We start from the raw sequence: 72,089 nt of genomic DNA, 5'->3' as shown, positions 1-72,089 counted from the left end.
ATTGAATATTGAGAAAACATCCTAGCTCAGTCCATATCAAGTCCATAAGTCCGATATAAGCCCATATGTCCAATACCAATCTATAAAGTCCTCTTCAGACTCACAAAACACATGCTATGACACAGAATGCAGGAAGATCACAGGCCCGTGGGTGGGAAATCTTAGAAGCATCTCAGCATTGGCAGGGCTCTCCACGTGGTAACTCCAGCTCCCAGGGCATAGATTCTATCAGCATATTGCCATGTGTCTTATCAGTAGAGAGTCTCTCAGGGAGTAAGCATAGTGTCTCCCACCTCCAGGGAGGAATCCTGGAGTTCCCAGAATCCTCAGGAGAAGGCTATGCCCACAAAGAGGTCTCATTGGCTATGATCTGATTGACAGGTTAGACTCCACCCCTTCACTCTGAATCCTCAAATTGATATTAGATTATGTAACTACCACAAAGCCCTCAGGAACAGTAGTAGGAGTAGTGATAGCATGAGGGTAGGGGGATGGTTGGCAGGAAGGAAGGGGGAGAAAGTGGGAACCCATCACAAGGTTGGATATATACCCTAAAGGGGATAAATAACAGAAATGTGAGTGAAGGGAGACCATGGACAATGTAAGATACAAAATAATAATAACAATATATAATTGATCAATGATTGACAAGAATGGGAGAGTGGGGTAGGGAGGAAGAAAAAGATGGGCTAATACCAAGGGCTCAAGTAGAAAATATTTTGGAAATAATAACAATGTATGTACAAATATGTTTGATACAATCGATGTATGGAATGTTAGATAAAATTATTTAAAATAATAATAATATTTGGCCTGCACGAGGCCCTGGGTTCGATCCCCAGTACCTCCACCAAAAAAAAATAATAATAATAATAAACAATAAAATTAATTGCCCTTTCCTTCAAAATAATAAAACAAAAGGTATATTATATTCCTGAGGTAATTGTAAATGTCAACACTTCCACAGGAGACTACTAGGACGTTGGCATGATGATTTCTGCTGAGTTGTCATTTAACTCCCTATTTTGTCTCTGTTAGAAGAATGATAAGTCTGGCTATCTCTTTCAAGATTTATAGTCTTGGAAGCCCTATATAGGTTTGCTAAGAGTTGAAGACCACATGGTGGTAACAACTTTAGGTTTTGGTTTCTTTAGTCTGTGTGAAAGATATCTTTATCTTGGAAAATACCAATGATCAATTCTACACATACCAGGTGGTTACTCTAATTGTAGCTGCTGTTTGAGCTCATTACAGAAGGAAACTCTCAGAGCTCTTGTCACTTGACTTACAATTCTTGGTCACTGAGATTCTTTCCCCCACTATCTCCCACTCAGCAAAGACCAACAAGAAAAAGTTATTTTACACAGCACAGAGAACACCATGATGTCTATCGTGTAGCCTAGGGCTATGCTCCTTCTCTAGCACTGTCTTGATGTCATCACCAAGAAGATTGATATTCCTGTGCTCTTAGAGATTGCTACTTTGTCCATCTCACTGATAATTTCATGCCATTTGGATTTACCAAATAGAAAATAGCACGTACTCTAGCTAAGTCTTGGTAAGGTATATGTTTATCTGAGGGTGGGATATATAAATATGTAAATATTCAGGATCAACTCACCTCAGTGAAGTATCTAAAGGTCCAGTATACTAAACATATTAACATGTTCCTTTTGAGGGTAAAAACATGTTGATATAACCTAGATCCTTTTTCCACTGGAAAAAGGGCACTATGTTTGGGTGGTCTCAGTGTATTTGGGAAGCATCATGTAAAACGAAAAAGTGGCTCCCAGTGTCAAGGGAGCCCAACACAAGAAAAGACTCAATGTTTGCTGGAGGTTACATTGTCATTTCATCTGCATAACCCAGTAGTACCAATGGTGCTCACAGTATCTGTGATATATAGACAGGTTATATACATAGTGTCTGGCAAAGCCTTCTAGAAAACCATAGCACAGATCCAATAGACAAGGTCCCTGTTGTGAATAATTATCTCTTTTTTCAAGAAAAAGCCACTGGCGATGATCTAAGAAAAGAATATGTTATGACCCAAAACTCACTGCCATCGAGTGGCTGTCAACTCATAGTGATCCTATTGGACGGGGTAGAACTGTACCTGGGTGTTTCTAAGACTGTAACTCTTTATGGGAGTAGAAAGCCCTGGAGCAATTGGTGGCTTCAAACAGCTGACCTTGCATTTAGCAGCACAACTAATAACCACTCTCCCATCCAGACTTCTATAACTTATTACTTATTACCTGGCAGGTCATTCAATGAAAAGTGTATGGAATCGCTGCATTATCAAGTAAAAGCAGTTCTTTCAAAATTGTGTTCAAGCAAGTCTGAGAGCAAAAGTTCAGTAGGATGAGTAGATAATTCATAGCTCTCAGGGTGCCCATTCCTACTACATCTCCATTCTTTAGCAGTACGAAGATCTCACTGGGTTGAATGCAAAAAAAATCACACGAAATATATATCAATCAGAAATGCATTGCTGCAACATTATAGCAAGGAAGAATAGTATAAGTGGGAAACCTTTCAGTAAGCAGTGTTAATATTTGATTTGGTTATTTTAGTTTTATGAAATAAATGAGGGATATAGATTTCCCTATACTGATTCATGGGCTAAGGATTTTGCAACATGATATCTTGGAAATAGAAAGAATCAAAGATCTGTGACAAGGAAGTTTGTGGAACAACCATTTGGAATGAGACCACATTTTAAAGATATTTTGTTCTAAATGAATGTTGTTTATGAAACCATCAAAGGTTGTTAATAATCAGACAAGCAAGATTACTTGTTGTCCCATTCATATTAGCTTTACTCAGTCACCTCAGTGTTTGCTCAAAGGGCTCATGAGTGATGGTGGCCAACAGGGAAAAATATTACATATGAGCTTAAATTAAACATCACCTTTCCCCCTAATTTGGCTACAATTACAATTGATAGCCAACCAAAAAGAACAATATGGAGTCTTTGTTATGATAATATATGCAGAGCAAATCAATCAGCAACCTCTATAAAGTTTAGTTATAATGTGCTCTGCCCATCAGGGAGATTTCTGTGTGCTAGAATTTACATACTTGTTTTTGATACAGATTCATTTTCTCTAATTAGAATTTTTTTTTAGCATCAGTATCCAGATGTTTATAGACTGTAATATTCACAACAGTGGCATTCTTCACTGCCCTGCATTGAACCAAGTAAATCTTTTTATGAAAGTAAGAATCGATGCAATAATCTAACCCCATTAGATTCACTGGTCTTATCATGCACCCCTTATTAAGAAGCAGCTTAGATTAAGTGGCTCATTGAAGACTCATTAACAATATTGCTTGTAATAGAGTGCTTTCCTAAAATACACGACATGTACTGGACCAGCAGCCAATGTCTGGCTCTTCCTCACAGAGGTACAAAGCTTCAGGAACAAGGAGTAGAAGTAGAAGCTGCTCTGCGCACTATTCATTCCTAATGTATCCTCTGAGAAATGTGTTCTTCCTGTGCTTCAAAAGCCAGGTTCTGCAGGCATGAACTCTTTTCCCCTTCAAAGAAATGTAAACAAACAACCAAAAAAGAAACATAAACATCCACCAGGGAATAAAAGTGATTCCATTAAACAAAAAGCCTGCACTCCTTTTAATACGAAACACTGGAATTACTGACCTTGATCATCAAGGACAACTTGGGTGGCTTCTATCTAATAAGGACCAGAGTAGTTTATTGGACACACATGAAATCTGTAACATAACCAAGTCCACTGGCAGTGATTTCAACTCATTTGGACCCTATAGGACAGGGTAGGGTTTCCCAGGACTGATATATTCATGGAAACCGATGGTTTTATGTGCTAGAAGTGGGTTCTATATTTTTCTAGAATAAAAAAACCTTTAAATTGAGATAAAACCATATATAACCATATATTATACACTTCCATAATTCAGTCGTGTTAAAATATCTGTGCATACATCGCTATAATCAGTGGTACGGCATTTCCTTCCTTCTCATATTATTTAGTCTCCACTTCCCTTCACCCCCCCTATACCTCCAATGAGCCACTACAACAGTTATTGTATCTATATATTTGCCTAGGCTGTGCTTCATTTACAAAACAAACATAGACAACCAACAATAACAAAAAGTACTAAAAGGCCAACAACAATATTATAATAAACCAGAGGAAAGACTTCTTTCTTAAAAAAAAGAAGAAAATTTTAAAATCAGAGTAAATTTAAAGTGGGTCAAAAGGAAAATCAGATGATCAGGTATTATATTTTCACCTAAGTACATCTGCCATAATTGAGTTTACAATAGCCTCATTTAGATGCCTGCTTGTTTTATTTTTATTTATTTATTTATAATCATTTTATAACTTGGGCTCTATTATCAACGTTTTTGTTGGCATCTGAGCTCTTACCCACTGGGCCATCAGGTTCCTCATAACTTATGATGAATTATGAAGTAAATAATATAAAGCACTTAAGATCTAGAAAGTCTAGTCACAGTTATATGGTACTATTTACAAGGCATTATAATAAATGTATTATGTGTCATATGTATGTTTGTCCTAGCTAATATGTGCAGCAAGAGACAATTATATTCCCATATTTTTAAAAGGTTTTGCCAGCGAAACACTGAGACTTAGAGAGTTTGAATACCTTATCCAAGATCACAAAGCTATTATCTGGAAGAAACAGGATTTGAGCACATAGCTCTTATTATAAATCTCATAGTTTTCAGCACTGCTTTACAGTGATATCATTAGAAAATGTGTTATCTTAAACCAGGAGTCAGCAGCTCAATCACTCAGAGAAGCCAGATAGTGATGGAAATAAGGGGTTACAATCAGAACTAGCACTTCTCCATAAGGAGCATCTACAAATAAAGGAGGCCATTTAAAAAAAAAAAAAACCAGAGTGGAGTCATTTGTGACTTAAAAGGATGGGACAAGATATGTTAAATATCTTGCAAAATATCACACAACAAATGATTGCATGGTCCAAACGCTCCATAATTGTCTAAGGTAAATGAATGGTGCAGGCTGAGCTGAAGACCATGGGGAGTAGTGGAAATCTGGGTGAGTTGATGAGCAGATGCTCTGTAGAAGAGGCAGCTTTAACTTAGTTTTTTGGCCATTCCTTCATTATGGCAACACAAGGTCCCGCAGCCAGAGCCTAACTGAAGACTGTCTGGAGCACTTGTCAGAGTAGGCACCCAATGAATATTTGTTAAATGAATGAGCCTGTGTACGCATGAATGGCTGTTTGAAGATTGTTAAATGTTAACTTCATTAAAACATAGCAGCAAAGTGTCCTTATGCAAGGTACATAAACATCACTAGAGATATTTACTTTTAATGTTTACATTGAAAATGAACTGGTAAAGAAAAATAAACACAGGAAAGAAGCATTTAACTATAGATGTCACCAAAAAAGACCCACAAAAGTTGAAATTAATAAAGTATAAATGACCACATGCATTAGAGATTAAATGTTGGAATTTAAGAGGAATCAAGGTAAATAAATAAGAATAAATGATCACATTGTATTTAGTTAATTATGAAAGTTTTGTAGAGGAAGGGAATGTGGGGAATGCCTTTGAATGATGGTATGTGGGAAGATTAGAAAAAGCAGTACTTCTATTTGAAAGATGCTGCTAAAATGAAGTGTGCATACTAATAGTACATATTGTATGAATAGACTGGAATGCAAGCTCAGGAGAAGCTCAGTCAGAGTTCTGCATTTCTTTAACTTTTAATTACACTTCTAAAACATCAATTATGTCAACTCCTCCAAGATCAATTATTCAGAACATTTAGTTCGTTTTTAAGGAGTCTTGGAGACAGGGCTAGGCTGCTACCTGGACCACTGGTGTTTGGAACTCACCAGCAACACTGGGAGAAACACCTGGGTAAACGGACAGCCTAGGAAACCCTATTGGGCCATTCCATTCTCTCCTGGAAGGTCACACTGAGAGTCAGAATTGACTCAGCTACACAGAAGCACTGTACATTTCCAATGACAAAATCTGCAACACGAAGTAGAGCTGCCTTCCAGTGATGGTGGAAAAGTTCAGCCTCAAAATGGGAGCTAAAACAAGTATTGAAACTTGGTAAGCACCTAGGAGATTCCTAACATTCTTGGCCCCTTCATTCCTAAAAGATGCTATATCAGTGGTTCTCAACCTGTGGGTCGTGACCCCGTGGGGGGGAGGTCTAACGACTTTCACAGGGGTCGCCTAAGACCATCAGAAAACAGAAAAATGTTTCACAATATATAATTACATGTTGTTTTGTGATTAATCACTATACTTTATGTTTATGTTCAATTTGGGGTTTTTTTGTTTTGTTTTTTTCTTTTTTTTCCTCTATGTTCAATTTGTAACAATGACAATACATCCTGCATATCAGACATTTACATTATGATTCATAACAGTAGCAAAATGACAGTTATGGGGTAGCACAAAAATTATTGTATGGTGGGGGGTCAGCACAACATGAGGAACTGTAGTACACGGTGGTAGCATTAGGAAGGTTGAGAACCTCTGTTCTATATTCACCACCTCTGCGGCTCTTGAATATTTTACCACGAACACCGGCCACTACCTACTCTTTGAAATATATACTACAACTTCAGTAAAATTATATATCTATGTTTACCCATATGTGTATACGTATATATATCTGTAAAACTCACACACACACGCATACACACTTGAGAGTATGTCAAAAAGTATTGCTAAGGGTATCTGATCTTATCTGAAGTATTTTAAATATATTTAACTACTAGGTGATTGGGCTGACCTGAAGCAGGTCAGGGCCCTGCTCCCCTGCACGTCCCCGGAGGTCAGCAGCAGAAGACACCAGGTAAGATAACCGGTGAGACCAGATGCTCCCGGTTCAATGAAAGTCACAAGGAGTCGACGAGCAATTCTCGGAGTGTACAGACCCCATATAACTGCCACACATTCCACCGCCCCTATAAAAACCTGCACCCCTGACTGCTGAGCACCGCTTCCCTGACCTGTTGGCCTAGGCCACGGAAGCTCGTCCGTCCAGGAGCTTCCACCCTAATAAAGCTCTTCCTGCTTCTGCTCTCCCTTGTCCTGTCAGTTATGTTTGTCCGTCTCCCTGTGCCTCGGTGTCACCTTTACACTAAGTTTAGAATTTTATAATCGACAAAAGGATTATAATTCAAAGGCTTTCCAGATCACACAGCATGGGTTTGTTCGAAACAAAACATGTTTAAACATTGTTGGCGTCATGACTGACCTTAGACGTGTTCTCTCAGTGAGTTATCTTCATCTCCAGGGAGTGCCTGCAGACCAAGGTAGGATCAAAGCACTACTGTCCAAAAGGGTTCTCCGGGCCAGTTACATTCAATACAGAAAAGTCAGCTCAGAAAATGATGGTACCTATTTGGGGAGAACTGCAAAGAGGCCATACTGATCAATTTTTCTCAAAAGACAAAGGATGGTCCAAAGGGTTTATTATGAAGAAGTTTTATAATGAAACTTCAAAAAAAAAACTGCATTGGTGAGAAAAAGGGAAGAAAATTGCGTTGAGGACTTCCCCTGCCTCCCCCCTTACCAAAGATACCTGCTGATTTTTAGAGGACTGCCTTAGCCTAGCTTTGATGGCAAACTTTATCCCATCCATCCTACAGCCTGGATCTTGCCCCTTCTGACGTTTTCATTCATTCCCTATACATTGAAAAGGAACACAATTGGAGTCTCTGGAGATTTCCAAACTTGCCATCTTGACTAAATGTAAATCAAGTACAGAACTCTTCGGAGAAGGGAGAGATGAAACACTGCCTGAGAAGTCGTGCCGAGGCACCGTTTTCCATCATGAAATGCACCTGCTCATTCTCCAAGGTTAGCTAGAGCTGCCCCAGGAGGAAACTCCTGGGAAACCTTACCCATTCCCACCCTGCAGTCTGCATCTGGCTGCTTCAGACGTCCTTTTGCTCCCCAAATTAGAAGAACATTTATAATGAGCAAAATTTATTTCCCTGGAGGAAGCCAAAACTGCCATCTGACATGGTGCGAATTGAAGATAGCAGAATTCTTTGGGGAAGGGTAATGGAGTTGGAAACATGAACTAGATTATGGATATATCCATAAACAAAGACTTCATATCTTAATATTTTTGTTTAATAAAGGTTTATGTAGTTTGATAGCAATGCTTTTTGAGTTACCTTCTTACATAAAGTATTTAACACTCATCATTGCTTTAAATATATAGCTTTAAACTAGGGTAATTTTTATTGACTATAAGCTAAGGGATTTCCTCAAAAAAAAAAACTGCTTTAAGTAGTATCTTTTTAACTCTAGAACTAATAACCATAGGAATAAAATAAATTTTAAGTTTTTACTTTTAACTTTTGTATCCTTAGGAGAGTATTTCCCAAGAGAGTTCAACAATTCATCCTCCTCTCCAATTTTAATTTTTTATTGTAAAACTGAAAAAGTAAATCTTATCATTAAGTTTTATTTTTGTCTATTTTTTATTATTTTAAAATAGGCACAATTATTCTTCAGGGAACAGTATTCACAAACCAAGATGAAAACCAAAAAAAAGCCTGAAAATAGTTACAGTTCATTAGGATGCCTAGAAAGGTAAAAGAGATGATAAGTTTCATGGAAGGCATGTGGACTGCACATGTGAACGCTGTGAACGTATGTGCACTGTGATCCAGTGTACGATTCACATTTGACTAAGATGCAAGAGCATTTAAATAAAAACAACAGTTCATAGAAGAGGGTTGTAAATATGAGCATTTTTTATGTACGTTAAAAAGTGTGGGAGATCAGTTAACTGTTCTTGATTTAGTTCAGGAAAATAAGGAATGGCCTGTGGAAAGCATCTTATCCAAAGTTTTAGCTGAAAATTTTTCATTTTCTTATTTTATCTTTCTAATTAAAATAAAATATCCCTAAAATATTTTGAATCTATATCACTTGGTGGGAACTCCTTTGCTGCCATCTATTGGAATGAGGTTACTATGAGTGTGTAGTAAAATGAGTTCTTTTATGTGGCTTTAGTCTTGGCTCTGTAAAATTAGTATGTTAGATATTTCACACAGGCCATGAGGAATTTACTATGCCCTAATTTTCCACATCACCTCCCGAGGGTTCCCGGACAGAAAGAAGCAGGAAGACAAACAGCAGAAAGACACCAGCTGAAGAAATAGAGGAAAAGACCAGTTCAAGTAACTTAAAAAGAACATGTACAATAGGGCAAGGCTGTGACATGGAAGATAGTTAGAGATCCAGAAGGGGCTGCACAGCTGAGCAGAGGGGATAGTCATGGAGCAAGACCTGCAGCAGAGTGGGCGGTGACAGCAGGATCACTAGGAGCCTGTCCTGAAAAGGCCAACAGGGATCCATCTTCAGGTGGCTGAGAGAAGCAGATTTTTTTTTTATGGGTTCCCCCTTGCTTCCCCACACCTTCCCTTAACCTCATAGTATCGCCACTCCCATTATTGTCCTGGGGGTTATCTGTCCTGGATTCCCTGTGTTGTGAGCTCTTATCTGTACCAATTTACATGTTCTGGTCTGGCCAGATTTGTAAGGTGGAATTGGGGTTATGATAGTGGGGAAGGAGGAAGATTTGTTTGGGGTCTTTGATACCTGATACTTGATCCCATCAACATCTCATGATCACACAGGCAGGTATGCTTCTCCCATGTGGACTTTGTTGCTTCTCAGCTAGATGGCTGTTTATTTATCTTCAAGGCTTTAAGACCCCAGATGCTTTATCTTTTGACAGCCAAGCACCATCAGCTTTCTTCACCACTTTTGCTTATGCAAATGTTTGCTTCGGTGATCATGTCAGGTAAGTGCTCACACTGTTTTTTATGTTTGAGCCCCTTGTGTCAATCCATCTTGTCAAGGTCCTTAAACCGATGATCTGTTTGTCAGTCTTGATGAGTTCTGTGTAAGCAACTCAGGAGCAATTCAGTTGATGTGGCTAAACATGACTTCCTGAATCTCTAAAATGAAATTGTTGAAACTAGGTTTTTTTATCTTTAATAATTTACTTTTGTTTTAATGGGGAAAGGATCATCACTCTTTTTATCCATTTCCCAACATCCTATAGTGTTATTTTATCTTTATAACAATGCAATGGATAGTATTAATATAACCAAAGAGAGCCCTGCTGGTGAGATCAGTTAAGCATCGGGCTGAAGGTTGGCAGTTGGAACCCACCAGCAGCTCCTCTGAGAAAGATATGATGAACAACCTTGGCAGCCGTCCTATGGGGAGGCTTCGAGGCCCAGTCCCCTGACAGCAGTAGATATGTGTGTAGGATAATGCAGTAAGAAACTTCACACATTTGAAAAGTTAGTCTTCCCCTTAGAGCCAACTTATTTCCCTTGTTAGTTTTCCATCAACTTTGATGCCTTCGCTTCATCTTTTTATTTGCATGTTTTTTCTTTTTATAAGCAGCTTCACTCTCTTCGCAGAATGAAGAGGGTGTGTGTGTGTTATGGGACTGCTTTGTCCATGATAACAGCTGAGGTTCCCCAAACACCCTCCCACACGACACTTGCACTCCCCCTGACAGTCGCCCTCGCTTCTTGCGCTGGGGCCCTGCCTTTATTTGTGCTCTCTTTAAAGCTCCCAAAGGAGTCCTCTCTGTAAGTCAGGCCTGAGAAGAGATGCGTATCTTAAGGGCTGCATGAGGCCTGCATGGGCAGCTGTGGGAGCTGTCCTACCCTGAAGCAGAGAGACTGCTTCCATTCTACCTAATCCTGGTCCAGAGTTACAGCTTGTTGAGCCTCATCCCAAATTGTGACCTGTTATTTCCTTAATAAATCATTTAACAATAAGTGAGTTCTGTGAGATGAATAGCAGAATTGCCAAGCCCAAAATTTGGGGGCAAGCATGAGCTGGAGGCTAAGAGCTAATGCCTTATCCTTGCAAAATGCTATACATCATCGCTGATATCAACCACCACTCTTCCCTTCGGTATTCTCTCAGACCTCAGGGTTCTTCAGTTCACTGGACATCTCATAGAGCTCGTGGTGTGTCAGGGAAAGGGTGCATGGAGTTGTTTTTAGGTACTGTTTGATTGATTCTCACACACAGGTATCCTATGTACTACAGCATGAAACATTACCCACCTTCACAATTATTTTTATGTTTGAGCCCATTGTTCATTGTTGCAGCCATGTAACCCCGTTCTTTGAGGATCTACCTCTAATACCATCTGATTGTGATCGTATGCCAGCTACTCCTTGAAATGGTTGAAGTTGGATTTTTTTTTTTTTTTTTGGTAGACTGGCTCTGTGTATTCCTTCCAGGTTCCTTCCAGTTTTTTCTTTTTTTTGATGCTGAGCCATTCAATGTTTGCCCACAAAAGCTTTGAAGATTGCAACTTAAGGCTGGAACTTTTTATTCAGTTCTTCGAGCTCAAGATACTCTGAGTTTGTCCTCCCCTTTTGGTTTTCTAACTCTAGGTTTTTGCACATTGCATTATAATATTGCACTTTTGTCTTCTCTGGGTGCCCTTTGAAAGTGTCTTTTCATCTCCAGTCTTCATTGCTTGCATTTGCTTTAGCTACTCTAAGTTCAAGAACTGCTTTCAGAGTCTCTTCTGACACCTACTTTGTGTTTTCTTTCTTGTTTGTCCCTTTGCCTTCTTCAGGCATGATGCCCTTGAGGTCATCCCACAACTTGGCTGGTCTTTAGGAATTAGTGTGCAATGTGCCATTGCTTTTGAGATGGTCCTTAAATTCAGGTGGATATACTCAAGATCATACTTGGACCTTCATGGACTTGTTTTGTTTCAACTTCAAGCGGAATTTGCATCTGAGCAACTGATGGCCTATTCAAAAGTGGCCCCAACCTTGCTTTGGCTGATATTGAACTTGTCTATCATCTCTTGCCAGATGTAATTAATTCAATTTCTGTGTAGTCCTTCTGGTGAAGTTGACATATATAGTTCTTATTTATGTTGTTGAAAATGGTATTTGCAACGAAGTCATTGATCTTGCAATATTTTATCACATAATCTCGTTTCATTTCTATCACCAAAGCCATATTTTCAAAATACTAATCTTTCCTGTTTGTTTCCAATTTTCATATTGCAGTTAAGAATAATTAATAATCAATTTATCTTGATTGCATGTTTGATCAATTCCAGACTAAATAAGTTGGAGTAATTCTTTAATTTTTCATCATTGGTTTTAGTTGGGGCCTAAATACGATTCATAGTTATATTAACTGGTATTCTTTCTTGGCTATAGATATTATAGACAGCATTGCACTTCAAGAGAGATCATGAAATTTTCTTGTTTACAATGAATGTGACACCATTCCTGAAGATTTTGTCATTCCAGACATAGTAAAGCATATGAAGGGATCTGTTATCAGGCATCAAAGAACAAAAAATCATACATTGTGTGATCACCTCCCTGATAAGATCACTGAAAATAAATGGGTGCATAAGCAAATGTGGGGAAGAAAGCTGATGGTGTCCAGCTATCAAAAGATATAGCTTCTGGGGTCTTAAAGGTTTGAAGGTAAACAAGTGGCCATCTAGCTCAGAAGCAACAAAGCCCACATGGAAGAAGCACACCAGCCTGTGTGATAACAAGGTGTCGAAGGGATCAGGCATCAGGCATCAAAGAACAAAAAAATTTATCATAGTGAATGAGTCGGGGAATGCGTAGTGGAGACCCAAAGCCCACTTGTAGGCCACTGGACATCCCCAGGAGGGTCTCTTGGAGGAGACGAGCCAGTCAGGGTGTGATATAGCAATGATGAAAAATACAACTTTCCTCTAGTTCCTAAATGCTTCCTCTCTGCCCCCTTGCCCCCCCCGCCAACTATCATAATCCCAATTCTACCTTGCAAGTCTGGCTAGACAAGAGAAGGTACACTGGTACAGATAGGAACTGGAAACACAGGGAATCCCAGGGTGGATGATGTCTTCAGGACCAATGGTGTGAGTGGCGATACTGGGAGGGTGAAGGAAAGGGGGAACCAATTACAGGGATCTACATATAACCTCCTCCCTGGGGGATGGACAAAAGAAAAGTGGGTGAAGGGAGATGTCGGACAGGGAAAGATATGACAAAATAATAATTTACAAATTATTAAGGGTTTATGAGGGAGGGGGAGCAGGGAGGGAGAGGAAAAATGAGGACCTGATGCCAGGGGCTTAAGTGGGGAGCAAATGTTTTGAGAATGATGAGGCCAATGAATGTACAAATGTGCTTACACAATTGATGTATGTACAGATTTTGATAAGAGTTGTATGCACCCTTAATAAAAATATTTTTAATGGCCAATACTAGTCTATTTCAGCTCACTAATGCGTTCCATTTCCTTTTTGATGACCTCCATTTCCCTAGGTTTGTACTTTGTACATTCCACATTATGAACCTTAATAGTTGTTTGCAGTCATTTTTTTTCTCATTTTGAATTGTGCCCCATCAGGAAATAAAAGCCCTGAAGAAAGCAGTGTTCCATCTACATCATTAAAATTGATTATACTTTGAAGATGCAACTCTTTTCCAGTCATATTTTTAGCACCTTTCAGCATTACAGGCTCATCCTCTGGCACAACATCACACAGTGTTGCACCTCTGTTCATTACCTTTTCAGTGGCATGTTTTTCAGAAGTAGAATGTTGCATCATTCTTCCTAGGCAAGGCTTCGTCTGGATGATTCATGAAGACACTGTGCTGCATGGGTAGCCCTGGTGGTATTTGAGATTCTGGTGACATAGCGTCAAGCATTGGACTTGAATCAGAGTACCATGAGTGGCACTAATCAGTTACACAAAGGGCAAAAAGGGCAAAGAAAAATAAGGTCTTGCATGGTTAGCTCAGCAAAAGGAACACTTCAGGACTCAGGTCACCAAGATGGTTCACCAAGTTCTGTGTCCGCTCTCTTTTAGGATAGTAACTGGCCTCTGACAGGTATAGATGGTAGGGTGTATAATGCATCAAAAAATAGAGTCCTACAGATAGAAGGGATATATTAAGTAATTAACTGTACGTCAATGAGTATATGCATATACATGTATAATCTGTTAGTTACTTTCCAGCTGCCTCTGACTCATGGCACCCTTATGTACAAGAGAATGAAATGTTGTCCGGCTCACGTGACTAATTAAAATTCTCTTTGCCTCAAGATATTACTTGTGAAGTATTTAAAATACTTCGAATTCATCTATTTTTTAAAAAATTTCTACTGCCATTGCCTACATGTGAGTGTCCACGGCATATGCCTCCTTGGGGGATGCTTCCTTCTATTCTAGCCATCCAGATGCCTCCGTGCACTCTATCCTTCTGTTGAAGCCACTGCTCTCTAGCATAGCACATATTTTCCTAGTTTACCTTAGTTTTTCAGAGAGGAAGATATCAATTCTACTTCAATGAATTAAAGACAATTCATAGTGCTTATCCATCCATTTACTACATCATGCTTTCCAGAAAAGTTCATTGTTGTTGCTGTTGGTAGGTGCCAGTCAATTCTGACTCATAGGAACCCTATGGACAATAGAAGGAAACACTGCCCAGTCCTGTGCTGTCCTTACAATTGTCCTTATGTGTGAGTCCACTGTGGCAGTCACTGTGTCAATCCATCTCCCCGAAGGTCTTCCTCTTCTTCACTGCCCCACTGCTTTTCCAAACACCGTGTCTTTCTCTAGGGTCTTGCCTTTCCGGAAAACATGTCCAAAGTACATGAAACCAACTCTCACCAAGTCTCACCAGCACTCTAAGGAGCATTCTGGTTGTACTTCTCCCAAGACAGAGCTGTTTGTTTTTTTTTAGGCGTCCACGGTATTTTGAACATTTTTGGCAGCACTATAATTTGAATGCATCGTCTTTGATCTTCCTTAATCAATGCCCAGCTTTTACATACATATATGGTTGTTGTTAGGTGCCAGTGCTCCGACCCATAGTGACCCTCTGCACAACAGAAGAAGACACTACACACAGTCCTTTGCCATCTTCACAATTATTCCTATGTGTCAGCCCATCGGTGCTGCTGCTGTTGTCAATTCATCTTGTCAAGGGCCTTCGTTATGGCTATTCCTCTGCTTTACCAAGCATGATGTCCTTCTCCAGGGACCGGTCTCTCCTGACAATACGTCCTAAGTATGTAAGACAAAGTCAGGCCATCTTTGCCTGTAAGGACAGCTATGACTATGCTTCTTCCAACTCAGATCAGTTTTCCTTTCAGTACCCTTAAATCATTCTAAGGTTATTCTCCAGCGCCACAATTCCAATGCACTGATTCTTTTATAACCTTCCTTAGTCCATGTCCATCTTTCCCATGCATATGATAAAATGGCTTGCGTGAGGCATATCTTCATCTTCAAAGTAACATGCTTCTCTTCAATATTTTCAAGACGTCTTGTGCAGCAGATTGACCTAATGCAGCACATCTTATGGTCTCGTGACTGCTCCTTCATGAGCATTGATTGTGGATCCAAGCCAGACAAAATCCTTCAACCTTTTCTCCATTTAGCCTTGGTCTAGCGGTGAGGATTTTGGTCTTCCTTACAAAGAGTTGTAATCCATACTGAAGGCTACAATCCATAATCCTCATTCACAGGGGCTTCAAGTGCCTTTTCACATGCATTTGAGGCAATTGAAAATACCAAGACCTGGGTCGGGTGCACCTTAGTCCTCAAAACAAACTCCTTGCCTTTCAAGACTTTAAAGAGGTCTCTTTTCTACATTTTATTACGATGTTATCTATTGGTCCAGTTGTGAGGCTTTTAGCCTTCTTTATATTGGGTCACCATCCATACTGAAGGCTACAGTCCTTGATCTTCATCTGCAAGTGCTTCAAGGTTGCCTCATGTTCAGCAAACCAGACTGTGCCATCAGCAGAACACAGGTTGTTCAGAAGCCTGCCCCCAATCCTGCTGTTCTATTCTCCTTCACATCATCTGGGTTCTTTTAGGACTTGCTCAGGATACAGATTGAAAACGTATGGTGAGAGCATACAATCCTGGCATGCACACCTTCCTGATTTTAACCCATTCAGGATTCTCTCGTTCTGTTGACACAACTGCCTCCACGAGCACAATGTCATTTCCTGAGATTCCCATTCTTCTCAAGGCACCCGTACTTTGTTATAATGCACACAGCTGAATGCCTTTGCAGAGTCATAAAACACAAATACATATCTTCCTGGTATTCTCTGCTTTGAGGCAAGGTTCATCAGATGTCAGCAACAATAGTCCATGTTCCAAATTCTATTCTGAATTTGGCCTGAACTTCTGGCAGTCCTCTGTCGATGCACTGCTGCAACTGCTCTTGGGTGATCTTCACAACATTTACTTGCACGGGATATCAAGAATATTGTTCTATAACTGGAGCATTCTGTTGGATCACTTTTCTTTAGTATGGGTACAGATATGGATGGCTCTCTTCCAATCACTTGGCCAAGTAGTTGTCATCCAAATTTCCTGTCTTAGACAAGTAAGTGCTTCCAGTGCTTCATCAGTTTGTTGAAATATTTCAGTTGGCATTACATCAATCCCTGGAGTCTTATTTTTGGCTACTGCTTTCAGTACAAGGAAGACTTTTTCCTTCTATACCAGTGGCTCTTGCTCACATACTATATCCTGAAATGGTAAGAAGTCATCTTGTTCTAACTCTAGGTCTTTACCCATTTCACTATATTTTACTTGTCTTCTCCATCTGCCCTTTTAAATATTTTACTTAGTTCTTTGACTTCATCATTTCTTCCTTTTTTCTTAGATACTCTATAATTAACAGCAAGATTCAGAGTATCTTCTGACATCCACTTTGGTCCTTTCTTGCTCTCCTGTCATTTTAATGAAAGAATTCATATATGATGATCTTGATGTCCTCCCACAGCTCATCCGTTCTTCTGTCATTAGTGTTCAGTGCATCAATCCTGTTCTTGACAAGTTTAAGTGGGATATACTCTGAGTTGTAGTTTTTGTTCTCTTGGCCTTGTTTTAGTTTTCTTTAGCTTCAACCTCACCATTCGTGCAACCAAACGTTGGTCTGTTCTAGATTCAGTCCCCGGCCTTGTTTGAGCTGCTGATATTGAGCTTCTCCATTGTTTCTTCTCACAGATATAGTCAATTTAATTTCTGTGTATTCCATCTGGAGAACTCTGTGCTTATGGTGGACGTTTGAGTTGTTGAAAAGGGTATTTTCTATGAACAAGTAGTAGGTCTTTCAAAATTCTATCATGTGGCCTTCAGTTTATTTTCTATCACCTAGACCATATTTTCTGATTATTCTTCATTCTTCTTTGTTTCCAACTTGTGTATTGCAGTTTCCAATAATCATCAAGGCATCTTGTTTGCACATTTGATCAATTTCAGACCAAAGACATTGATAGAACTCTTCAGTTTCTTCACCACCAGCCTTCATGTGGATGCACTGATTAGAATAATAGTTGTATTGATTGGATCTATAAAGACAGATATACTCATATCACAGACATTGTACTTCAAGATCGATTTGGAAATGTCCTTTTTGGTGATGAATGTAATGACATTCCTCTGGAATGTGTCATTCCTAGCATAGTAAACTGATTCAAAATGACCAATACCAGTTCATTTCTGCTCACTAACACCTAGGACCTCAGTCCTTCTGCATTTCATTTCTGATGACTTCCAATTTTCCTGATTTCATACTTCATCTCTCCCAAGTTCCAATTGTTAGATGTTTGCATCAGTTTCTTCTCATTATGGGACATGCCCTGTTAGCAAATGAAGGCCCTGAAGGCTTTACTTCCACAGGACTTACTCTAAGTCATCATGGTTGACAACTTTGAGAATGCAACTCTTCCTCAGTCGTATTTTGAGTTCCTTCTGATCTGAAGGCCTCATCTTCTGGTATTATCTCTGACAATGTTCTGCTTCTATAGGTTTGGCCTTCAGTATCTGCCAATATTTTAATCCTATGCATAAGGTTTCCAGCATCGATTTCCCTGAAGTGGGCACCCAATTACCTCTTTATAGTCTGTTCTTATTCTGGAAACTCCACTGAAATGGTTTAATTTGGGGTGACCCTACTGGCATTTGAAATACCAGTGACATTGCTTCCAGCGTTGCAGGAATATACAAACCACCAGAGTCTGACAAACCGAGAGAGAAAAGTTAACTATTATCCCCTAAAAGGACTATATTTGTCCAGGTTTGCTTACAATCCACGGCAAAGACAGATATAAAACAGAAATGTGTTGATACTAGTTTTCTCATCTTGACTCCCACAAACTTAAGTTTAAAAACCAAGTATATAGAAAGAGTCTAAAATCAGGATTTATGAATTTCCTATTGCTGCTGTCGCACACCACCATCAATGTAGTGACTTTAAACAATACATATTTATTTTCTTGAAGTCGCAGCATTGGAAGCCTAAAATGGCCCTCCAGGGCTGAGCTCCTTCTAAAGGCTGTAGGGTAGAACATGTTTCCATTTTCTTTGTTTTTCTTTCAGATTCTACAGACTGCCGTCATCCTCATTGGATCTTGGAACCACATCACCCAAATCTTTGTTTCTATCCCTGAATCTTCTATTTGGTTCTGCTCTCTTACCTCCCTCCCAGAATGATACTTTTGTTTGTTTGTTTGTTTACTATTTTAATACCCTTCTTACTTTATTTATTTACTTTTCATTTATTTAAAAACGTGTTATCGAGGGCTCTTACAGCTCTAATAACAGCCCATACATCAATTGTAACAAGCACATTTGTACATATGTTGCCATCATTGTTTTCTAGACATTTACTTTCTATTGAGCCCTTAGTGTCAGCTCCTCTGGTTTTTTTTTTTTAAATATTTTATTAGGGGCTTATACGACTCTTATCATAATCCATATATACATCAATTGTGTAAAGCACATTTTACATTCATTGGCCTCATCATTCTCACATTTGCTCTCCACTTAAGCCCCTGACATCAGCTCCTCATTTCCCCCCTCCCTCCTCACTGCCCCTCCCTCATGAGCCCTTGATAATTTATAAATTATTATTTTGTCATATCTTGCCATGTCCGAAGTCTCCCTTCACCCACTTTTCTGTTGTCTGTCCCCCAGGGAGGAGGTCACATGTAGATCCTTGTAATTGGTTCCCCCTTTCCAACCTACCTTTCCAATCTACCCTTCCTCTACCCTCCCAGTATTGCCACTCTCACCACTGGTCCTGAAGGGATCATCCGCCCTGGATTCCCTGTGTTTCCAGTTCCTATCTGTACCAGTGTACCTTCTCTTGTCTAGCCAGACTTGCAAGGTAGAATTGGGATTATGATAGTTGGCGGGGGGTGGGGGGTGGGGGAGGGAGGGGAGAGGGAGCATTTAGGAACTAGAGGAAAGTTGTATATTTCATTGTTGCTACATCTCACCCTGACTGGCTCATGTCCTCCCCAAGACCCTTCTGTAGGGGGATGTCCAGTGGCATACAAATGGGCTTTGGGTCTCCACTCCGCACTCCCCTGCCTCATTAAATATGATATGATTTTTTGTCCCAGAATGATTCTTAGGATTACACCAGCCCAGAAATAATCAAGGATAATTTTTAACTGCTTGCACATTTCAGTTTTATATTTGTCTTTACTGTGGCTTCTGAGAAAGCAGAGACAAATATAGCCCATTTAGGGGATGATAGGATGATATGGAGGCTAAGTAGCCCTGGTGGTCACAATATGGGCTGATCACTTCAGGACCAGCAGTTTGAATCCATCCAATTCTCCTTGGGGAAAAGATGGAACTTTCTACTCCCGTGAAGAGCTTCAGTTTGGGAAATCTACAGGGGCTGTTCTACCCCATCCTACAGGGTCGCTGTGAATTGGCATTGACTCTACGGCAGTGAGTTTGGTTTTTTGGTTGGGCAATCTGATAACTGGAGTTGCTTCTCTACTCTTGGGCATGTGATGTTAGCTGGTATTGATGATTTCGTGGGCCTTATACAGTCCACAGGCCGGCTGTTCACCACCTCTCATCTAAACTCATTTGAGCTTTCAGCAAAGTAAAATAAACAACTTGCATGGTAATATGAACAGAGGAAAATTAAAGATCTTAGTCTGAAAATAGATCCATTCACTGCCTTCATCTTTTATTAGGCAGAACAATCTGAATGCCACCAGTATCTCTCTTGACTACATTGGCTTCAGGGTCTCAGCATGCAACTCTCGAAACTCAGTGGGTGGGGCAGACGCCAGATTTGTGAGGTATTTTCTCTGACAAATGCACTTCTGAGCAATCTTCGCCTCCTAAAACTCGTGAATCAATTCAAAGTTACATAATCATAAGAATTTTCAAGAATCTTTAGGGGAAATTCTGCCCTCTTTCTTGAATACTTCTCACTTTGTGCTCCCTTGGAACAATGATCAAAATACATTGTTATTCTGAGTTTAACTAGCTGTCTAGCCAACGTAAGTCTATAAGATCATCATGTAGGAGGAGCCAAGCGTAGTTTATCTGTAGATATTCGAAATCTGACCAAGAACAAGTGTTTGATATGAATAAAGCTTAAACATAAGAATCATTATGAGGATGGCACAGCACTGGCAGCTATTTCCTTCTGTTACACCTAGGGTCACTAAGTGTTGCAACCAACCTCATGATATGTAACAGCAACAACAATGACATGAATATATTGAATGAATGAATGAAGTCAAAGCTCAGTAGTGAAAAGGGTGTTAAACTCAAAGCAAGTATTATACTTGGTAAATTATTCTTACATCTAATTCATTTTAGAAAAAAAAATAAAGCAGAGAAAATGTCACAGAATACTAAATTTTTTTGTGCTATTGTCATAAACCTGAACGAATCGGATGGCATGGAGCTTGGTTTTGGTTTGGTAGTATGTTTTTTTGTTTCTGTTTTAAGGAAGAAACTGTAAGGTTTTTGTTGTTGTTTCACAGATTTTTTTGTTTCAAAAAGGCATGTATTTATAAATTCATGATTTTGATAATTAAGCAATTATATATTTGTTACCAACTGATATGCTCAGCTACTAATCAAAAGATGGGAGGTTTGGGTTCACTAGAGACTACTAGAATGAAATTCTAACAATTTACTTCTTGTGTTAATCCAGGTAGACTAGAGAAACAAATCCATGGACATGCTCATATGTACACAGGAAGAGCTTTGTATACAAGAGCAGTTGAATATTGAGTAAACATCCCAGCCCAGTACAGATCAAGTTCATAAGTCCGATATTAGTCCATATGTCAGATACCAGTCTACAAAGTCCTTTTCAGAGTCATGGAACACATGCAATGATGCTGAATGCAGGATGATCACAGGCCAGTGGGTGCAATTTCTTGTGGATCCAGTGGTGGTAGAATAATCTCAGTGCTGGAAGGGGTCTCCACGTGGCTCCTCCAGTTCCCAGGGCACAGGGTCTATCAGCGTAGTGCTATGTGTCTTTTTCGTAGAGCCTCTCTCAGGGAGTAAGGAGAGAGAGAGAGAGAGAGAGAGAGAGAGAGAGAGAGAGAAAGAGAGAGAGAGAGAGAGAGAGAGAGAGAGAGAGAGAGAGAGAGACTCGCCTCGAAGGAGGAAATCCAGGAGTTCCCAGAATTCCCAGGAAAAGGCCGTGCTATAATTATATAATTATAGCCTCATTGGCTATAATTGGATGGAGAGACTAAACTCCACCCCTTCACTCATAGTCCTCTCAATTGACAACTGATTATATAGCTACCACATTTTAAACAATCAACCACTAAATACACCACGGTACCCACTTCTGTTATGAAGCACATGGGCTTCTATAAGTTGGGATGTATTTGATGGCAACTGGTTTGACGTGTTAAATTTAAAAAAAACCAGTTATTTATGCACACTGAAAGACTTCAGCAAAAGAGTTAAAATAGAACCCACAGATTGGAAAAAATGGTTCAAAATAATACATCAGATAAAGGGCTAATTTCCAAAATATATAGAAAACTACACCAACTTAAAAAGAATACAAATAATCCCACCACCCCCAAAATGGGCACAGCACATGAATAGTCCATTTACTAACGATGACATCCAAGCTGACCAGTTAAGAGCTAAAATTAGCGTAGGCTGTTGGAATTTCCCTCTAGACATCCTGTCAGTCTCAGTGCTTCACGTTTGTGAGGGTCCTGCTGCTCTGGCTGCCTATGTGCTTCCCACCTCCTGTCTCTTACTGAGGCCAGATGAACTAGATGGTACCTGACCATCACTACCAGCTGTTCTGAAGGCCAGGAGGAAGTGGGGAAAAACAGTGTGAAACAGATTTCGAAATTATGAAAGAGATGCGGTTTACTAGTAGGCTGGTAGGACACCCCCACCCCCCCCACAAGAGTGTTGGAACCCTCAAAGCTCTTACCACTTAAGTCTGGACTGACTTCACCTTACTTACTAGAATGAGGAATGAATTAAGATCAGAAGGACACTATTTACCAAAGGAAAACCTTTAAAGGGTTAGGAAAGAAGAATGGAAACCAGAAGCACCAGGAGGACTTTGCAGAAATGATGGTGCACTGAGGGGATCTAAATGGACGAAATGACTCCAAATGTGTATGAGTTGTTGAATGGAAAACTGTCACCTGCTTTGTAAACCTTCACCTAATTACTATAAAAAATAAAATGAAGGTGTCGTTTTGTTTTTTAAAGAATGAAACTGGAAATACAAGTTAATCCAAAGTCGTTTAAGAAATATTTTCGTTGACAGATTACCTATGCAAATTCACGGGGGGTTTTGGTTACTTCAACAACCTATAGTTTCTTGACTGGCTTGGTTTTAGCCACATTTTTCTTTAAAGATAAAAAACACTTTACAGTAAATACGCGATAATATCTGGTAACCCTAGGAATTTGAGTTTCACAAAGAACGTAGTTAATATTATTGGATGCATGCCATACATTTCATTCATTAAATTTCATTAAAGCCTCGCGACAACTCATTAAGGGAGCTAATAATATCCACTTAATCCAGATAAAAGTATACAGGTTCAGATACAGTAGGATTCAAATATAGTTTGATTATTGAAATCTGCAAACATCACAACCATGCTATTCTACCTATCAACACTTTATTTCGTCACGTTCTTAACGTGACAAGTATCTACGTTCTGCCGGCTCATTGTGCATCTTCACCTGCGGCACAAGGAAGCTTGACTCTGAGAGGCTGGCTGTGCGAGCCGCCACCCAGTTTCTAGGCAACAGCACGCCCCTCCCAGGACCCCCAAAGAGTGATGTCACTTCCTTTACTAGGGTGGTTGCCTTAGCGACACGTCCGGCCCCAAATAGGTGATGGGTACCCAAGAGTCCCTAGCTGTGAAGAAGTCACTTCCTCCCGGAGACGCTGTTTCCTTAGCAACCGCCTCCTACCTCCGATCTGGGTCCCGCCCCCTGCGGAGGCCCGAGCCCGCCTCTGAGCGCTGCCTGCCCGGGACTGGGGGAGGCGGGCGCGCGGCTTCGGACCGGTGTTCGGTCCTTGCGGGCCGGGAGAGTCAGCTCTGGAGGGTGCGGTGGGTCCGGCGCGCGGCGGTCGAGGGCCCGGAACGCTGCCGCGGGGCCGGGGACGCGCCTGGTGTGCACGGGCCTTAGGAGCGGGCGGGGACGCGCCTGGTGTGCACCGGCGTAGGAGCGGCGGGGACGCGCCTGGTGTGCACGGGCCTTAGGAGCTGGCGGGGACGCGCCTGAGTGTGCACTGGCGTAGGAGCGGCGGGGACGCGCCTGGGTGTGCACAGGCCTTAGGAGCGGGCGGGGACGCGTCTGGTGTACATGGGCATAACGGCGGGGACGCGCCTGAGTGTGCACCGGCGTAGGAGCGGCGGGAACGCGCCTGGTGTGCACGGGCGTTAGGAGCGGGCGGGGACGCGCCTGGGTGTGCACGGGCCTTAGGAGCGGGCTGGGGTCGCAGCACGAGCAGCGCGGGACCCGAGGGACAGCGAGTTCCAGGTGGTCTGCACGGCAGGCTGCGTTTTCTTGCTCTGTTAATATTTGTGCAAGAGGGAAGAGTAGTGTCGAGATAAAAAAAATCATGATTATATTTTGGTATTATAGTTAACCCCTCTCCCAGTGGCGTAGTTCTTTGTTGGCCTGCGATCCGTAAAGTCCATAGTTCGAAACCAGGAGCAGCTTTGGGGCCTAAAGACGAGGGAGGTTCTCTACCTGTCAGGAGCCACAGTCTCTACAGGGCAGTTCTACTGTCTTCTAAGGTCTCCGTGAGTCAGCACCGACTCAATGGCAGCGAGTTCTGCCAGAGCGTCACACGCAAGCGATGCTTTTGTGTGTGTGTGATGTCCTTTAGTAATGCCTTCTTACACTGGCAATCCTTTGGGTGGCCGTTAAGTAAATCATGACTGTTTTATAGGCATACAGTCTTTTTTTTTTTTCGAATGAGGAAAGGTGGAAAATAAGGTGTCTTATCTCAGTCAGCAACATTATATTGTATTAATCTGTAACAGCCAAGTTTTGCTCATCATTAAACTCGTTACAAAAACTATTTAGGTTACTTTTATTTGGACTTTCTTTTCGAAAAACAAGCCTGTTTTCGAGATTTGACGTTTCTTTAGATGAAGTATGAACATATTTGTAAAGTAATATGTAATTTAGTGTTTATGTGAGACATTTATTTTTGTTTGTTTGGCTTGGAGTGGGGGCTGCTAAGGATCTAAGACAAATTCTGAACCGTGAAAAACATCTTTCTTTTTTTAAACATTTCAGTTACCACCAGAGTTGACCTATTTGAATCAGTCATTCTACATTTTACATGAGTGGAAGATAAATTTACACCATGTCTGATGACATTTTTAGCACAACTTTGGCATATACAAAGAGTCCAAAAGCCACCAAAAGAACAACTTTCCAGGTAAATGAAAGCACTTTCATTTTTCAGTGACTTTGCAGGATCACTGGTAGCACTGGCCTGTAAAGTGCAAGTGTTGCTTAGCTAAGCTGAAGGTCAGCTGTTCAAATCCACCAGCCACCCATTGGGTTAACAAAGCAGCTGTCCGTTTCAGTAAAGATTTATGGCCTCAGAAACTCCATGTAGGGTCACTGGGTCAAAATCAGATCAATAAGAATTGGCTGCAATTTAAACACTGCTTTAAGAGTGATGGACATGGAGTAATTCTAGAATCAGTATTTGTAAAAAAAACAAAACAAAACATACATCTTACTAATTTTGTGTAGTGATTTTTTAGGTAGTGATGCTTGGACTCCACTACTGGAAATGTTTATACATGGCTTTCAGAGAACCAAATTAGACTCAATACTATGCTGTTAGTAAGTAAATGTTCAGCCAACTTACAAATTGCTGTTTTGAAGAAAAATATAAAACTTCTTGATGAGGTTGGTTCTGCAACATAACATTAAAGTTTTCTGTTGTGAGCTTATCATGGTCCAATCATAGTCTCTAAATTTCCAGGTTGATTACATCTTTTTCTGTGATGTACAGAAACAAAAGCTCTTAAAAAAATTAGTGCTAGTTTCTTTCAAAATGCCATTTTTGTAGCTATTCCTATTAAAGTAAGTTCCACTTATTAGTATTTTCTAGTTTAATTGTGACCTCTCTATTCTGTAGTTAATCTATTTGATATAGTCTGTCCAGTCCTCCTTAAATGCAGGTTCCATGGGATAGAGATCTTATCTGTCATGTTCTCCATTGATTTCAGGGTTTGGGTTGAATAACTCAGACTTTCAGTGAAGGTTTATTAGATTCATGAAACTTATTTGAGGCCATTATTAATTAAGCCTTGTTAGTTTGGATAATAAACTCAAAACACGAGACCTGCAAGTTCTGATGGGAATTGATTTTAATGATCTCCTTTCAGGATGAACTAATAAAAGCAATTACAGCTCGATCCGCCAGACAGAGGAGCTCTGAATATTCGGATGACTTTGACAGCGATGAGATTGGTATGTGAGAATATGGAACAGTCAACTATTATTTTGTTTTTCTCTTTACATGTACACTATCAAAAAAAGAAAAATACTTAAATCAGTATTGATTAGTTCACTGAGTTGTGATTTGTAACTACTCAAGAGTAGAACACCAGTTGTAATGTTAAAAAATTATATGATTGTCCTTTGTTGACTCTGATATGTACATGGAAATAAAAATCCACTGACAGCAAATGTACAGTAAAGGGATTAACTACCATTGATAAAGCCACATGGGAGTTAACAGGTTGTCTTTAAAGCCAACCTTTGGGGATCTCCAGTAAGTAGGTGATGTCTAGGGACCACAGAACTAAATTTGATACATATCACAGTCACCAAGGATGCTTGATAAACCTATATGCCTGAAACCCATGTTATTCTGATACTAGATGTCATTTAAAAAAGATTCCCAGGTTTTATATGCAGTGCAGTAATTAATTATTTGATTAATTTTGATTTCTCTTGATTTGGTAAAGTGTTACCACTTCAGCCTTTTTTAGCATGTGTTCTAAATTTGAAGTTCGATGTTTGATCCCTTCAATATTCGATGACTCACTCTGATTTCTATGTCAAAAGAGAATTGAAGCAGCAGTTAAATGGTTAGTTAAATTAGCATTCTTTATTAGTAGAGTCTAGTACTCAGGCTTGGATGGAATTGTATCCCACATTTTTATGGAAATAGTCAAATTAGCAAATTTTCGGTTTTAAGGCTTATGGAATTCACTTCTGTTGTAAATGTCCTAGGGCTGTTTAAGCAACGGTTAAAGGACTTTTTTGAGCAAACATACTTGATATATTGTAGACATGCAATTATTTAAAAAAAATAAATTGATAACATTGGAAATTGCATTTCAAATTCGCCAATGTAAACCCTAAGCTGTTTTCTAGCGCTCTAAAGCTATACCTAAAATAGATTGGTATCTGTTTCTCCTTGTAATTTCACTTCTGGTCATTAAAGCTGTCTTATCTAATGTGTAGGGGGGGAGCAGATCCGAGGGAGGGGTGTGATGTCCTGTGATATTGGTGGTTGTGGGTCCTAATCCCTGCCTTGGCCTCCCTTGTCTAATCACCGCCCAAAGAGGCCTCTCCTCCTTGGTGGAGGTGCAAGCAGAGTATGTCAAGCGCCAGCCAGTTCACCGGCCTCCCCTACTGTCTGCCCCTGTGTTGCCAATGGGCAATGCCCTCTCTCTTTGTGAGCATGGTGGGCCCAAACCACTGGCTTGAGAATCTCCCACACCAGCCTCACCATTGGCCAGGGAGAAACCTGCTTTCCTGGTGCTGTCTAAGGTGCAGGAGATGGGCATAGCCCCTTGCAACCACTTCAGAGCCCGGGGAGCTGGCATGCCCCCGCCACTGGAACCTGTCTGTGCTAAGGGGGCCCTGGTGCGCTGAGTCTGACACTGGGCCACTAATTCTTAGGTCCCAAGTTCAGACTCACCAAATGAGGCGGATTGCCGCTTAAAAGTTTACAGGCTTGGAAACCTATAGGGTTGCTTTGAGTTAGAATGAACTTCATGGAAGCAAGTTGTTCGTATTAGCTGTAGTCCGGTTCCTGAGTTAGTTGCTTCCTGTGTCTTTAGCACTTTAAAGTGTACCATTAAAAACAAATTTTTGATCCACATTTTTAGTATCTTTAGGTGATTTCTCTGATGCGTCACTAGATGAGCAGCATTCCACTAAGAAAAAATTGAATGACTTTCATATATCAGATGATGAAGAAAAGAGTTCCCCACGCTTATCATTTTTGAAAACTAACAAATCAAACAGTGATATAATCAAAGGTGAGCCGGCAACCTTGATGAAAAATGATGAGGACACAGAGCCTGATGACTGTGAAGATATTGTTGTAAAACCCTTACCTGAGCCTCAAGATAAAGACCAGGACATTGGAAAAGAGGCAGAGAAGGTGAAACCGAAACCCAGAATTCTTCCAATCAGAAGCACATCGTCAGGTAATTTGTTTGGTTCAAGTAATACTACTATGGTGTTTATTGAAAATTGGCTTTAACATGAGTCACAGAATACCTTTTCAGATACATGATAGCTATTTCATATATGGCAAATATTAAAAGGAAAATCAAAATGTAAGCTTTTCAATGTTACAGGCAAATATCAGAATAACGGGTGTGATATGTGTTGAGCTGCTAGCCATAAGGTTGGCAGTGCCAATCCAGCAGGTACTCCTCAGGAGAAAACAAGCTTTCTGCCCCCTCCAAGTTGGAAAGCCTCAGAACGCCATAGAAGGGCGTTCTACTCTGGGACAGCTCTGTGATGGAATCCTTGGCAGTGAGTGTGCTTTGGGATTTAGAGAACACTCATACTTTGGATGTACAGTTACACGTTCAGTTGTTCATTTGAGCATAGCTAGTGCCTAATTGAAGGCCAAAGCACGTTTTTCTCACCTATCGTTGCAGTTCTAGCAACACCTGGTAGTACAGCCTTGCTTGCCACTTGCTCACGCTAGCAATCGTCAGCTTCAATTTTGAGAAAGAACTGCAACAGAATCCTTTATACTCCACCGCATACTCCAGAGATTAGAGTTATGGATCATTGTGACTAATCATTGAAACATTGTTTTGCGTAACCAATTGGCCGTTTTTCTTTTGCCATTTAGGTCTTTGAAGGAAGAGAATTTTGTTGTTAAGGAAAGGAATTCTCCATTTGGGCTCTGTTCCTTAAGACTTAGCTTCTAAGGCAGTGGTTCTCAACCTTCCTAATTCCATGACCCTTTAATACAGTTCCTCATGTTGTGGTGACCGCCTACCATAAAATTATTTCCGTTGCTACTTCATAACTGTAATTTTGCTACTGTTATGAATCGGGCGACCCCTGGGAAAGGGTCTTTCAACTCCCAAAGGGGTCGCGACCCACAGGTTGAGAACAGCGGTTGTTAGGGGAAGTACCTAATATGGTGTGGCCTTTAGGCCCCAACGTGGGAGCAAGCGTGGCCTGGAGCAGTAGTGGCCTGGGTGGTTTGGTGGTGGCAGTGTCACCTCCCACTCAGGGTCCCTGGATTAGAATCCCAGCCACAGGATCATGGATAGTCACAACTGCCTTTCACTGAAGCCATCTCTGTTGCTCTGCCGCCGAACGGTTTTCAGACAATGAGAAATGAGGGAAAGAGGCCTGGGACATACATCCGAAAGCAGCTAACGAGAGTCATGTGGCTCATGAAGGCCCGGTCCGCAGCCCGTCTTAAGGAGACTCGGGACAAGCAGACTTGCAGTCCCTTGTGCCTGTGGTTGCAATGCGGCTGGCCAACTTAGTTCAGTAGCAGATAACAAATGTTGCATACTTGGCAAACTGTATGTTAGTGATTAACACCATGCAAATGGGATTTAGACATAGATAACGGTATTTGTCCAAAACCTAAGTACTTTAGGCGTTTAGAATTTTAGGGACCCACCTTTTCTTTTTCCTGATCATCTTAACTTTCAAAAGGGGAGAAGATATGAGCAAAATAAACTCAACACAAGTATGATTATAGGAAGACGCATCAATGTCCGTTCTTACTCCACTAATCTGTACGTTACGGGTGACCTTGTCAAGTGGGTTATGCCTCATTGCCCTCGTGAGGAGGAGATCCAAACCCATTCCGTCTGACAATGTTTTCAGTGTTAATGTGTATACCTCTTAAGCTATAAAAGGCTACAAAAATGCAGGCACAGGACATAATGACACAAATTTGAGTTTCAAAAAAGTGTGCCTTCCCAGTGTAAGGAGTGGAATCAAAGAGGAGAGTGAAGGAAACACGTTTTATTTGAAAATTTGATTCTAATCATTCATTTCTCAAAATCTACAAGATGTCCATGGTATTATGGAGGTGGGGAGAAGTGAGTTGCACGTGGCCATAAAAAATTTAAGCTAATTTCTGTATGACAGAGCTTCTTGGAACTTTTTCTAAGGAAATAAGCATGGTGAACGTACGAGAAGAATTTTATTTAAGCTTAGAGAAACATTTTTATGGATTTTGCTTTTTATGCTTTACCTTGATTCTAAAATGTTTTTCATTAGGTTAGTAGGAGAAATGTAGAGCTTGCTTCGGCAGCACATATACTAAAATTGGACCGAGACAGAGAAGATTAGCATGGCCCCTGAGCAAGTATGACACGCAAATTTGTGCAGTGTTCCATATTGAAGGAAAAAAATAGGAGAAATGTGAACACTTAAGAGCTAAAAATATCTACAAGGCGGGTGATAGTGTATAATTAAAATACGGTCGATAGCAAAGTAATAATCTATCCATGACAAAAACTTACGAATTAGAATGAATAAAAACATATGATGTTCTAGCCACCAGATGGCACCAGGATTGTAAATACTTAACATAAATTTGCAATTCAACTTTTTTAATGAGCATTAGTTATTTGCTACTCATGAGAGAAATACAGAGAAATACTCCTGTAAAGAGATCTAGTCTTGGAAATTCACAGGAGCAGTTCGACCCTATCCTGTAGAATGGAGAGGAGTCAACATTGACTCAATGGCAGTGAGATGATGATTTGCTATCCCGGCACCATGGGGTAATGGGTAGCGCATTGGGCTGCTAACCATGAAGTTAGCTTTTCAAAATCACTCATCAGCTTCTCAGGGGAGAGATGAGGTTTTCTACTCCCATCAAGAGTCACGGTGTCACAACCTACAGTTCTACTCCGTCTTTTAGGTTTGCTATGGGTCAGAAATGACTTGCTAGCAGTGAGTCTGGTTTTATTTGTGAGACCGTAGTGGCTCTGTGGGTTGTATCAGATGGTTACCTAAATGTCAGTGGTTCAAACACATGGGCTACTGGAAAGGAGGTGGTAGGTTGTCTGCTCCCATAAAGATTTATGATCCTGGAACCCAGAAACAGGGTCCCAGTGAGTTGGAACCAACCCAATGGCAGGGGAGGAGGAGCAGCATCCACTTGATGGCAGTTTGGGGGTATTGTAATATATAATAATTCCCTAAGTATATAATCTTATATTTTTGGTTATTTTAAAAAATCATTTAAAATAGGCTTTTTTTCCTTCCTGATAATTTGGCAATGTTTGTAGAAGTGAAACTTTTGTATAAAATAAATTAAAATAATATTTTCAGGCTTTTCAGTGTAGGTAATAAACATTGTGCTTACGCACCTAGGATAAAACCTAACGTAAAAAATTCAGTGAGTATTTAATTGCGTGAATATATGAATTATTCATTCAAGGAAGAAATATGGTTTTAGACCTTAACTTGGTCTTTCTTGAAATTCTTAAACTTAAATTTCTGAAAGGGTTTGAAACCTAATTTTTCTTAACGAGCTGAAATATTGCTGAGTAGCAATTAATGCTTCCTAAAAAATGTGTAGAACTTGATTGCCTTCTATGTTCTTGCTTATCTATTATAAAATGTGGAGTAACCAGACTGACGCTATAGAGCAGCTGCAGATGAATTGTGGTTGCAGGATGCATTCTTTGCAAGACTGGCTAATTTTCTTTCAATATTAAAATGATGAGACGCATGACCTGTGGAATTGGGGGTGCATGTGCTTTACTCCAAGGTTTGCTACTGACTAGAATTTATGATCTTGGGCACAAGACAGCTTTGCTTTTTATTATGCTCATCGGTGAAATAGGACAAATAGTTGAAATTCCTTCTGGGCCCTAAAAATAATTATATAGTATACTGAATAAATGCCTTTATCCTTATTGTTTAACATCTATTTATTTATTTAATCACCTCTTGAGTATGAATACACTACGCTGTACTGTGTTATAAGGACTGTACTGGGGACTAAGAATACAAAATTGAGAAGATAAATCCCAACCCCGTGAGACTATACCAGGTACAGGAAAACCCACAGGAGAATAGGCTTTACCGTAGGGTATCAGGGAAGCCTTCCTGGAGGGGGTGGCTGTTGTTGCTAAGTGCCACCGAGTCCGTTCCAATCCACAGCGGCTCTGTACAGAAGAACAAAGCGCTGCACAGTCCTGCACATCCTCACAATTGTTCCTAAGCCCGAGTCCATGTTTGCAGCCACTGTGTCAGTTCATCTCATCGAAGGCCTGCCTATTCTTTTCCCTGCCCCTTCACTTCGCCAAGTAACTTCTCCAAAGACTGGTCTTCCCTGACAATAGGACCAAAATATGTAAGAGAAAGTTTCGCCATCCTTGCCTCTCAGGAGCATCCTGGATGCACTTTTGCTGAAACAGATTTGTTTCTTGTTTTCACGGTGGATGGTACTTTCAAAATCTTCTCCAGCACCATAATTCAAATGTATTGGTCCTTCTTCTGTCTACCTGCATATGAGGCAATTGGGAATACCATGGCTTGGGTCAGATGTATCTCAGTCCTCAAAAAAAAAATCCTTGCTTTTCAATACTCTGAATAAGTCTCATGCAGCAGATTTTCTTAATGCAACATGTTTTCTGACGTTTTGACTACTCTTTCCATGAGCATTGATTGTGGGTCCAAGCAAAACACAATCCTTGACAACTTGAATCTTTTTCCATTTATCCTGATGTTAGCGATTGGTCCAGTTGTGAGGATATTGGAGTCATAGTCCATCCCGAGGCCTGTAATCCTTGATCTTCATCAGCAAGCGTCTCAAGTCCTCCTCACTTCCAGCAAACAAGGTTGTGTCATCTGTATATCTCAGGTTGTTAATAAGCCTTCCTCCAATCCTGGTGCCACATTCTTCCGTATGTAATCCAGATTCTCCAGTGATTTTCTCAGCATACGGACTGAACAAGCATGGTGAGATAACAACTTTGCTGATTTTAAACCATGCAGTGCTCCTTGTTCTGTTTGCACAACTGCCTCTTGGTCCATGTTCAAGTTCTGCATAAGCCCAATGAAATGTTGTGCAATTCCCATTCCTCTTAAGGCTATCTGTACTTTACTGTGGTCCACATAGTCAAATGCCTTGACATAGTCAATAAAACACAAATAAACATCTTTCTGGTATTCTTTTTGAGTTAAGATCCGTCTAACATCAGTAATGATACCCCTGGTTCCACATCCTCTTTTGAATTCGAGAGAGGATGGCAGTCGTTGTGGCAACATTAGCCACACGCTAGTTGCAAGTCATGCAACTTAAGCTTCAATTGGAAAGAGGAATTTGTCACCCTACTAAGCAAAGGTGGGAGATGTCCTTCCTTCAGATGTGCTTAGCATTAGAGCGTCAGTACTTTTTGGACGTAGTCAGGATTGTATTTTACTCTGCCCTACCACCCTGACTCATTGGCCCCCTCTTCTTCCTGACCCTTCACTTCTTCACTCCATTTCCCACCCGTGTTCTCTATTGCTTGTCTGAGAAATTGCTTTCCCTTGTTTTCTCGGACATTTTATTGGACAGGGCGGAAGCCCACCAGTAGTCTCCATAGCCTATCCTTCCACCTTCATGGCCTTAAAGGCTGGGTCTCAAATCCTCTAACTCCAATAGAAAAGTCCTAGCTCTCTTCCCTAACTTCCTGCTTTGCACCAGAAGGGTATTGGGGATTCTGTGATAAACTGGGAGGAATACCCTGTTAATCAAGGCAGTACTTGTTAATCACGTGGATTGAATAAAAGGAAAGCTACTCCAGGGAAGGCAGGCTACACTCAAATGGACAAAATGTTCGCCACAATTGTTCATGCTCTTTGAGCATTTGCCATGCATCATGTACTTGATAATGTAGTGTACACATGATGAGGCTTTAGCAAAGTTCACGGATAAACCCCATTACCTTCTAATTCTGTTTTTCCATGAACGCTTTGAAGCCCTCTTGTATATTTTATATTATTTCACTCAGGTCTCAGAGTTGCCTGTGAACAAACAAAACACCACCCTTGAGTCGATTCCAACTCATAGATTCATAAAATCCTTTATAGGGTTTCTGGAATTAGAAGGAGCAGATAGCCTCATGTTTTTCCTATGGAACAGCTGGTGGTAATGAACTGCTGATGTTGTGGTTGTCAGTCCAGTGTTTATCAGACAGCACCACTCTTAGTTCCTTTTACTAGTGAGAAGAAAGCCAAAGTGTGTGGTAGATCAATGATCTTTGCGAAATTCTAGTGCAGGGCTGGACAATGGTTCAGGACTAGGCTCAATGGTTTGAACCCACCAGTTACCGCACATAAGGAACAATCTAGTGGTCTCCACTTGCATAAAGATTACAGCTTAGGCAACCCCATCCCTGCTTGCTGTGCTTGGTAAGGTCATGTGGCGGGTTGCTGTGAGTGAAATTGATTCAACAGCACACAGCTCCAGCCTAGAAGGTGGCGATTCCCACCCACCCAGCGGCACCACGAAGAAAGGCCTCGCCATCTGCTTTCATTACAGCCAAGAAAACTATGGAGCAGATCTGCTCTGTCACATAAAGGGTTAAGACACGTTAGACTTGGCTGATTTCATTTATTTTTTCTTTTATTAAGCAAGGTGCAAATTTTATTTTGAACCCATTTTGGGGGGGTGTGAAAGTTGTGTGTTAGGCACGGAGGAGAGATATTAGATATTCTAGGCAGAGACATTGGATAGAAGCAGAGGGGCAACATAACCCATCTGCAGAACAGTTGCTCACTCAGCGTTGTAGGCACACGATTATGCAATAGGTGTGCCAGGGAACAAGGCTGCATGAGTAGCCAGGGTCAAGACCATGCAGGCCTTTTGCATCGGTCAAAGGCATGTAGGCTTTTGTTCTGTAAGACTGGGTGGTGGGAACTATCCAAAAGCCTTGAGGAGGGAAGTGCCGTGTTCTCGACTGCTTTGTAAATATTGGGGCAGTAATCTAGAAAAGCCAGCATGAGGAGTTGACAGTGGGAGTGGAGAAAGTGCAATCCATGGAGACGTGCAGCTAATAGAATCAGTAGGGTTTCCTGATGCAGAGGAAACCGCAGGATTGAGGATGACTTGAAGTTTTGGAATTTTTTGAATGGCTCTGTAAATATTTGATCAGGACATTAGGACATGGTTAAAGTTGGCAGTGAAACATTTTTCGTGGTACCAATTTGATGTGGTTGTGGAATGTTTACTAACAGCATTTATAATCCCACTTAAAGGTACACAGGAGGTCGTTGTTAAGTAGTCTAATTCTGAAGTTTGGCTAGGGAAAATGCATGTATGGAACAATGGAGAGATAAATATGGATAACTGGTAAATGGAAAACTCCTCATCTTGTTTCAGCACTGCAAGGTGTCCGCACTGTTTTCTTTATTTTTAGCTCAGGGGTAATGGAAACAGTGGCATTGAAATCTGTATCAACTGGTCAGAGAAGTTTAATGGATTCAGTGAAGGATAACGTACACATCTAGTTTTGCATTCATTCTTCCACTGAGGATTAGCTGCTGTGTGCTGCCTTGTTATCTTTACATATGGATTAGCACATGGAATTTCATTTGTTTAAAATAGTCTCCCTTACTAGCCTGTTGAATCCTAGGTCTGGGCCAGCTTTATTGTCTTGCTAATGAACTCTAATCATATCAGGAACATGTGTGCATTTGCACTAAGTACTCAGGTCAATGGGTGAACCTTCTCATTAATGAAATTGTTCATTGCTTTTGAATACTATTAAATATGAGAATTCGTGAAACCATAGTATTAACTTCTCACAAAAACAAATTGTACTCGTTTACTTGGGGTGACTGTTAGGTTTTCTTATCACTTTTTGTGTCTTGCGGCAGCACTGCATAAAAAAAGGCTAGAGTCTCACCTGGATTCCCGAGGACATAAAAATAAAATGCATTCACATAAGGAGGACCCTAGGCGCAATTGAAACCATTGGCATTTTTTCTGTGTACTATATTAAAGAACTTGTTTCTTTATTTTGCCAGAAAGCAACAGCCTGACTGCAGATGCCCACTTTAAACCTTCACCTCTGCCAAGGAACATGTCGAAGAAGAGCAGCCCCAGGGAAGAGAAAGAAATGGTGGGAGAAGATAAAGGAAGCATCCTTGGTGAAGAATTAGACTCTCCTTCTGCATCTTATTCTCTCCCAAGACTGAATGGCTTATTTTTAGAAACCGAGAAATCATCATTCTCTGAAGGCTTAGATCCCGAGGTTGGCACCATTGGACTTGGGCCTTTTTTGCTATTGTTTATTTCTAACAGAGAGAGGGAGAATTGCATCTGATTTTTTTTTCTGAGAAGAGAGAGAGAATTGCAACTGATTATTTCGGGGGGTGGGAGGTATGGATAAGAGAATGAATTTCAGCAAATTGGCTGAGGTTCCTACGTCTCGTTTTTAAAAAATATTTATCATAGGTCATTGAGCTCTCAATATTTATAAGCTATCTTCTACCATTGTTTTTTTTTCCTTTGGGGGGGGGGCTCCATTACACTTCATTGGATGCTTTATGTGTCTCACTGTTCTGTGTTCTGTTCTCACTGTTCCTATTTCTTCAGTTATTACTCTCACTCACTCCCGCTCCCCTGCCCCCTCCCCCCGCCCATTCTGAGATTAAGTAATCCACACTCCTCTTTCTTCAACCTAATGATTGCGGTCACCTCTGATCTAATGTTAAATGTAGTGTCTGTTCATTTTGTGTTTGTTTTTGCAGTGTTCAACTCTGGCAGTGCTTCTAGTACCTTTACACATCGCTGCTGTGCTCTCCCACGTGGTTATCCCCCATCAATGTTTTCATCTAGTGACTGAGCCTCCTTGCATTAGCTACTTCAAAGTTCTTGTTTACTGTTACGACATCTGAGTCATCTCTGAGTTATTTCTACTTGACTTTCTTGTGACTCTTTGCATTATTAGTTTTCTGTTTCTGCACATGTTCAGCGGCTGCTGCGTGTCACTTGCAGGAGAGAGACCAGGCCTCTGCTCCCATGAGGATGTACGCCCTTGGAAATTCATATGGACAGATGTACTCTGCCCTGTCGGGCTGCTGTGAGTTGGAAGCAACTCACTGACAGTAAATTTGGAGTTTCAGAAGAGAACTGCATATGATAAATGATGTTTGCAGAGATTCTGGATTCCGTTATGTTCTTCTGGCTGTGTTTTCCTAGCTACACTCAAATTCCCAACTCTGTCTCCCCTATTAGATATCAAGTACAATAAAACTCCACTTAATCAGTAAGTGCTGCAGCTTCATAAGACCCTCTCAGATTTTCCCCAAACCAAAGATCGGAATGAATTTTATATTTATCTTTGGAGATGCGTGTCCTTTATCTTTTAGCCCTTCAGTCCAGTTAATGAAGGCTACAGCTTCCTACCACTTTGACCTACAGTTTGGGGAATGCTCTCCATGAAAACTGCTAACTTCCTGTCCTTTCCTGAAGCTGTAGTCTCTGAGAGTAGTTCCTATGTTTCAGCCTTTCTCCCACTTACCTGGCTGTTTTCTCTCCCTTTTGACAAGTACCTATACATTTTGACATGTATAAATTTTCCTTATATCTAAAACATATTATGAGGAAGAAAATGAAAATAGATTATGTATCCAAAATTAAACTTCTCAAATTTAAGATGATGATTCTGTAAACAGAATCTCCTACTAACCCACTGCCATCGAATTAATTTCTTCTCACAGTGGCTCTGTAGGAGAATTGCCCCATGAGGTGTCTGAGATTGTACATCTTTAAGGAACAGACAGTCTCGTCTCTCTCCCATGGAGAACCACCAGCCTTGTAGTTAACAACCCAGGCTTAACCCACTGCATCACCAGGCTTCCCTCATGGTTTTTCTAAATAAACAAATAGAATTTTTTTTTCAGATGCAATGCTCCAATTTTCTGAAAAACTCAGGAGCTTGTCATCTATGCATAGTTCCTAAAATATTCGGGTGGACCTGTCCACTTTATTTTCACAGATTGTGTTCTAAAATTCGTTTTTACAAATTGTCTCCATTTGAATAATATTTGATATAAATGTTTTCCTACTGCCTGCTTGACACTTGGTAAGAAAGGAAAATTAGAGAAAAAGGTATCAACTCTTTGCCTTAAATATTTATAAGATATTTGATCGTAGAACGGTGAGAATTTTGAAAATTGCCTAAAAAATACCGAGGTAGCAGTTGGTTAAAAAACTCCAATAGCTATTTTGATGACTCTTTTAGTGACCAGCGTATCAGAGCTGTAAAGTAAAGCATATGGACAATTTGCGTATTTTAGGAGCAAACTTCTATTGTAGATTTCAGTGTTGTGAAATGGTATTAATAATGCGTTTGCCTCTGCAAGTCTTGCATACTAAACTCACATTTTATTTTAAATAGGGCCCGTCATTGACAAGCCCATCGTTGCTGTCCCTTAGAGACAATATGGAAGGTTCCTTTTCACCAGAATCTGGAAAAAAGCCATTCATTACAGGTGGTTATGTTTAATTATCATAACGTGTTTGAGACACCTCTGTAGCTCAAAATGTGATTTATAAAAGAAATAATCATCTGTGTCCTTATAGGAAAAACCTTCGTCTGTGAGTGAGCTCTAACTGCAGTCTACTACTCATGTACGTGTAGACGCAGCACCTGATCGCTCAATGCAAGCCTCCCGAACTCATCCCCACAAAACCACAGCAGCTGCTGCCCTTTTGAATCTGTTGTGACAACTAAGTGACACGGTGCACTTCAGCCATTAACCCAGTTCCTGACACACACAGTGATCACTCAGTGTGAAAACTTATTCATCAAAATAACCCAAAAAGCCTTATAAACGTATTACTACTGTGGATGACTTATGTCACCCCTCTAGAACAGAGGGGAACTGACCCACAGTGTTCCCAAGACTACAAGTCTTTAGTGAAGCAGACTGCCATTTAGGTCCTCCCATGGAGTGACTAGTGGGTTCAAACCACCGACCTTAAAAGTTGCAGCTGAGTGCTTTAACCGCTGTGCTACCAGGGCTCTGGATTACTATGAATGGGTTAATGTCACAGTCCACAGCACAATCTAATGGTTCAGTGGGATTTGAGAAAGAGACTGAGTTGAATTGGAATCCATGCACTACTGTGTGAGCAAGCTAGTCATCTCTGAACCTGTGTGTTAAGGAGCCCCTGATGGTGCAGGGGGTTAAGTGTTACACATTAACCGCAGGCTTAGCGGTTCAGACCCACCAGCTGCTGTGCTGGGAAGCTGCCTGCTCCCATAAAACGTGTAGTCTCGGAAACACTATGGAACAGTTCTACCCCATCTTACAGGATCAATATGAATTGGAATCGACTCTGTGGCAGTGGGCTTTTGCTTTGAGCCTGATAATATATTTTTAAAAGAGTAATAGAGTAGCCTGACTTAGAGGTTGTCGGGAGAACCTAATGGGTTAGTAAGTGGGAAGTGCTTCGAACGCTGTCATGGCACACACACAGAAAAGACAAGCGATGAGGATTCCATATTCTTTCTTTCCTGAGAGCTGTTAGTTGTAGCTCACCAAGGAGTAAAAGGCATAGCTCCTTTCCTAAGCCTGCATATGTGACTAAGGCGATGCTTACTGACTCAGAGCGACCCTGTAGGACAGGCTTCGGCCACACCTGTGGGATGCTGAGACTGTAGCTCTTTGGGGGGAGTGTACAGTCTATCTGTCTCTCAAGGAGCAGGTGGTGGTTTTGAACTGCAGGCCAACCCATACCCGCTACACAACCAGAGTTCCTTGCTAAGTCCTTGGTAGGTAGCACATTTTTGCTAATTTTGCGCATGAGAAAACTGAAGCGTAAGGATATTGGCAACCATATCCAAGGTTAGTGGTGGATCCACAATATCAATCTTTGGGTCAAAGTCCTCTTTACTGTGTATCATGAGGGGGTACCCCCCAAAGTGTAGCTTTTTAAAAAACATTTTATTAGGGGCTCATACAACTCTTATCACAATCCATACTTTTATAGGAACACGTTTTCCTGCTAGGCAAGCATTGAGCGACTTGCTCTGAGTTGTTGTACCCGCTGGCGTCACCTGGGAAGGTTCTCGCTGGTCACCGTGAATTTTTTCTTTCCTTTTTAATTTTTTTTTGAATTTTTTCATAAAAGCAGTTTAGCTCTAACCTTGTTTTTTTGTGATGGCATGCAGCTGTGAAATTCTGTTACCTGCTTTGGAAAAATGTCACAGAAACTTGTGAGGTTGAACACAGCTTACAAGGACAGCGCTCTGGGACAAACTCAAGTGTATGAGTGGTTTCCTCGTTTCAAAAAAAGTGAAATGTCAGTGATGGCATACCTCATTCTTGACGCCCATCAACTTCCCAAAGGACAGAAATGTCGCTTTTTAGCGCGTTTGTTCCACCACATCAGACGAAGAATCAAGCTTTCCATTTAGAGGTTCTGAAAATATTGTATTACAGTTTATAACAAAAAAGGCCTGATTTGTGGCACGCAGGGGACTCATTTTGCCACCACGACAGTGCACCTGCTCATGCCATCTTCTCAGTGTGCCAGTTATTGACAGAGCACATCATGCCTCTCTTTCCCCACTCATTTCACTCACCTGACCTCACTTGGTGTGACTTCTTTTTGTTTCCACGAATGAAGAGGGACATGGAAGGACAGCACTTTGATGACGTAGAGGAGGTAAAGAAAAAAAACAAAAACGAGGGAGGTGCTGTCAGCCATCCCAACAGATGAGTTTGAAAAATGTTTCCAAGAATGGAATTACAGATTTGACAAATATATTAAGTTAATGAAGAGTGCTTTGAAGGTGATAAGGTTGGTTTGTAAAAAAATATTTTTAAATACATTCCTTTGGGAAAAAAATCCAGTTTTGGGGGGTACCCCCTTGTACTTATTAATAATATTAAAGAATCTAATAATGATCATTTCAGTCATAATTATTCTCTAAGATATGAATCTATAATTACAATAAGTTTTTTTGAAATCTTACTTACCACAGAAAAAGTACAAACAAACAAAATAGTTTCCTGCAAAGCAGCAAGATGGAGACATTTGTCAGTGAAGACAGAGGGGTGGCCAAAGGGGTTGCTCCTCTCAGAACTGCAAGTCGGTGGTTCCTACAGTGAGCCGTGTTAGTTCTCTGGTGCACTGCAGTGTGCTGGAGCGCAGTACTAGCATCAGTTCTGTAAAAGGAAAGCTGAGCACTGAAACAAGTAATGGGTCTGCCCTTACTGCCCTGGTGACACAGTGGGTTCAGCCCGAGTTGCAAGCTAGCAGTTTGACACCACCATCCACTCCTTGAGAGAAAGATGAGGCTTTCTAAGACCTGTGTGATTGATAGTCTCAGAAACCCAGGGGCAGTTCAGCTCTGCAGTTCAACCATACAGGGCCGCTCTGAGTCAGAATCACCTCGAAGGCACTGAGTTTGGCTCGGAGTTTTAGGAATATGTGCCATACACAATGGACTAGAGACAGTCACTGTACAAAGGAAAACAAGTTGTTATCTAGCTAATTCAGTAAGGAGTTTTAATGTTGTTGCTCTATCTCACAATAGATCAGACTGAAGAATGCACTGAAAATCTTAATTCCTTGAGAGCAAAAGACAATGAAGAGAATTCGTTTTGTATAGACTTGGTTACTACTGCATCTGAGAAAGCCAAGCAAAGTCACGTGCCTGCTGACACTCTTGAAGGAGGAACGGCGGAAGCCGTCCTGAGTGTGGAGGATGGTTTCACAGCTGCTCCACAGCTGTTTACATCTGAGAGAGTCATGCTCCCTCCCACTGCAACGGAAGCTGCAAAGGTATTTGTATACATTTAGAACTTTTATTATACAACTTAAAATTTAAAATCGAACTTTTAATTCTTGTATGCTCCATTTTATGTAGGTTTGAATTATCTGTGGAAACTCCACTTCTGACAGTAGTGTTTTATTGTCAAATGCTTTTTACTTAGTGCAATAGGATTTTAATTTCAGAAAAGATTTGATGTAAATATAATGGAACCTACTGTCCCATGAAAACTTGAGTTTTTAAGATAATTATGATGTTAGTTCATAATGTGGAGCTGATCATCATGATGATCCTATTCATCTATTTTTAAAGTATGATTTTTTATAAATATTTCTCGAAAGATTTGCAGGAAAATTGTTAAAATGTTGTAAGATGGCATTGGAAAAAAATAATTGTCACTCATGAAAGACCAGAGAAAATATTTCAGGGATCTATATTTTTATAAACCAGAGACCTACAGAACCCTATCCAGCAGTTACCCATCAATTTGTTTTCTGTGGTGGCATCTATATTGTTCTGATGCTGGGAGCTATGCCATTAGTTTTACACATTCTAGCACGGTTGCCCCAGGTAGGCAGGTTTCAGTGGAACTTCCAGACTAAGACATACAAGGAAGAGGGCACAGGTAGCCTATGAAAACTTAGCTACTTGAAAACCGTACCCACAGGAGTGCAGCACCGTCAGAGGTAGTGCCGAAAGATGAACAGCTCGCCTTGAAGAGCATTCCTATTACACCTGTACAAGTGCTGCCTCCTCAAGGAGAAGGGGTCCAAGGACATGAATAGAACACAGCTTTTCGGACCGTCACTGCTGGTGGCACGCACACAGCATAAGAAGAAACAGCTGCAAACATCCATTAATAATTGGAACATGGAGTGTAAGAAGTGTGAATCGACGAAAACTGGGAGTTGGCAAAAATGAACACTTCAAGTTCAGGATCCCAGGCATTGGTCTGCTGAAGTGGATCAGTATAGGCCATTTTGAACTGCCCATCTGTTTTACTATGACAGAGATGAAAAATTGAAGTTGAATACAATCACCGCAGAATAGTATTCAGAGACCTACCAGGAAGGCCATATGAACACACCAACCACTAAAGCCAACAGTGAAGACGTTGAGGGGTTCTTCATCTCCTTCAGTCGTAACTTGACCAACTGTGCCAGCAGTATGCATTCATAGTTATACTAGCCATTAGAACGGGAAAGTTAGAAACAGAGGAAGGATCAGTAGTGGTAAACTAACCTTGGTGTGAGAAATGGCACTGGCGATTACAAGACGAATTACGTATTTGTTTCAAATACCATTTTTCAACAACATAAGTAGTGACTGTATAGATAGATCTCACCAGTTGTAATCACAGGAATAAAATAAAGCAATGGAAAGAAATGATAGAGAAACAATATCAGTTGGCAAAACATAGCCAGAACAGACCAAAAGTTGTTCATATAAAACTTCAGAGTGAAATAAATAAAAAGCTAAACTACATGACACGATTGCTGAGGACAAACGGGTGCATATGCAAATGTGACGAAGAAAGCTGATGGTGCCCCGCTATCAAAAGAGATGGTGTCTGGGGTCTTAAAGTCTTGAAGGTGAACAAGAGGCCATCTACCTCAGAAGCAACAAAGCCCACATGGAAGAAGCACACCAGCCTGGGTGTTCACGAGGTGTTGAAGGGATCAGATATAAGGCATCATAAAAAAAAATTTTTTTTAACTTACCATAGTGAATGAAGGGGGAAGTGCAGAGTGGAGACCCAAAGCCCACTCGTCGGCCAATGGAGGTCCCCTCACAGAGGGATCTAGAGGAGGAGATGAGTCAGTCAGGGTGCCATGTAGCACCCATGAAGAATACAGCTTTCCTCCAGTTCCTAAATGTTTCCTCACCCCCCCTCCCCCGACTACTATGATCCGAATTCTACCTTGCAAGTCTGGATAGAACAGAGGTTGTACACTGGTGCAGATAGGAGCTGGAGGGAGGCACAGGGAATCCAGGGTAGATGATACCTTCAGAACCAGGAGTGTAAGGGGCGATACTGGGAGTATAGAGGGTGAGTGGGTTGGAAAGGGTGAACCAATTACAAGGATCTACATGTGACCTCCTCCCTGGGGGACAGACAACAGAAAAGGGGTGAAGGGAGACGCGGATAGGGCAAGATATGACAAAATAATAATTTATAAATTATCAAGGGCTCATGAGGGAGTGGGGATCATGGAGGGAGGGGGAAAAAGAGGACTTGATGCAAAGGGCTTAAGTGGAGAGCAAGTGCTTTGAAAATGATTAGGGCAAAGAATGTACAGATGTACAATTGATGTATGTATATGTATGGATTGTGATAAGAGTTGTATGAGTCTCTAATAAAATGTTTTTTAAAAATAGCTATAAATAAATAAACAAATGAATGAACAAATAAATAAATAAACTAAAAACAAGTCCAGGAAACTCAAGATAAGACCTTGCATTTATCCCACCTGAATTTAAAGAACATCTCAAGAATAGAGTGGACGCCTGAACTATGATCAAAGACCAGATGGGAGTTGTGAGGTGACATGAAGAACATGAGCATACATGAAGAAAGCAAATGGTCATTAAACAAAAGAGAGAAAAGATCAAACTAGATGTCAGAAGAGACCATAGAACTTGCTGATGCGCTTAAAGTGACTGACGTGCCTAGGAAAAATGAAATAAAAATAAGGGAGAATGGAGGAGAATTGATGCATTGGGTTTTGGCAAAATGTGTTGAGAGTGACACAGACTGCCAGAACAACAAACCAACCTGTTTTGTCGGAAGTACAACTAGAATGCTCCTTAGAAGCGAAGATGCCCAGACTTTGTCTGACGCCCTTTGGGCATATTGTCAGGTGAGACCAGTCTATAAAAGGACAGCATGCTTCCTGGGGCGAATAAAGGGTGAACGAAAAGGAAGGATCTCAGAGAGGTGAGTTGGCATGGTGGCTGCCACGGTGGCCTCAAACACAGCAGTCACGGGGAAAATGCTGTTCCGTGTATAAAGGGTCCCTGAGTTGGAACTGATTCAAGGGTGTCTAAGCACAATTGAACATTACACATTCATAAAGTATTTCAAATGCAGTGTGGTTATATAGCTCAGGTACTTTGTAATGAAACAGGAGCACAGCAAACAGTTTTTAAAGTTGAAATTTTATAAATCGTATAAAAGGCACTTAACAGTAGAGTCACCGTGGCTGAAGATGAGGTAGAATTGAGCGCAGCAGAGCCGATGGAAGTAAGTTGTGGGTCTAGGATTACGTGATCCTATAGTAAACGTTTCCAGAATATTAAACTTTTAAAATCATAGTGTACGTATTTTTAATTTCTACCTCTCTTGACCATACTCATTCTCTCTTAACCCTGCCATTAGTTGGCAGTCCTGTGGCTCCCTCATGAGAAGCAGACAGCAGTGGTAGCTAAAAGCAGGTAGCTGAGCAGAACTTTCCATAATGTAAAGCAGTAGTCTTATATCAAGTTTATAGATAAGGTCCTGTTTCAAGTCTTTGACTAGAGTTTTAAATGAAACATGACTATCCAACTCCTCCTTCTACTTTGTTTCCACTCACCTTTCATTCCTAACCTTTTTGAACTATTTCCTTGGATCGGTGCTGCCCTTTGGTCATAAGTGGTTGATTGATTACTCTAAGACATGCGGCATATGTACAGATGTGCTTGACATAATGGATGTGTGTATGGATTGTGGTAGGAGCCCCCAATAAAATGATTTTTAAAAAAGAAAAGACATGCAGAAATCACAAGTGTGATTGTTCCTGCTATAGACCTGTCATTTTGCAGAAAGTGGAGTCACTCAGGTGAGGTCATTTCCAGACCTAAAGAGTGTGTGTGGGCTAGTCTCTGTCGAGCCAGTAAGCCTGGTCTTGTGTTCCGTTTTGAGTTTTCTTTCACTCTCAGAGCACTGATCGTAGCCAGGCACCATCTACTTCTGCTCTTGGATCACCGACTGTTTTCTCTTTCTCAAACAGTACCACACTTTTGCCGGCTTCAAGCTGTTTCTTTTTTTCTGCATACTTTCTTCTGACAGGCCCTTCCTGGGCAGCATTGGAGTCTCAACTCAGAAGTCATCCCCTCGGGGACACTTCTGAATATCTTAATTTAGAGAGTCCTGAAGCCCCACTCCAGCACTCTCTGTCACTGTGTCTTGCTTTATCTTCACATTTATATATCACTTTACTCTCTGTTGACGCTCTATAACAGTGAGTGTCTTTATGGGCATTTTAGTAGAGATTTTCCCCTAGTGCCTACTCATGTTAAGTGCTTAAGAAAAATACTGGTTTATTGACAACCTGGCCTCATGATAATTGTGGTAGCTAACGTGAATGATCCATCTTTGACTTTTTCTGTTTAATAGAAAGCAATTGAAGACAAAAATATGAAGAATGAAAAGTCAACCAATAACAGAGCATCCAGTGCATCTCCCAGGTAATCAACATCTTTGTTTGTGGATTTTCATTCTAGCAAAGATGGTGGTAAGTTTCAGTTTTTAGAAAGGAAATCCTATATGATGATGTTTAGTTTTCTTATCAAGGAGACCTGCTGGTGTCACGGGTACTTGTTGGGCTGTTACCGTATATATTTGAGTACAAGCTGATTCAAATATCAGCGGAGGCACCTAATTTTACCACAAAAACTGCGTTGAAATGTGCTGAAAAACTCGGCTATTCACAAGTAAATACAGTAACTACAAGGTTGGCATTCAAAATAACTAGCCACTCCTCTGGAGAAAAATGGGGGATTTCTACTCCCCTAAAGAGCTACAGCCTCCAAAACCTAGAGTCCGTTCTGCTTTGTCCTGCAATGTCACCTTGAGTCCTATTTGACCCCAGGGTGGTGAGTTTATATTTTATGTCTTCTCAGGACCTCACCTCATGAGACAGATGGATAGCTTCATGATAAAAACCTGAATTCATTATGCTATTTTACAAATAAAGGGTTTTTTAAACGGTGAAATCTACCACTAGTTGTTTTTGTAAATGCCTTGAGTGCGTATGCTGTTGGGTCGACAAGAACTTATTCTTTAGGGAAATGTTTCCTTCTTTCCTGACCTCAGTGACTGCAGATATTTCACGCTCTATAGGGCTCTTGGACGAGAGCTCCTTTCTCTTGTTTTTCCTGTTGTGATGGATATAGTAAAGGAACCCTGGTGGCACTGTTGGGTAAGCATTGGACTCCTAGCCCTGAGGTCAGTGGTTCAAACCCACCAGCCCCTCCTTGGGAGAACGATAAGGCTGTCTGCAGCTGTGAAGATGTACAGCCTCAGAAGCACTGCATCGGTCACTGTGAGTCAGAACCAACTTGATGGCTGTGGGTGGATGGATAGTTGTGGTAATGGAACCCGAGGTGAGCATTCGACGGGGCAGGTTCAAACAGTCCATGGGAAGATAGAATTAAAAGACATGGAATTTTTCCATGAAAGTTTTGAAGCTCCTTGGTACTTCTGATTAAGTACATGAAAAAAAATATACTTAAAGCTTTCGTGTTCCGTGGACTAACTTTGGTTATTAAAACAACAGCTTTATCTACATCGATGATAACATGCATAAATAATAAATGCTCATGGAAACCTTTTTAATCTTTGAAGTTCTCATTAATCAAATGATTTACAATAAAATAGAGCAGGGTTAACCAATTTTTAGCCCAGGACCAGATAGTACATATTTTAGGCTTTGAAGCGTACAGTCTTTGTGGTAACTCTTCCGCTCTGCTGCTCCAGGAAAGCAGTGCGTGAGTGGACATCACTGTGTTATAATAAAACTTTACTTTAAAATGGTGGGCCAAATTCAACTACTTCACCCCGACGCAGAGGTCACTCCTCTTTCCACCTTTATTTTCAGAACTGTTTAGGATGCAACAGAATTATTCAAAGACAGATTAAGCCTCACTTAACGACTATTCCTTTGCAGGCCATTGAAGATGCGTTCCTAAATGGTATAATTACAAGTATCTGAATAGACCATTCATTGTAGAAAGATAGAATGTAAGGTTACCTAAGTGAAACGGTGTCAAATAATGACTCTTTGTGTCAAGTACCTGTTATATACTTGATCTGTACCATTATTAATAGAATTATATTTAATTAAAATAATGTAGTTACAAGTGTGGTAGTGGCTAATTCTAATCGTTCTTTTATATTGTTTGTTTTTATGTTTCTTTGCTTCTTTTCAGATTAATGACCTCTGCATTTTTAAAGAAATCCAGTTCTGTAAGGAAAACTCCACCGGCAACTACTTCTTCTCACTATTTAGGAACTTTGAAATTTTTGGACCAAAAGCCTTCGCAGAAACAGAATGTGGAGCCTAGCAAAGCAGATGACATAAGGGCAGCTATTTATCAGGTAAAAAGGAACATATTTCAAAAATTTCAAGGTAAGGCAGAACAATTTACGTAATAATTTGCATAAGACTATCAAGTTTACCGAAAAAATTAAGTAGTGCAATCAGGAATGAAGATTAATACTGAATTTTATTGTAAAAGATCATTCTTTGTGATATATGAATAATCTAGAGTCTTTTAAAAATAGCTTACTTATTTTTACATCTGGTTTAGATGATTGTGTATGCTTTTTAAAGAAAGAAACTATTCAATTTCAATTTATAAAAAATATAAAAGCAAAATTCATTTGGGAAACACTGACTATAATAACCTTTTCCTTGTTTTCATAGGACTGGTTAGAAAAGAAAAATGTATATTTACATGAACTGCATAGAATTAAAAGGATTGAAAGTGAAAATTTAAGGATACAAGATGAACAGGTATTATGAATTTTAGAAGTAAAAAAGTATTGTGAAATTCTATGTCAGTAAAGTATCTATGAATATTTACTGTTTCTAAATCAACCATTTTTATATGGCAAAATAACATATCAAAGAATCAGCTTCTGATTTTTGTTTATATTACCTTAGACATTTTTAGATCCCCCCAGTGGTTTAAATATGCTTTTCAAAGTTGTGCAATCATCACTACAATCCATTTTAGATATGTCCTTCATTCTTGTATTTCTTGTTATTGGTTTCTCATTTCCCCCACCCTTCCCTGTCATAATCCTAAGGACCTATGACTCGAGTTACGGTCTCCATAGATTTTCCACCTAGCTTGTGTTTCATAAAATGAAAATCATACCAATTAAAGAACCCCATAACCAACAAAATAAAACACAGATACATTTTAATCCAAAAGGAAGCAGAAAATAATATACCGTATATACTTGGGAATAAGCCAAGTTTTTCAGCACATTTTTTAACGCAGTTTTTGTGGTAAAATTAGGTGCCTTGGCTGATATTCAGGCTTATACTCGAGTGTATAAACTAGAGCAAGTTAAGAATGGGTCAAAAGGAAAATATGTTAAATTTTAAGCTTAATCTATAATAATCCATTTTCCCATGCACTCTGTCTGAAAACAAATCTATTCACATATCTGGTCAATGATCCCAGGGAGTTCCATGTAGACTTCATCCATGTGGAGATTCTGCAGATGGACTTTGGGCCTTCACTGTGATTCACAGCTTTCTCCAAACCATTGCTCAGAATTTAAGCTCTGCTAAAATTTCCTCTTCTAGTCTTATATTTTATTATTACAATCCATGGGTCACACAGACTGGTGTGCTACTTCCATGTGAACCAAGTTGGCACCTCGCACTGCAGCCACTAGTCTTTCTGATAGTCTGATAGCTAAACACCAGCTGCTCCCATGACCACACTTTGCGATAGTACCCCATGATCACTTCATGAGGGCAAATACTGAGCAGGATCAAATCACAAGAACAAATTGTTCTTAAATTATGGCTTACAGTTATGTGTAAGCTCAAAATCTATTAAAAATATCTAAAGTTGATTGATAGATAGATAGATAGATAGATAGATAGATAGATAGATAGATAGATAGATAGATAGATAAAGATATATATATCTCCCTGGTCCACTTTAGAGGCAGTATTATCAGCTTCTTGAAAATAACATAAATAACCTACAGGGGACACTGGTATTTCTGATAATAATTATTAGTCTAGCCAGTGGTATAGAATTTAAAATAATAGTGAGAAAATGAAAATATGTTTATAAAGAAAAGTTTGTTCAGCTAAAGTACATGGAACATTCACTTATACAGGTTGAAATTTTAAGTGACTGAGTTAGACACAGGTAAGAAAAAATTAAAGCTACTTCACTAAGGTAAAACTGCCTGCCGAACTAAGACATACCACAAAAAGCAAAGAAAATATGAAAACAGCAATATGAAACTTTAGTGTGATGAAACTATATTACAATGTTTTTACAGAAAGACAGAGCCATTTGTAGTTTTCCTTTAATATCCTAATTATGAAGGCTATATGGGATGTTTATGGGATTAGAAAACCCTGCCTTTCTCCTGCAGAGGGCTGGGTGGGGGTCTCAAATTGCTGACCTTGTGACTCGTGTCCCAGTGAGTAACCACTGCACCACCTTCTTGGTAGCTTCCAGAGTCTGTTTTCTCGGCATGAAAGTCTTTGTCTTGTTTTGTTTTTTCCTATTGATTTTTGTGTTTTTTCTTTTTTACCCTTATTAAGCACTTCAGGTCTGCTTTTCTAAACTTTCTGAAGTCAAATCACTTCCAGCAATAATATCCCACACTCAAAAAAGTGATATTTTTGGCCCTTCCTGCTTCTCCATGCTGATTTAGGACTGCCGAGCAAAACTGCCTAACTTCTATGACATATCAGTCCCCATCTGAGAATAAAATGCTAATCCATTATTTTTTAACGCATTGTTTAGTCTTTCCCTGGTGGAGTAGTAGATCGATATTAGGGTGATAACTGCAAGGTCAGCACTTGGAAGCCACCAGCCGCTCCCTGGGAGAAAGACAGGGTTTCTACCCCAGAAAGATGTGCTCTCTTGAAAGCGTACAGGGGCAGTTCTGTCCTGGCCTACAGGACCAATTTGGATTGGAATGAACCCAATGGCAGTGAGTTTCATCTATTTGTTTAGAACCTGACTCTAACTTGGAGCAAATTCCTTAAACTTTATTTTTCAATTTAATCAGCTGGATACAAATAGAAATAAAGCCTAGCTCTTGTTGTGGTGAGGATGATGTGAACTAAGGAATACAGGTATAGCTTGCATATTACACTGGCCAACACTCGGTTTGGTGCCCGAATGTTAGACGTATTTCTGAGTGCATTTGACCGGCTGACTCAAATAATGGAACCAGTTTTCCCGTCGCTCTAATTTCTGAGACACGGAACCGTAGACCCCTGTTCACGCTGCTCTCCCTTAAAATACACCAGGAAAGTCTCATTAGTGTTAGTGATCCTGAGACAGAGGAAGTGTGTGCTGGCTTTGTTTAAAGTAGCTTACTTGTACTAAATATTTAGGTCAAATATTTATACTTCACACAGGGTCCCTTGATCCAAAGCTGTGTTAGAACATTGCAGATTCTATGAATTTGGGATTTCCCTCGGGTATCGTTTCACCTTAATTTGAAACTGAGTAACAGGCAGTTCCAATTTCCTAGCTTGGAAAAGGGCCAGAGATAAGAGTTACTGCACGGTGGATACGGGTTTGCCTGCTAAACACAAGGGCAAGCCCACTCACTAGCTGCTCTGCGAGAGAGATGAGACTTTCTAGTCCCATAATGCTTTACTGCCTCAGAAACCTACAGCAGAAGAAGTTCCACTTGGTCCAATCGGGTTGATATGAGTCATAATTGACTGGGAATGAGTTTGGTACAATCAGTGGAGACTCCAATGTTCTGAAAACCAAAATGCGTCTGTAGCGTTCAAGCTCCTTTATGAAAATTAACCAGTTTCCGTGTTGTTGTAAGATGGCACTACTTCTCCACCTGTGCACAAAAACCCTGAAAAGAAGGGACCTTGTTTTCGTCTAAAGAAGCTTGGAGTCAACCTCACCTGTGAACCATTTAGCATGGATTATCCATTGACTTCTGTGTGTTAAAATGTGCTCTGAAATGTTGACAGCATCATTTGAAGAAGAAAAATTTAAATCTTCAAGGTATTTTTGAAAATCGCTATGAAGTCTCCTATTTTTGTCGCTCTAAATTGCCTTCACACCTTCCATATAGGTGCCTTTTCAATTTTCGTTTTTATTTTCCATTCTTCTCAAGCTGTGTTCAGACATTGCAGTATCTCACTTGTAGTCTCTGTATAAATAGTACGGTTTCCCATAGCAAAAAGAAAAATTCATTGTCATCTGTTCAATTCTAACTCACATTGAAGAACTACCCCTTTGGGTCTGGACCACTGACATTGACAATGCATACGTAGTAACCCAACTAGTCATGATAGGTCCACAGACAGCTTCCCTTGGAAGTCCCCTAATACCTAATTCTTTTTCATTAGTCTGTCTTTCTTATTATTTGTGGGTCTGAATTCTTCTCATATTTAAACTAGGTTGATAAATAAATTAATAGATTAGTGAAATTCAATCCTGAAAATATTGTGGAACACAGTACCTAAGAAACTAAAGTTGATCTGCTCTACCCAATGCCATTTTCTGAATCAGTGCCCCAAATAAACCCAGGAACAGATTTTAAAACCAAGACACACATCAAAAGATTATTTCGTATTGGGGTGTGTTCTATGACTGACACATGGAAAACACTCAGTGTATTTTAGCTCTTGTTTTGTGTTACCATTTCAACATCTTATCATATATAGCTACTTCACTCTTAAAAACTTGACCTCCTTTCTAACTTGGCCAAGAATATAACTTTCAATTTTCCTCTTCCCAACCTGTGCTTTTGATTGCATACCTCCCCCATTGATGGGAGCTGGCATCTTGTTTCAGTCTTTAGCAACATGCTCAGTCCCTTTCTCTATTGCCTGCCTGGTGGCCTACAGACCAGCTTGGGTCTCTCCCATCTTCAAAAAAGAAGGCTTTGACAAAAAACTGGTCTTCTTCAACACTAAAATGGATGTAAAAAGAAATATTCCCAGAATGAACAGGACTTAGTGTCAGTCAGTCAGTCCCCTGTGGGATAGATAGGACAGCTCAACCTGGGATATGGCAGCGCACCTGTTCGCCCACTTGTAGCATCTGAGCGCTATGTTTGGTAGGCGTTCCAGCTCCCTTACTCCTCATATTCTGTACGGCAGGTAGTACTTTACTGCTGGGCTACTTCCTCTTCATAATATTAATATTGACAGTACTATTGCAAAGCATATAGTACAGGATTAAATATTGAAGTAAATAAACAGCATATTTGTTATCTAATAACTTGTATATTTTCATGTATGGTTCATCTTTTAAGCATTTGGAGTATTTAGGAGTAGTAAAATTCTGATCCTTTAATATCCGCAGTGCTGCTGTTTAAATCAAAGATCTGCATTTGCTTATGAACTTGGGTAATTTAATTTACTCTTAACTTACACGTATGCCTAGAACTTTTCTGATATCTTAATCTAAATATTTTTTGAAAAAAATGCTAGTGTACCTCATACTATCACAGTATATTTTTATAACATTTGCTTAATATAGTTAAAAAACAAGAAATAGTGGATTTCTGTTTCTCAACAGTAGTAGAACAGTTACTGATAAGTGTTTTTTAAAAATGTATTTTAAGATGCAATGGAATATTCCAATTACTTGTTTTACCAATCAACTTATCCAGATCATTCTGAATAAATTATTTGTTTGGAACATAATTTCTACATATGCTAAATGTCAAAGTGAGTAGAGATATACATATATGTGAGATCTATTTTTAGATATTATCTATATACGTATGAGGGTAAGTCAAAAGTATTGCTGCTAGTAATCCAGTTCATGTTAGCCCCCCCAAAAAATGTGTTTAAACATGCCCCAGTGGGTGGCAACAGATGCGTTCTTTCAGTAATGGACTTGCTTTGGTAACTTCCAAGGGATCTGTTAGGTCCGAGAAGTTCAAGGCTGAGAGAGAAGTTCAGAAGACCCCAGGGAGGTCCTCATGGTAGCTTTTCTCAAAGGACAGAGGACAACCACGGGGACTTAGGAGGAAATTTCAGAATTGGCAAACTGCATGGCTAAGACAAAGACCAGACTGATTTCGCCCTTTTCAGGACAATTGGCCCACTCTTTCTTTGCGAGGGTGCCTTTTTACACTCGTGGGGGCTGTCCTGTGAAAAATGTTATTTATTAGGAAACCTCACCTCATCCTCCGTACAGCCGGAACACCCGCCCAAATCTGGAAGAACAGCTCAAAGGAACGCAATTTAATGTCCTCCAGGATGTCACAACTGCCATTTTGGTTTGGTGTAAACGTGAGAACGCAGAATTCTTCACGGAAGGATCACAGATGAAGCAGCTGCTCGGCCAAGGACAGACCTCTCCCAACCCAAACTCACTGCCACCAACTGAGGCCGACTCCCAGCGACACCACAGGGCAAGGAAGAACTGCCCGTGTGCATTTCTGAAACCTTTTACAGAAGCCATAGCCTCTTATTTCCCATGGGTGGACTTCTCACTGCCAGGGCTGATGAACGGTGACCCCGCTCGGGGTTGACACATTAGCAAAAGTACAAAACCCAGTCTTTCTCCCGCGGAGCAGCTGGTGACTTCCAACTGCCTACCACATGGACTGCAGCCCAACTCTTCACTGCCACACCTGCAGGGCTCCTTAAGTAGAGGCCTGCATGGGAAGAATGTCAAGAAATATTAACTTCATGTTTTTTGTATTTATGGTTAATAAAAGTCTCTATGCTTACTCATTGACTTACCCTCATATGTACATGCATATGAATGCTTATAAACACACACAAATTTGCTTATCTTTCCAAACTAGAAAAGAGCCGCCAAAAGAGAAGAAGCGTTAGCCTCATTTGAGGCTTGGAAGGCTATGAAAGAAAAGGAAGCAAAGAAAACCGCTGCAAAAAAGAGACTCGAGGCAAAAAACAAGAAGAAAACGGAGGAAGAAAATGCTGTGCGGAAAGGAGACGCGCTGCAAGTACTGGCGAGTTTTGATTATCGCTCTAAGAATTATCTCTGAACACTTACGCTCGATAGTAAAGACGGCCCGTGATTTCCCCCTATAGTGAATGTCACAAAAGATAGACAATGGGAAATTGTGTCAGTAAACAAAACCGCTCTGCATTTTATTCCAGGCTTTTGAGAAATGGAAAGAGAAAAAGATGGAATATCTTAAAGAGAAAAGCAAAAAGGAGAAGGAATATGAAAGAGCAAAGAAGCAGAAAGAGGAGGAGAGCGTTGCTGAGAAAAGGAAAGGCAATGTAACTGCAGTTGAAAAATGGTAATCCAAAGTAATAAATAGTTGGATAGACTTTAAACTAATAACACTTCAGACTTCACTAGACTTGATCCACGTAGAGTTTCCTAGTGTATCTTGATCTCATGATTACCAAAGATGAAATGGGCAGTCTTTACCCTCTGTTAGCTCACGTCTCAGCATTTGATATTATTCCACACAGGATCGAGAGGAAGGAGGTGCTACTGAAACAAAAGGAAAAAGAGAAAATCAATGAGAAAAAAAAGGAAGACCTGAAGAGAGCTGAGAAGAAAGATAAAGATAGGCAAGCTCTTGATGAGTATGAAAGATGGTTGGTAGGTATTCTGTCTGTACAGGTCTCATTGGTCTTTTGTACGGGCCATTTTTTCAGGCCAGTTAAATACTGAGCCTTTTATTAGATAAGCAGAATGCTAGGAGCTTACAAAAGTATCTGAGAAACACAAGAATCCTGGAAACACAGGGAATCCAGGGCCGAGATGTGAGTGGTGATACCGGGAGGATAGAGGGTGAGTGGGTTGGAAAGGGGGAACCAATTACAAGGATCTACATGTGACTTTCCCCCTGGGGGACAGACAACAGTAAAGTGGGTGAAGGGAGACAATGGGAAGTGCAAGATATGACAAAACAATAATTTACAAATTTTCAAGGGTTCATGAGGAAGGAGAGAGTGGGGAGGGAGGGGGAAAATGAGCTGATGCCAGGGGCTTAAGTGGAGAGCAGCTGTTTTGAGAATGATGAGGGCAATGAATGTACGAATGTGCTTTACACAATTGATGTATGTATGGATTGTCATAAGAGTTGTATGAGCCCCTAATAAAACAATTTAAAATAAATAAAACATTTGTTTTAAGTATCTGAGAACCTACATCCTGCCCCCTCCACAGCCTTTCTTCCTGCTACATCCGCTCATCCATAATTTTCAGAAACACATACGCACATTTTCTGATTTATTGTTTATGGTTATTGATGCAGTTCCCATCCTAACTATTCTTTTTTTAAACTCTGACATTCTTTAGAAACACACTGTCTGCAGTCTTAATTTTGTGATCTAGTCTATCACGTTGATTTTTGTTTGTTTGTTTTTAATCATTTTATTGGGGGCTTGTACAACTCTTATCACAGTCCATACATACAGCACTGTGTCAAGCACATGTGTACTTCTGTTGCCCTCATCATTCCCAAAACATTTGTTTTCTACTTGAGCCCTTGGTCTCAACTTCTCATATTTTCCCCCTTCCCTCTCCATTTACCCCTCCTTCATGAACCCTTGATAATTTATAAATTATTATTATTATGCCATTTCTTGCACTGTTCGGTGTCTCCCTTCACCCAATTTTCTGTTGTCCACCCCCCACAGAGAATGTTATATAGAGATCCTTGTAATGGGTTCCCCCTTCCTACTCCACCCTCCCGGTATCGTCACTCTCACGACTAGTCCTGGAGGGATCATCTGTCCTGGATTCCCTGTTTTTCCAGTTCCATTGTGTACCAGTGTACATCCTCTGGTCTAGCTAGATTTGGAAGGTAGAATTGAGATGATAGTTGGGGGTGGGGGTGGGGGTGGGGTAGGAAGCATTTAGGAACTAGAGGACAATTATATGTTCCATCGTTGCTGCATTGCACCCTGACTGGCGTGTCTCCTCCCCGTAACCCTTCTGTAAGGTAATGTCCAGTTGCCTACAGATGGTTCTTGGATCCCCAATCTACACTCCCCCTCATTCACAATGATTTGAATTTTTGTTCTTTGATGCATGATACCTGATCCCTCCGACATCTTGTGATCACACAGGCTGGTGTGCTTCTTCCATGTGGTCATTGTTTCTGAGCTATATGGCTGCTTGTTTACCTTTAAGCCTTTAAGACCCCATATGCTGTATCTTTTGATAGCCAGGCACCATCAGCTTTCTTCAACACCTTTGCTTATGCACCCGCTTTGTCTTCAGTGATCGTGTTGGGAAGGTGAGCATCATAGAATGCCATTTGAATAGAACAAAGTATTCTTGCATTGAGGGGAGTACTTGAGTGGAGGTCCAATGTCCATCTGCTACCATAATATTAAACCTATAAATACATGCACATAAATCTATTTCCCCATCGTCATATATAAATATATTTATATTTGTACATTTACTCCCATGTGCTCTGATTAGACATGTCCGTCTCCCTGAGCTGCAGCTTCAGTACTATCCTCTGAAATAAATTCTTCTGGAGAGAGGGGCAGTTGTCTACATAGTTGGGATTCCGGGCTGGCCCCTCAGATGTCTCCACGGTTCTCGACTCCATGCCATGCATTTACATCTTGGAGACCCTGGTTGAAGGCTGGTCCCTCTTTCCCTGTCGAGATATAAACAACACCCTCCCCTTAAGTGGGTTAGTGGCCTGTTCCCCTGCTACCCTTTTTTGCCCCCCTTTTACCCCTCCTTTTTAGTTGGCTACCATATGTATTCCTGGATTTGGTCAGGCCCCTGCCATACTGCATGGACCTCAACCCAGGAATGTTTGTATACGTACATACATAGCTTTTTCCCTATGCCCACTTTGGCATTTTTTTTTAAAGCTTACCTCAGTGGACTCATGTTGTACTTGTCTTTTTGTGCTTGGCTTACTTCGCTTAGCATAATTTCCTCCAGTTCTTCCCATGTGGCAATGCGGGATTGCTGGGTCATATGGTAGCTCAATTTCCATCTGTTTTCGAAATTGCCAAATCAATTTCCATAGTGGTTGTACTGAACTACAGGTCCACCAGCAGTGGACAAGAGTTCCTGTGTCCCCATAGCCCCTCCAACACTTGTTGCTTAATGATTTTTTTGAATTGGGCTTAACTTGGAGGGTGTTTGGTGATATCTCCTTAGTTGTTTTAATTTGAATTTTCTATGGCTAAAGATTGAGAATATTTTCTCATATGTTTATTGACTATTCGGATTTCTGTCCCCATGAAACTTCTTTTCAGGTCATTTGCCCTCCTCCACAGTGGGCAATTAGTTTTGTTTTGTTTTTTCTTTTTGGAAACTAGCAGAGTATTGTAGATTTTAATAATAAGGCCCTTTTCTGATATGTGTTTGCTAAAGATGTTTTCCCAATCTGTGGGCTCTCTTATTACTCTCTTGGTGAATTCTATCAATGTACATAGGTGTTTTATCTTCAATATATCCCACTTGTCAATTTGTGCCTACTCTGTGTTTGTGTCCTTCCCTATTTTGATAGCCTATACATTTCCTGTGCCAAAGTTCTCAGGTTGGTCCCAATTCCCTCATTGATAACCCTAATAGTTTAGGGTTTTACCTCGAGGTATGTAATCCATCTTGAGTTTATTCTTGTTCATGGAGTGAGATAAGGGTCATGCTTCATTGTCCTGCATGTAGATGTCCATTTTTTCTAGAACCACTTATTCAAGAGGGCATCTGATTCCCTTTGGATATTTTGGGGGCCCTTATCAAAGATCAGTTGTCTGTTTTGTTGATGATTTTATTTATGGGTTTTCAGTTCTTTTCCATTGGTCTGAGTATCTGTCATTGTACCAATACCATGTGGTTTTGACAACTGTGGCTGTATAGTATGTTCTAAAGTCAGGTAAAGCAAGCCCTCCCACTGTGTCCTTTTTTTGAGGAGTCCTCTGCTAATTCTGGGCTTCTTCCCTCTCCATATGAAGTTGGTAATCATTTTTTCCATTTCTTTGAAGAAAGATGAGGGTAATTGTATCAGGATTATATTAATTTTTTATAGTACCTTGGGCAGAACTGACATCTTTACTATATTGATTCTTCCAATCCACAAGCTTGGGATAATCTTCCATATGTCAGGTCACTCTTGGTTTCTTATAATAGTGTTCTGTATTTTTCCTCATGTGGATCTTTTGTTCTTTTAGTCAGGTATATCCCTAGATATTTCCATTTGTGTTTGGCTGTTGAGAAGAGTACCACCCTTTTGATCTCCTCTTCTGTGGTCTTATCCAATGTGTTTAGCAGTCCGATGGACTTCTGTTTGTTGATCTTGTATCCTCCCACTCTGCCATACTCCTCTATTACTTTCAGTCTTCCCCTTGTGTCGCTTTTGGGATTTTTCATATATAATATCATATCATCTGCAATTAATGATAATTTCACCTCTTCTTTCCCCAGAAGAATAACGTTGATGTCTTTTTGTTGCCTTATGCTGTTAGGTAAAACCTCCAGTACGATGTTAAATAAAAGTGGGGACAAGGAGCATCCTTGTCTGGTCCCCTTTTTCAGTGGGATTGTGTTAGTCTTTTCTCCATTGACTACCATGTTGGCTGTTGGTTTTTCATATATAGCTTGTATTTTATTGAGGAATTTGCCTTCCATTTCTATCTTCTCGAGTGTCTTAAAAAGGAATTGGTGTTGGATATTGCCAAATGCTTTTTCCACATCTATCGATCTTATCATGTGGTTCTTACAGTTTTTCTTGTCAATGTGGCGAATAATACTAATGGTCTTCATATGTTGAACCATCCCTGCATACTTGGTACGAGTCCTAGTTGGTCATGGTGAATTATTTGTTTTATATATTTTTGTATTCTATTGGCCGTTTTTTTGTTAAGGAATTTTACATTGATGTTCATTAGGGAGATTGATGTGTAATTCTCAATTTTGTGGGATCCTTGCCCAATTTTGGTAACAGAGTTATACGAGCATCATAGAAGGAATTCAGTAGTTTGCCATCTTTTTCTTTATTCTGGACAATTTTGTGTAGGATAGGTGTCAATTCTTCCCTGAATTCTTGGTAGAACTCTCCTGTGAAGCCCTTGATAACCTTGTCTATTTCTTCTATTGCTATGGGCCTGTTGAGATTCTTGACATCCATCCGGTATAGTCTAGGGAGGGATTGTTTTACCAAGCATTTGTTCATTGTTCAATTCATTGGAATACAGTCCTTCGTAGTACTGTGTAATTATTCTTTTGATTTCATTTATGTCTACTGTAACGTCCCCTCTTTCATCCATCATTCTTGCTATTGAAATTTGTTCCCTCCTTTCTGGTTAGGTTTGCCAGCGGTCAGTCGTTTCTGTTTATCTTATCAAAGAACCAACTTTTAGCACCATTAATTTTTTCCATAGTTATCTTATTTTCCCTCTCCTGAATCTCAGCCTGATTTTTATTTATTTATTTTCTTTTGCTATTAGCAAGATTATTTTGCTGACTCTGCTGTAGTTGTAAAATTTGTGCCAGCATATCAATCATTCATCTCTCTTCCTTTCTCAGATGTACATATATTGCTATGAAACTTCCTCTGATAACTGCCTGTGCTGTGTCCCATAAGTTTTGGTACATCGTGTTTTCATTGTCATTGGTTTCTAGAAATGTACTAATTTAATCTCTGCTCTGGGCCAGTACACACATCGTTTGCAACAGAGAATTATTCATCCTCCAATTGTTTGCTCTTGTTTTCTTCATCTTCCTTTTGTTAATTTCCAGCCTTCGGGCACAGTCGTCTGAGACAGAGGTCTGTATGATATCAATGTGCTTAAATTTATGTAGATTCACCTTATATCCCAGCATGTAGTGTATCTTGGAATATGTGCTATTTGGGCTTGAAAGGAATGTGAATTTTTTGTATATGGATGAAAAGATCTGTAAATATCAGTTCAAATTGTCTAATTGTAGTGTTTAGCTCTCTAGCTTCCTTGTTGAGTTCATTTCCCTGTGATCTATCTTTCTCAGTGAGCGGTGTATTGAAATCAACCACCATATTGTTGAGGCTGTAAATTTTTAAAAAATCTTTTGGAGTGTGTGGTTGACGTATTCAGCAGGACTCTCATTTGGGAAATATATGTTTACAATGATTAGTGATTCATTGTTTACCGTTCCCTTGAGTATTATTTAGTTCCCCTCTTCTCTTTTTATGCTTTGTACTTTGAGGTCAATTTTATCCGAGATTAGGATTGCTACCCCAGCTTGTTTTGAATTTCTGTTTGCATGGTATGGCTCTCTCCAGACTTTGAGTCTCAGCCTGTTTTTTTGTCCGTAGCCTTGAATGTGTCTCCTGTAGGCAGATTGATGGGTTGTGTTTTCTAAGCCAGTCTGCTAGCCTCAGTCTTTTAATGCCTGAATTGGGTCTTTTGATATTCAGGGTTCTTATCTCCATCTGTGGACTCTGTGATGTCATCTATACCTTTTGTTATGGGTATTTTCCTACCTTGCTTTCTTATCAGTGTGGTGTGTGTGTGTGTGTGTGTGTGTGTGTGTGTGTGTGTGTGAGAGTGATTCTTGACTTCTGTCCATCCCTAAGCCAATGCTATCTTGGGGGTCTGTTTTCTTCTTGCTGCCCCTCTGGGTGGGGTTGTTGTATGTGTTGGTCTCTTAGCTATGCTTAGTGAGTACTGTTCTTCTGCCCATACTGAGTCAGCAAAGATTTTTGTATGGCTGGGTTTCTTCTAATGTATTCTTTGAGTTTTTCCTTGCCAGGGAAGACTTATTTCTCCATCTATCTAGATCGATAATTTAGTTGGGTAGAGTATTCTTGGGTTTGTGTTATTTTCCTTCAATTTTTGGAATATGTTACTCCACTCTCTCCTCTTCTTTATAGTTTCCACTGATAGGGCTGAGCATATTCTTATCTGGGAACCTTAAGAATATATGTGATTGCTTGTTTTTTTCTTGCTGCTCTTTTAATTTCTCTCCTTTTCCTCAAAGTTGGATAGTTTAACTATTATGTGCCTTGGTGACTTCTTCTTGGTATTAAGTCTAGCTGGTGTTCCTTCAGCCTCCTGAATGGTTTCCTGGTTTTCATTCATTAAGCTGGGGAAGTTTTCCTCCAATAATTCTTTCTCTATTGTTGCAAATAACTTTTTTGTTGTGTCTTCCTCTGGTAATCTAATTATTGTGATGTGCCTCTTCATAGCATCAGGCATAGCTCTTGGGTTTTCTTCAGCTTCTCTGATGATCTTACTAGTTCTTTGTTCGTGTATGTTAAAGTCTGTTTGGCTGTCCTCTAGGTCACTGGTGCGGTTTTATGCTTCCTCCAGTCAATTCTCCAGGTCCGTGAGTCTGCTACTGGTTTTTTTTTTATCTCTTCCCTGAGCTCTTGTATTTAATTTGGGTGTTTGAACTTTATCTCCTCTATCATTTCATCCTTTTTCTGTATTTTCCCCTCATATCTTGTATGACTCCAAGCAGCATTCAGGAAATTTCTTTCTGCAACAGATCAAAGTCCACTTCTTCAATGCCTGTTATTAGGTTCAGGATATCTTCTGCGGTTGCCTTTTGTTTCTCCTGGTTTTTCATTGAGGTCATTGGGACTGAATGCTGTTTGCGTTGGGTTGTTTTAGGGGAGGTAGGTGCCATTTTGGAGGGAGTGTAAGAGTACTGGCTGTTTCTGGGAGACTTGTAGGAATGCTTTTCAAACTGCCTGCAGCTAATTTCACAATGGAATTAGCCTACCACTTTATCCTCCTGTGGCTTCACTCTTTCCTTAATCAACAAGTATTCTGTTATTTGGAGGGCGAGTTGGATGGTCCTCTCAGGGGGCACTGGTTGGGTTGTTGTGGACCCAGGAGGATGGTGCTGTACTGGGTGATGTCACAAGCCATGATGGTGTGTCCCATGGTTGCTTGGGGTGCCGCAGAGGATGTGCGAGAGTGCCCACTGAAAGCGGAGTGCCACAGAAAGCTGGTTGGTTGCCTGCTTTGGTGTGGAGCACCATGAATGTTGGGCGGAGTTGCCCTGGTCAGGTAGATCACTGCTGGAGTATGGGCAGAGGTTTCCCACAGTGGCATAGAATATTTGCGAGTGTTGGCCGAGCTGCCTTAGGCCCTGTGAGGCACTAAGGCAGGCGGGAGGAAGTTCCCTCAGTAACTTGGGACCACAGAGGACAAATAGGAGCTCCCCAAGCCACACACACACACACACACACACAGGAATTCTCCGGGAAGAAGTTGGGCAGAATGTCCCCTGGTTGAGGGTGGTCTGGCTTTCCCAGCCTAGGGCTACCCTGCTCAGGATCGAGCTCTTCCAGCTGGGTGGAGGGCAAGAGTAAATGCCCTAGGCTAAAAGGGGAGTTATCCGGAGGTCAGCAGTGGTGTGTGAGAGAAAAGGGAAAAGACTGGGGGGGGGGGGGAACTAAACCTGCTGAAACTGCGGGGGAGGAGGGAGAGAAGAGAAGGAAACAAAAGTAACAATGTAGCTGAGCCCTGATCCCTGCCTGTGGGGCTGCAAGAGCTTATTCCCTGCCTCAAAGCAGCAGCAGGCTCTGGTTGTGTTGAGATAAAGCCCCTGCGCCACTTCCTAATAATCCCAGCTCAGGCAAAGACAGTGGTGGGACTAAGGTCAAAACCTAGCCAGCCTCCACTGTGGTAAGCCAAAAAAACCAGCCCTTTAAAACCTTGTGGATCTGTACCTACTTATCTTTATGATGCTCCTCCTGCAATCTGGCTGTGTTGAATTTCCCTCTGTGAGTAACTCTCCTGGGCTGATTTCCGTGGAATCCCTCTGGTGTGTATTACTCAGTCGCCATCTTCCTGGAAGTCTGTTTTTTGTTTTTAATATTCTTTTAATGTTTCTGGACAGTTGTATTCCTGAATGTGTTAAGTTAGACTAGAGAAACAAATTCATAAGTACACATGTGTATAAGGAAGAGCTTTATATAAGGAAAAATTGAATATTGAGAAAACATCCTAGCCAAGTCCAGATCAAGTCCACAAGTCTGATATTAGCCCACATGTCTGATACCAATCTATAAATTCCTCTTCAGACTCATGAAACACATGCAATGATGCAGAATGCAGGAAGATCTCAGGCCAGTGGGTGGTAAGTCTTGTGGATTCAGTGATGTTAGTTGAGGCATCTCAGCGCTGGCAGGGGTCTCTGTGTGGCTTCTCCGGCTCTAGAGCTCTAGTGTAGCTCCATGTGTCTTGTCAGGAAGCATATCTCACAGAGAGTGAGCGTGTCCCTCCTCCAGTGAGCTACTTTATCTCCTTAGCACCTCCAAATGAAGTCATGAAGTTGTGACCTGATTGACAGGCTAAACTCCATCCCTTCACTTTTAAGTCTCAAATTCACAACAGATTATGTAACTACAATACTGAACTTTTTTAAAATCATCATTCTCTTAATAGATGACAACTCCTTTTCATAAGTACCTGTAAGCTTCATGTGATATTTTGTATCTGTATTTCAATACCTGTATTTTCCACCTCTAATTCAAAGTTTTCTTTGTCTCCTGAGAATTTCTACCTAGAAATCTCCTTTTGTACATGTATTTTCTTCCTGGTCTTTTGATTTCTATGAATGCTTCTATTATTCCTTAAATAACAAAACATCAGTCATAATATTCTCTTTTACCTTGTATCTTTTTATATGTTGAAAGTATTTTGGAGTTATTTCTCTATCAATATGTAGTGAGTCTAGTTATTTTTGGTAATACTCTATATTGTAAGGCCCTATATTCCATTAGGTGCATATGTGTATTTTTCCATTCTGCATTTTTTTTCTCCACTAACACAGCTACAGTAAATAACTCTGAATAAAATGGGTGGGATACATTTTTAGAGTGTGATTTCTAAGCTAAAGTTTCATATAATTGTAATAGCTATTACCAGAAATGCCTTATGTAGGCCTCGTATAACTTTGCAACTGATATAGAGAGAATCTCTGTTTCCTCATCATTTATTCAGGCAATTTTAAAACATTTTTAATGCATGCTGTCCTGTTCGTTGTATCCAGAGTATTTTTGATTTGCATTTCCCTGGTTAGACAGGTTTAGTTGGTGTTTTTTTGTTTGTTTTTCTTTGCTTAACAAACATTCATATTCCAATCTGAAGACTTCTCCTATTTTTCTATTGAGGTGCTAGCATTGCTTACTCATTTCTAGAAACTTTAAAAAAACAGGGAAATAACCAGTTGTGACTTTTTCTAGTATATTGTTTTTCCTTTAATTTATGGTATTTTATGTTGTATAAATTTTTAGGTAAGATATCAATTTTTCTTTTGGCTTCATGTTTCTCATTTATCGTTGGAAATGCCATCTCCATGATATGAACTTGAAAACATATAATCCTGTTTTTACGTCTAGTAATTTGTAATGTTATAGTATTTAATCTACTTAGAATTTCTCCTGATATATCGTACCAATATGAATCTAGCTGTAATTTTTCCAAATAAATATTTTGTAGCATAGTCCATCTTTTACTCACCAATATGAGATGCTGCCCTTCCCATGTCCTTTTCATCTGTTTTTAAATGTTCTGTCTCATCGTTCAGTCTCCTTGTGAGTATTCCAGTGGCAGATGATGTCATTCTGAGGACATTGTCATATCTACTTGGATTAGTCTTCCTTCATAAATTCTCTCTAGAGTATTTCTGACTATTCTTATTGCTTATTTCTTTTTATGTAAGGCCTAGAATCAAGACTAGCTAAAGAAACAGGCATAAATTTGAAAAGTCGAAGAAAAAAAAAAAAGACCAACTAAAGGGTGATGTGAAACACAGAGGGCCAGAAAAGCTTGAAGCATGTAGGAATATATTTAAGACACGTGCAAGGCCGATGTGAAGGAGCCACACAGGAATACATGAACAAAACTGCTCTGGATAAAAAGAGCCATCGTGATCAAATATCTTTCTCCCTTATTTAATTCATTAGTTTAATAGAAGTCTAATAAGAAATACCAATAGATTTATGACTGTTGCTTATTGGTCACCTTTAGAACTGCTGCTGTAGATGCCATTGAGTTAAGTCCCACTCATAATGGCCCTGTGTACAAACAGAAGTAAATACTGCCCAGTCCTGTGCCAGCCTCACATTCTGGTAGCCACGTGCCGATCCATCTCACTGGGCATCTTCTGCTTTATCAAGTGTTGTGTGACTCTTATAACATTCTTCTGGGAAGCATTCTAGTTGTACTTCTTCCAGGTCCAATCTGTTTGCTTTTTGTTTGTTTGTGTTTATACTCAAAAGCAACTAAATCCACTACCATCAAATCTATTCCAACACATATCTACCCCGTAGGACAAGGTATAACTGCCCTGTGGGTTTCTGAGGCTGTAAATCTTAAAAGTTATGTCTCCTTACTTTTGACGCTCGCCTTTCTTTCAATTACATTATCTAGTTAAACGGTATTGCTTTTATATCCGAGGAATCTGGAATAACTCCCCTCGGAGAAATTATTTGTAATTTATTTTCTGGTACTTCATACTGAACTCCAGAACTTAAACTCATAAGTTGCTTTTTGTTAATGAATTTATTCTTGCTATCCTTTGATGTTTTGGCTCGTTTGTGCAAGGAATGATGGTAGCATTGTTTTTAAGTAGAACAAAATAGGAGGATGTCTTTGACCAAGGAGGGATGAATAAATTATGGTATGTTCAAATGGTGGAATTTTGTATATGAATGAACTACAGCTCAGCTCTGTGTAAATTGAGCTTAAAATAATATGATAATTTAAAAGTTGCAAAAGAATACAAGTGCTTCAATAAGTTTGTAGGAGAATGGAATTAAAATCCAATGGAATAAAAAAAAGCCAATGGAATTTTTCCATAAACTTTCGGGATCTACTTCATATAGGATGATATCTTTTATTGTGGAATTTAAGAAAAAACAGCTAAAGTGAATTATTTTATTATTCAGAGATAAGTACATGTTTAATAGATGGATTTTAAAAATGCACTGCATGTAGCGTCCGAGGTGTGGGGATAGTGACATTGCTATCTGGTTGATTCCCTCATTGTGACACTACGTGACTCCCAAACTGGAACTCTTTAAGGGAGTGGGTTGTTTCATCTGTCTGTGCAGAGCGCTTTCTGGATTTGAACTACTGACATTGCAGTTAGAAGTTCGATGTGAGACCCACACACTAACAAGGCTCCTTAGTGGTGTGGGAAATGAGCATGATATGTGACATGAGATGCAGGCAACTGCAAAGACACGGGTTGTGTTTTATCTCGTAAGGTAGTTAGTGGGTACTTTTTAAGCAGGTTTTCATCACTCAACATTTCTTAATATATTTGGGGAAATAAATAACAAAAATGGTAACGCAGATAATTTGTGAGGGTTGTTTTACTGTGTGATATATAAATAAGAAAATATTTTAAAATTAAAATCACTTATACCTGTATGATTAAACTGGTAACTACACAAGCCTAAAATTCACAAAAGGACTAAAAGTTCTTTTGACACCATACTCAGGTCAATAAAGTAAGCAAAGCAGCACAAGACCTACTTTAAAAGGGACCTTACTGCCTATTGATAATATACATTGGCCATCTTTGTTAGCTAATATTTCCATATAACCAAGATGGTGTATAAATATCCAATAATAATTACATTTTGTACTTCAGCAAGCAAGTTGAGCTGGAGATGTCTTTATGGGTGTGCAAATGTAACACTTTTCTAATTCCTTTTTTAGGAAAAGAAGGAAAAACAGGAGAGAATTGAACGAAAACAAAAGAAACGTCAGTCCATTCTTGAAAATGAAACAATTCATTCGTGGACCCCTACAAGCAGAGCTGGGTCCTCCAAAGTGTTTTAATAATTCTCTCCCTCACCTTTTCTAATAGCAAACTGTTGCCATGGGTTTAAAACTCTTTCTTTTAATTATTTAAAGTTGTGATTATATATTTTAGTTAATTGTTTCACTGCCAGATACTCGTGCTGACAAAAAAAATGATAGTTTAAGTTTAATTTGAACAATAGCTAAACAAGCTACCTGGATGGAAAGGTAAACAGCAGATTGCTCTAAAATCTTAAATATGTGTCTCCTTATCGTGTCCTCATTATTCCTATAATTGTATGATCCATAATCATTTCTATTAAGCTCTATAAAGGTTATGTAAGTGTGTTTAAGTAGTAAAAAGAAAAACATTTTGGTGTTTAATCAGAGATGAATATACATCTTAATCGATTCAGGTTTTTAAATGAGTACTCACTAGAGACTAGACATAATGTTTTGTTTTTAAAGAACTCAAAGGAGTTCAAGGTTGCTGCTACTATTAGTATTTTCTAGGGTAAAGCCAAAAAGATACTAAAGCAATTATTGTCCTCTTAACTAATGCAGAGTCTTAGAGCTTATATTTAGATGACAACTGCATGAGAACACTGGATTTATCGCTGCACCTCCTGTACTAATTGACCTCATATTTGTTTAAGTTTTAGGCAAATCAGCTGTGTGTTCTGAGTTGAACTACTGCTTGAGCCAATAGTGCAGTGCAGAGATGGTGGGTGAGAAATAAGAGTAAGGATTTATTCGGTTATGCGTAGAGTCTCTATGAACCGGAACCAACTCAAAGACAGTAAATTTGGTTTTGAGTTATTATGTCCTTCTCATATAGACTGACAAGTGTGATTTCTCATTTTCACAACACTCAGGATCATTGCTGTTAGCTTCATTTGATAGATAAAAGCACCGAGGCTCAGAAAAATCAAATAAATTGCCCAACTGCTTTGGGATGAGAACTGATTAAATCTAAGTCAGCCTACCTCTGGCATCAAGATGCACTTTTTCACATTCCCATGTGACCTCCGAAAATGGTAAATTCTCTCACGACCATTTTAACTCTCAGAGCCTGAGATCATTTGAAGGGACTTCACAAAGGTTGGGGATATTTTTCATTTCCTCATAGTTCCATTTTCCACAAACTTTGTTCAACCCCTCTTGTATTATTATCCAGAGATCGTTTAGATTGATATTGATTTGAGCTGATGAACCTCCTTTAATTTATATAATGAAAATGAATTCCTAAGATTTAAATGCTTATCCCAACATCTTGTATACAGTTGTCAAATATCAGAAAACTCAGCAGGTGGTGTAACAAGTTTTGAGAATACCATTCAAAAGCAATGCGTTTGATCCAGTGAGGATTACCTTCTTGTAGTGTTGGTGAACATAAGAGAGAGCATGGATGTCATTGTACGAGCATGTCAACAACAAAGATTTTTTTTTTTTGTTCTTTGGTAAGTTCATAGGTGAAACTAGAAGCCTTTCTTTATGATTATTGTTGTAGTTTCTTTGCTGCCAGACCTAGGGGACTACTTCATGTAGTTGAAATTACTACCAGCAATGTGTATTATCAACATGAGATTTGGTCACTCAGTCTCATTCATCTGTGTCTTCCATAGAACCATACTATCTATGTCTTCTAGAATAGATTGTTAGGTATTTGTTGCATTGAATCGGTTATTCAGAGCTGAAAGATACTTTCAAATTACAGGGAAGTAAAAGGAAAAATAGAAGCAAAGTACAGCAACTTTGGGGGATAGCTCATAAATGTGTATTATAGATTTTTACATTAAATAATTACTTTAACTTCCTAATGATTTTCTTTTCCATTATTACAATATCATATTTAGTGAGTTATCCATCCCTTAAGTGGTGAGAATTAAATTAAGTTTGTTAATTAATGTATAGCATGTAGCATAAAATGAGAACTTAGTAAATGACTCATTGTTATCAGCAACTTCTTACTATCATGAGCCCCATCCGCTTCTCCCCGCTTCATTTATGTGAGTAGATTAACAGATTTTTTAACATTCTAGATTTTTAACATATAAGAAAAAACCTTTGCCTTCCTAGCCAATCTAGGCTCTAACCGTCAGAAGAAACTATAGATTAGGGATCTTTATTAGGGATCTACTGAAAATAAAATTCTAATTTTCAAGGTGTTTCTAAAGAAGGATGAAATGGGAAATTAATGTTTGTAATTAGCCAGCATGTCATTTCCCCCAAATATAGATGAGATTTTTTTGTCTTATTACAGTAAAGAATACATTATGGTCTATCAATAGCAATTTATACAGAAATTATCTAGTAGAATTAAATAAACTCTTCTGTTACAGAAATGAGTCTGAGTTTGGGGGGATGCTGAACACATTGTAATATTGTTCCGTTTCTGAGATCCAAAGTGGAAAATTAAACATGGTAATATTTCCTTGAATATATTTATCAATATAGAGAGCATTATTTCTCTACATATTTTCAAGCATAAAATATTAATATAGATATTTGTTTATTATATTTATGTTAATTTATTATAATAATATTCCATTCAAATTAAGGACACTGAAACCTATACAATTTCAAGTTAACCTTGTTATAAATTGTTATCACTTCAGCAATGCTAAGAATATATATATGCTAAAGAAAATGAGATTATTTTGTGAATATTTTAAAACTTTACTGGAAACAATTTAATTAGACAGGATAATTGTATATATGTCTGAATGTTAACTCTAAAAAATGTACAGTTAAATGATATACAGAATTTAAATCACAACTATGAAAATGGTTATACTTCTTTAAAACTATAGCAGTTTAAACCAGAAAGAGAGAATATTTTCTTAATGAAAGAAAATAACTATGCCTGGCATAACAACAACCTGGTTATTTGTGTTTCCACCAGACTTTGAAAAGGTTACTTCATTTATGATTTTAAGATGTATTGGAGCTACTTGTTGCCAAAGCAGCACCTGAGAGTATGGTAGGGGGTTATAATTCTATTGGATTTGAAAAGGGTTTTAAAACTTACCTGGTCTAACCTTCTTATTTATAAGTTGAAGAAGAAAATTATTTCCTAAGGCTTTGACTTGCCCAAGCCCACTCATCCTGCCTATAAGAAATTTAGTCAGACGCAGGCACCATATTTCACAGTTGTATTCTGTCCACCCTCCACACTTTCCGTCATCTGATAAAAGGGTCTGAATAACTTTTGTTATTGTAAACATAATTAATTTAGGCAACTTTTGTACTCTCCCAATTGTACTGCCTTTATTCCTCCACTTTCTTTTCCACAGTTATTGAACAGATCAAAACTATTAAGAGACCTACACTACCTTTTAACATGAGGTGTATACTAGGTTACTTAAATTCTGAGTGTGGGTCAGATACAATTTAGAAATGAAATTTCACAAAGTGGAAGCTATTGCGTGTTATTGGAAGTAGTTAACGAGGAATAAACCAGTATTGGGAACTTAGATTTTCCTGATTTAATTTCAATAACACTATCTCAAGAGACATTTACTCTATTTGCCTCTATTCTGTACACAGTAAAAATGCGTATCAACTTCCCTGCTCCCTCTTTACAATGGAGGTAAAATAATAAATATTACATGATGCTAAACTGGATTTTCTTTGAGACCATTTTCATTTAATTTCATGTCACACCATTATTTTGAAGTGTATATCACATACAAATATATAGTGTTAACTTGAGTGAACAAAATTGCTGACATTGAATTTAGGAAGCTGTTTTAAGAATTATTTGGGAAAATGTTTTCAATGTATAATTTTTTTACTAGCATGTTTTCATGCAGTGCTTAATTTATTAAAATGTAGTATTTAAGATTTATTTTCTTGGGTGACATATTACTGACGGTGCACCACGTTTTCATAGCACTAGAGAATGTTTCTATGACTATTTTATTTAAACATAAAATATAATATAGTGACCATTTTTGAATAATTGGAAATTTGGATATACATCTGAATTATTTTACTTATAAAAAGTGTAAGTTCTAGTGATAATAAAAAATGTATAACTCATTGCTTTCGATTCCATTCCAAGTCCTAGAGACCCTGTAAAACAGGGTAATACTGCTTCTCTGAGTTTCTGAGACAGTAACTCTTAGTAGGAGTAGAAAGCCTTGTCTTTCTCACTAGCAGTAAGTAGCTGTTGGTTTCAAACTACTGACCTTGTGGTCAGCACTGTACCATCAGGGCTCCTTTCATGGAGATCATACAATTATATAATTAATTAGAAAGAAGCAACACATGAGCAAACTCTCAGACTAACTCTGCATGAGCCAGCATAACTCTGATACCCAAGCCAAGCAAAGACCCAGCAAACATAGAAAACTACAGATCAATATCCGTCATGAATTTAGATGCACAAATTCTCAACAAAATCCTGACCAAAGGAATCCAACAACATTAAAAAAAAATAATACATCATGACCAAGTGGGATTCATACTAGGGATGCAAAGATGGTTCACCACATACACAAGATAAAGGATAAGAAACACATGAGCCTATCAATTGATACAGAAAAAGCATTTGATAATATCCAAGACCCATTCCTAAAAAAAAAAAAACTCAATAAGATAGGATTAGAAGGGAAATTCCTCACCACAAAAAGGTCATATATGAAAAAAACAATGGCCAATAGCACACTAAACGGGAGTAAAGCTGAAAACATTTCCATTGAAAACAGGAACCTGACAAGGATGTCCCTTATTTCCGCTCTTAGTCAACCTTGTGTTGGAAGTCTTAGGCTTAGTACAGGACATCAAGGGAGTACAATTGGGCAAAGTGATGCTCTTGATATTTGCAGATGATTTGAGTTTATAGAGAGAGAACTCCTTGGTCTCCACAATTGGATTATTGAGAACAATTGAGGAGTTTAGTGTAGTAGCAGAATACAAGATTAACAAGCAGAAATCAACTGGACTCCTGTATAGTAGTGATGAGAGACCAGGGGAAAAGATATCAAGAAAACAATACCATT

The 72,089-nt window shown here is 39.7% G+C and overlaps 1 protein-coding gene and 1 non-coding gene across 8 annotated transcripts; both read left to right on the top strand.

Moving 5' to 3' along the window:
• Positions 1 to 23,297: 23,297 nt before the first annotated feature.
• MAP9 (microtubule associated protein 9) lies at positions 23,298 to 70,826 on the top strand. Of its 7 annotated transcripts, none has more exons than XM_075543623.1 (14): positions 23,298 to 23,517; positions 24,657 to 24,801; positions 25,766 to 25,850; positions 27,584 to 27,826; positions 35,643 to 35,869; positions 38,021 to 38,114; positions 41,171 to 41,418; positions 45,786 to 45,856; positions 47,600 to 47,768; positions 48,097 to 48,186; positions 54,183 to 54,350; positions 54,502 to 54,647; positions 54,826 to 54,958; positions 67,000 to 70,826. In XM_075543623.1, the coding sequence occupies exons 2-14, from the start codon at positions 24,727 to 24,729 to the stop codon at positions 67,120 to 67,122; spliced, it is 1,872 nt and encodes a 623-aa protein (XP_075399738.1). In that variant the 5' UTR covers positions 23,298 to 23,517; positions 24,657 to 24,726; the 3' UTR covers positions 67,123 to 70,826. The 7 variants fall into 7 exon arrangements, with proteins under 7 accessions (XP_075399738.1, XP_075399734.1, XP_075399733.1 ...); XM_075543619.1 differs by having other exon boundaries at positions 23,300 to 23,450; positions 27,503 to 27,826; positions 67,000 to 70,825; XM_075543618.1 differs by having other exon boundaries at positions 23,300 to 23,455; positions 27,503 to 27,826; positions 67,000 to 70,825.
• Positions 29,907 to 30,013, top strand: LOC142444012 (U6 spliceosomal RNA). Its single transcript, XR_012783707.1, has one exon. It is a non-coding gene; the product is annotated as a U6 spliceosomal RNA (small nuclear RNA).
• Positions 70,827 to 72,089: the final 1,263 nt, after the last annotated feature.

The sequence above is a fragment of the Tenrec ecaudatus genome, chromosome 3 (genome assembly GCF_050624435.1).
Source record: "Tenrec ecaudatus isolate mTenEca1 chromosome 3, mTenEca1.hap1, whole genome shotgun sequence".
NCBI classification, from domain to species: domain Eukaryota; kingdom Metazoa; phylum Chordata; class Mammalia; order Afrosoricida; family Tenrecidae; genus Tenrec; species Tenrec ecaudatus.
This window is presented reverse-complemented; position numbering and strand designations above follow the sequence as displayed.

Coding starts and splice junctions, on each gene's coding strand:
- MAP9 (XM_075543619.1), top strand. CDS start 24,727: ATGTCTGATGACATTTTTAGCACAACTTTGGCATATACAAAGAGTCCA. Junction 41,419..45,785: donor CTGCAACGGAAGCTGCAAAG/GTATTTGTATAC, acceptor TCTGTTTAATAG/AAAGCAATTGAAGACAAAAA. Junction 54,959..66,999: donor ATGAGTATGAAAGATGGTTG/GTAGGTATTCTG, acceptor TTCCTTTTTTAG/GAAAAGAAGGAAAAACAGGA.